A 69,890-nucleotide genomic window follows, 5' to 3' on the forward strand; every position below is an offset into this window, starting at 1 on the left:
AGGCTCATTGACAGAAGATGTGGTTAACACAGGATCACTTAAATCATACACAGTCTTTGAAGCACCTGCTTCACTTACACAATCATTAATATTATCGCGCGCTTGATTTGTTTTGCTACCCTTATTCCCTTGGCCTGCTCTTTTTGTGTCTATGCGCCTGGCAGGCCGGCGCTGGCTCTTCAGTTTTTTTGTTGTTGTTGACCCCCAGGGAGGGCTTGTAGTTCTCCTCCCCTGCCATTTCTAAATTCATCAAATTCCCTTTTCAGGGGGCACTGGTTACTCCAGTGCCCTAGGTTGTTACAAAGCAGGCATGGTTTTGTGGGCTCAACCATTGCTGGTCTCCGCTGCTGCCCAGGGTACTGCTGTGCTGAGGGAAAAGGCGCAGGGCTGGCAACGGCGACACGCTGAGGTGGTCTTGGCAGCAGCCTTGGTCTGGTGTCTTCAGCCACAGTCATCAGAGGCACTTTCCTGTTACACACTAGAAGCATGTCCTTTAACGTAGGGGTAGGTTCGAGAGGAAGGCTCAGGATTGCCGCTTGACACTGTTCATTTGCATTTGTAAACGCCAATTCCTCTAAAATTGCTTCCCTAGCATTCTCTTTTTTAACTTGTATTTCAATAGCTCTAGTTAACCTTTCTACAAATTTCAAAAAAGGCTCTGATGGTAGCTGTTTAATTTTACTATAGGGCTCAAAAGGCCCCTCAGGTTGTAGGGAAAAGAATGCTTTTTCACCTGCTTCCTTTACTTTTTCGAGTGTTTCTGCAGGAATTGCAGTAGCTTGGATCGAGGGAGAAGACCATTGGCCCTCACCACAGAGGAGCTCAATGGTGATAGGGTTACCACTGTTGTCTTTGGCTGTGTTTGGATCAGTATGCAAGCCTGGGAGAGCATCTTTTAGCATTTGTTTCCATGCTATTTCCCATAATTTAAATTCCGTGGAGGTCATTAGACAGGAAAAAAGCTGTTTTAAATCATGTGGAATCACTACAGTCCTACTCAATTCAGAATTTAAAAGGCCACGGAAATATGGACTGTGTGGACCATATTCTTTATGAGACTTACAGATCTCTTTAATCAATTGCCGTCCAAAAGAACTCCAATTAGCAGTTGGAACTGCTCCCCCCTGAGCAGCAGTCTGAAAGGTAACAGGAGCCAGTGACAACATGGGACTATGCATTGGGTCTGCTGTTCCCTGCTCTGTATCCCTTGAAACAGAAGCATTGGGATCACAGACACAGGTTTGGGGGATGGCAGTGGGTGTGTCCCCACCGTGGGAACCCGGGGAGGGGGCGGAGACGCAACGGGGACAGGGGGCGGGGACAGGGGGCCGGCAAGGGGCGGGGAAACCGTGGGAACAGGGGGCGGGGTCAAGTGGCAGGCAGGGGGCGGGGACACCTGGTGACATCACGTCAGCAGACGCCCCCTGGGAGGAGTAGAGGGGCGGAGCTGAGGGTATTGCAGGAAAGGGAGGGGGAGGGGGAAAGGTGTCACGAGGAACAGGAGGAGAGGGGGATGGGGCTGGAGTTTTGGGATGCTTAAGGGGATTTTGGGAAGAAGAAGACCAGGTTTGGGAAGATGCCACGTGGCATCCACCATCTTGTGGACCCCCTAGGGACTGGGGGCCATTTTGGGTAACACTACTCTCTGCAAAGCTACCACGTGCTGTGGGTTTCAGAGGAGGGGACACAAGGGATTGGGAAAGATTCCACGCAGGCTGGCCAGGGCCTTGTGGAGAGGGCAACTCAGGCATTTCAACAGAATTTGGGCGTCGACTTCCCAATGAGTTTGATCTGTTTAAAATACTAAGTTTTGGGGAAAGAGGTTTAGGGGTTTTAGAACTAGGAGAGGGAGAAACAGGGAGAGTAGAGGTACATGGCTTTACATTTGGCTTTTTCTCCATTTCCTTTTGTTTGAGCAATGCTGTTTGAATTTGTAAACTCCAAAACACAAATTTAGCCGAGAGGGCATTGCCAGATTGTCCTAAGGTTATCAATTCATTTGCAACTTTATCCCAGAATTGAATGTTGTGGATTTCTTCAGGGGAGATTTGTGGGAAGTGGAGGAAAAGCCATCTTATAAACTGTTTCAATTTTCCCTTTGAGAACTTCACATTACTACTATTTAAAATGCTAACAATATTATAATACACTCCTTTTTGTACAATGCTGAGTTTCAAATCCATGTTAGATGTAAAAAGCAAAGTACTAAATCCCGCCTGACCAAAAACAAAGCCAAAATCAGCTACCGATTTCAAAAAAAAAAAAACCACAGATGGAAAGGGATAACGAGCCGACAAAAGCTTCACAATGCAGCTGTATATACTGCTTTTCAAATTCCCGGGCAGCAGCAGCAGGGCACGCCCCGCCGAGCAGAGGCAGAAACAAAGCCTCCCCCGCCGTGGAATGCACCCCCCCGCGGAGCAGAGAGAGCAGCCACGCCACGCGGCAAGCCGAAACCGGGGCCCCCCGCGCCGCGTGTGCAGAGAACACCCCCCTCCCCCGCACAGAGAGAGAGAGAGAAAGATCTCCCGACCACGTGGAGAGAGCCGAGCTTGCAGAGCCAAAAGGAAGAGAGAGAGAGCTCCCGCGCGAATTCGAAAAGACAGCAAAACACGCGGCAGAAAGCTAATAGCTAGAAATCAATGAATTCCCGTCTGTGGGGCTGCGCAGCCAAAAATGCAAATGCAAAAAGGAACAGAACTCACGGCAGAGTCTGTTTTTGAGATCCTGCCCTACCGAGAGCAGAGATACTCACCCAAAATGGAAGCTGTAGCTGGCTGGGTACAGGCAGGTCTCTTCACCGGAACAGGACCTCTCTTGGGCGAGAGAGGCTACCCTGTCCTCCCTCTGGAAAATCTGCTCACCAGAAAGGAGCTGGGCTTTCCAGAGGCGCCGAACAGTCCACGAAACTTCTTCTGGGAATATTCCCTAAGTCTCTAGCCGAGGGCGAATAAACCAAAGCCCCTTTCAGCTGGATGCACGGCTGCCAGAAGCTTCTCCAAGGCACTGCAGGTCTGTCTTCGGCTGCAGAGTCGCTTTGCCCGCCTCAGGGACGCCAAATATTGGAGAAAAAGTGGCTCCCAATATTACCAGTTAGATTGTGCCTGGGCCAGTCTGACCCTCGCTGCTGGGCCAAAGGCAGCAACTGCGGTGTGTCACTGCAGAGATACCTTAGCTTGCTGGTGGTTGCAGCTGGGCACCGAACAAGTCCAGGCTTGTAAGGGACCCCGTTACCTCAGGAGGATAGCTTCAGGCGATGGTGAAGAGAAAAAGGAGAGGATTCTGCTGGAGGGTTTCATGTCCAGAGGTTTATTCCATGGTTACAGAGGTCTGAACGTGAGGACCTGCTCCAACAGAACCAAGACCACATGGTCTGATCACCTTTTTAAGCTCAGGGACAGGGGGAGGGGAGGTACAGGTGAGCCACCAACCAGGTGAGAGGGGCAGGGTCTCAGGGGAAGATGACACCCAGACAGGCCAATGACCTCTGGGCATAGGGGCATCCTTTAAACTTGACCAACCACACGACGCCTTGCTGGAACGTTAGGTCTGAGTGACAGGACTCACTCAGCATGGGGGTAAGGGGGAAGGGAGAGAGACATAGGCACACCTGGGAAAGTGACCTGGAAGGCCAAAATGGGACATTACAGCACACCACAACAGAGGGGTTTATGGGGCGCTCCCGGCGCTGTCTCATGGAAGGACTGCGGGAGCTTCCCACAGGGTCGGGGGCACCACCTGGATCCGCGCTTGGGTACGTGGAGCATCGCTTAAAGGAGGCGCCGAGGGACGAATCTTTGTGCCGGGGAGCAGCAGCCGAACAGGTGAGCCCGTGTGGGTTCGGAGCGGGGAATTTTCTCCTTCCCCTTTGCAATTTCATCTTGCCAGTCCCTCCCCGGTTCCCCAGGAACACAAATGGAGCTTATGAAGACAAAAGGGATTAAGGAGAAGGAAGCAGCTCCTCTTCTTTTATTGTCTGCGTTTGACCTGAGGGGATCCCTCTTGACTTGTGGTTTTAAGGGTGTTGATTGCAGGAAAAGCTGCCTTTTCCAGGCTGTTAGGGGTATCCAGGGGGTTCTATTCTAAGGGGAATGGGAAAAGTATTCTTGTGGTATTATGGGTTTGATTTGAAGGCAGCCACCCCATTTGCACCACCCTCGGGTTTAAATGGCGGGGGCAGCCCTGGTGTCCCTCCTTTTCAAGGGTTTGAATGGAGGTCGAAATCGCCCTTTCCCATCAGTCGAAGGCTTTCATTTGGGGAGCGCCCCTACTTTTCTGCTCTCCTAGGAGGTGAAATTGGAGGGGAGAACACATTTCTTTGCCCTTGTTGAAGTGAGGTGCGCCCCGTCTGCGGTTTCGGGGTTGGCTTGCGGGAAGCCGCAGCTCCGGCAGCGTTTGCAGGGCTGCAATGGGGCTGTACCGCTGCATTGGAGGGCGCTGCCCGTGCCCGCGGCCCGGCCCGGAACGTTCCCGCTCGGGAGCGCTGCTGGCACGGCCCGGACAGCTGCCGGGGCGCACGGGGGATTCGGCGCGGCCGGGCCGGCCGAGGGCGGCAGTGGCGGAGCCGCGCCGGTGCGAGCCGTGCGGAGCCGAGTGGAGCCGGGCCGGGCCGGCCAAGGGCGGCAGAGGCGGCGCGGGCGCTGCCGCGCCGGCCCGGGCGGTGCCGGCCGCTCCGTCCACTCCGGGCGCGGGGCTCGGGCGCCGCCGGTAGCCCCGGGCCCGGTGCCGGCCCCGCCGGGCAGGGGCAGCGGGCGGGGCTCCCCGGGACGGCGCCGGCCCCGCGTGCCGGAGCGGCCGCCGCAGGAGCCGCTTTCCTGCCGGGAGCCGCGCTCCGTCCGGGGCCGGCAGCGAGCGCGGGGTTCGGCCGCTCCAAGTTCGGCGGTGCCGTGGCTCGGAGGCGCTTTGGAGGCGTTGATGGCATCGCTGGGTTCGGTTTGCAGCGGCTGTCCGCTAAGGGATACGGTGTTCTTCCTGAGCGGGCACGGTTCTCGGTGCCGGTAGGGATGATAATGGTTTGTTTCGGATTGAGTTTTGTAGTCGGATATATATTTTTTTGCCGGGGTATTATGTTTAGAAGGGCGCGCAATGTTTTTTACGGGTCGTAGCGCGAAGCAGCGGTTCGCATTTTAATTCTGTTGCGGTGGCTTTTATTAGCGTGAGTGTATAGTGTTTGTTTTGGGCGGCTTGGGGTAGCGTCGTGTCGTTCATAGCAGCGGGTTTTTAATCTCGATAATTGCATGTGTGTTTATCGTCTTCCAGGGCTTTTATTTGTTTGGTTTGTTTGATTGTAGTGTATGTTTTATGGTTACGGGTAATTTGGGGGACATTGTTTATGGTTACGTTTGTCTTTAGTCTTTGTGTTTGTTTCTAGGTGGTATTTTTATTTTGATAGCTTGAGGCACTATGGGTTTATTCAGTTGGGAATAAGTTTTTTGTTTCAGATTTCAGTTTATCTGTGTTTTTTGGTATTATTCTTGTTGTTGCTTTCTTTATTTTCTTTTTTTGTTGTTGTTGTTGTTGTCTTTTAATGTATTTGCGTATTGTTTATCATGGTTTATTTTGGGAACGTGGGTTTTTATATGGTGGGTTTTTAAAGTATTTATTTATTTGAGTAGTCAATTTCTTAGTTTTTAGTGGTTGAGATGTTTTTCCATTTTGTTAATTAGTTCAGGTTTTAAAGTTATTTTTACAGAGGATTGTTTATTCTTTGAGTTAGTGTAGAGGTAGAATTTTGTTGTTTTTTAATTTTTTTAGTAACGTCGTTCAGGGTGAGTGGCACTGTCTTGAGTTTAGTAGATGGGATTGACTTTTTTTTAGTACTTTTTGTAATTTGCTGTGTGTGTTTCTATAGGATTTTCTTTTATTTTGGTTCCATTTTTCTGTCGTGATGAGAATTATTATTGAAAAGAGTGTTCTTTGTTTTTTTGCTGACACTTGTTTGGCTGTTGGAGGTATCTTGATGTTTTTGGAAGATATTGGTGGGAATTTGATGCTGTTTGTTCTGTCATTTCATTTAGGAATTGGATTTTAAATATGCAATTATGACTCTAACTATATTGAAACAAAAGAAATAGATGTGTAGCAATGGGAATGGGCCAATTTTATTTTTATATATTCGGTCAATTTTTAAAATTTAACATGTAACATGAGTCATTATATGTTACAATAAGTTATTCTAATTTTAATAGAGTATTGTGTATGTTTATAGATATATGAATAGAGAATATAAATGTAAATACAACCCAAACAAAAATACAAATATATAAATGTATTGCAACTATATGCAGATATATAAAAAATTAATAATAAATTGTAAATGTAAAATAACATAAATTGATACAATATATAGTACAAGTAATACTGTGTATATTTTTTTAAAATAATATAGGAAATGGATATAAAATAGATATAAATATGGATGTGATCTATCTATCTATATATATCTATCATTTGTTGTATATTATGATAAATATAAATATAAAAAAAAAAATAGGTAGTTTAAAATAATGGATGGTTTTGTTTTTTCTTTGCCCAAGCAGGGGTTTTAGTGTAAAAATTACAAATACAAATAATATAAAGGTAGAAATATAAGTATAGAAATATATCATAAACACATTAAAGATTTATATAAAAATTAGAAATATAAGGAAAAATAAGTTGTAGCAGTAGATATGGTAAATAATAAAAAAAAAATTCCCGTATATTTTTGAATAAGGTGCATATTAAATATAGTTATTAATATAATGCATCAATATAAACTATAAATATATGTAAAATATAACTATCTATAAGAAGGAATAAAAGCTCTGTGTCACGTGCAGCAGTAGAAAATTTCAGGCTCCCAGGGAATAAATAGTTTTCTTTAAATCATTTTCGTTTTGCAGATTTTTTTTTTTACTCTCGGGTAGCCTGAAAGTTTCTACTGCTGCTTTTTTATTCTAAAGGTGGAAAGGTAAACCAAGATTAGAAATACAAGAAAGGGGAAAGGAAAGGGAAGGGAAAGGGAAAAGGAAAAGGAAAAGGGAAGGGAAGTGGTGAAAAACAGAGTGAAAAAAGTAAAAAGAGTTGGAGGGAAAAAGAGAGGGCATTGAGGAGGAGCGGTGCTGCCTCAGGTCCTTCCCCGCCGTGGGGCGAAGGAGCCGTTTGATGCCCGGGAGGGAGTGCAGGTCCCGGTGGCTCCCGGGGGACGGAGCGGTGGCTGTCAGCCCGAGACTCCAACTCCCGGCAGGCCGTGCTGCCGGCGCGGCGTGTGACGCAACGGCTATCGCGGCACATGAGTGGCTGTCAGCCCGAGACTCCAACTCCCGGCAGGCCCTGCTGCTGGCGCGGCGTGTGACGCAACGGGCGACGCGGCCCGGCATTTTTCTCTAAATCGGCAGTAAATACAGCTGAGTAAAATTAGCTTGGTTTTCTTCCTTCTTTTGTAACGGAACTGTTTTTATTAAAAATCCTATTTGAATATGTGGAAAAAGTGGGGATGTCCTGTAATATATCGTCGCTTTTCTTGTTTACAGGGTGCTCAGAAAGCATGCGTCCCTTAGAGTCCCACGGAAAGGTTCTCAGTGCGCTCTCTATCAAGGTATGTATTTACAAATAAGTGATCCCTTTAGATATTTGCCTGTGTACCTTTTCCTGTAATTCAGAGCTTGCGTTCTGTGGGTTTTATGATAAACCTGTAAAACATGTAAAAATGGTTTTGCAAGTCTTAAACCTTGAAGGTAGCAATAAGTGGATTTAGAGCCTGTTCTTGACCAGACAAAGGGAAAAAGTGTGACTTTGATGCTGAACTTGTCATTTTTCATTTGACTTGTCTTGAATGATTTAGGAATAGAGAGAACTAGAAAAAGAGAGAAATAGAATTGATTATTGAGCACTCCTCAACTGCTCACCATGGTTCAGTGTAGAGCCAAAGGGAAGGGTGATGGAACAGAGCTCTGAGCTTTGGAAGGAAATAAATTTAAACCTGACCTCCTCACAGAGTCTCACTAACTTCTTTTGTTTTAAAATACAAAATACGATTAGGAAGTGTTGGAAGTTAGTGTTTTCGGAAAGAAACGGCAGTTCCACAGAACATTCCATTTCACAGAGGCTCTGGGAACGATTCATGTTGTAAGTGCTGTCACTGCAATCAGTTAGTGGTTCAGCCTTGAAACGTGCACTTGGCCTTCTATAAAGCACTGTTTTGTTTGCCTTTCAGTGCTATGAGTCTTGATAAATTGGAGAAGAGCCCAAGAGAAATTTTTCATCCCTTGATATAAAAGGTAGGAAGTGACTTTTTTTGGTTTGGTTCTTTTTCTTTATTATTTTCTGGAAATAAAAGTAATTAAGTATAGGTACTACTGGTTTGTTTCTTCCAGTAGCAGGTGATAACAATAGCAGTAGTACTAGTAAAAATAACAATAGAAATAATAATAACAGTAATGTAATACTACGTAAACTGTCTTTATCCATTGAACTGGCCATTTCAAATCAAAACTTCTAAACACAAATCAAACCATCATCCTTGTAGAATCTTTCACAGCAGCGGGCTAAAGATCCTGGTTTTGTTGACAGGATTTATTGGTTCTGGAAGAACAAGAGGGAAGTACAAGCCTAACTACTTCTAGCTCACAGACCCGTCCAGTGAACCCAGCTTTGTGTTTTGGTGGGCTTGTGATGACTTTGAAATCAATTGCTCATTCCAGTAAAAAAAATTCATGTTTTTTTGAACGTGACAGCAGAAATAACTTTAGGCACCAACTGAATAATAATAGATCACCAGTTTAAGTTAAAAATTCATGCTATACTATCAAAATTTAAAGGTAAATTATTATGTATTAGGTGATGGTATAAAGTGTATGTTCTAATGTGTAATGCAAAGATACATACGTACCTGAAAGTGCTTAGAGGAAACAAATTTTTATGTCTGCTGTTTGATTTTTTACCATACGATATTTGGCTTTATTTCCCAGGGATCGGTGAATTTTAACTTTGGAGTCCACTATGCTAAGGATGCTCAGCTTACAGGTGATGAAATGTTCAGTAATGGTGAGTTTTTCACCTTCTCTTTAATTGCTATGCTGATCTGAATAAGAAAAAAAAACAAAAGCAAGAGAAAAAAAAGGATGGTTTATTATTTTTTACGCTGTTATGTTTGTTTCCTCAGTATTTGCTGCAGCTCTGCTTACCCAAGCTTTGGGTTCCTTCTGTCCCACTGGGAGTTGCCCAGTTTGGTTGCATCTGGTGAAATTCACCCTGAGACCTTACAGAACTAGCTCCAACTACGTGAGAGCCATTTGCAGTTCTCTCCAGACACCTGGAGAATGGGTGACGTTTCTGAGGATCCGGCGAGCGTGCTTCTATCAAAACTCAGTCTGTGAAATTTCTGGGGAAAACCCTTCTGTGTCCTGAAGGGTTCAAACTCTGGCGAGGATCCCGTTATCAGGTGCTCACCTGGATGGTTCCAGCTGCCAAAGGTAACACTTGTACTCTTGCCCTGTAGTTTACATCTATTGTATTTTTGTTATTTTGCAAGATTTTTTGTCTTTGCAAAATACTGTGCATTTCACTCTTTGGAACCTCTCAGATGGTTCTTTGGTGCAGCACCACCCCATGGGACACTTGGCTGCTGTCCTGAAGGGGTTGGTGGCTGGAATTGTGAATCCTGGAGAGTTTATGAGTCTTCTGTCCCCAGGGAGGTGTCGTGCTTTGTTTACTCTTGTTCTGTTGGTTAGGCGCTGCTTCTCGTTGCAAGTACGAATTTCAAACTGCCCTGTTCTTTTTTTAACTGTTTTCCTGGTTCTCTCCGCCCGGCAGGGAAAGACTCTTGTATCCTTGTCGTCGGGCTCGGTGCTGTCCAAGAAGATACGGGGACTAAAAAAATCATAAGAAGCAAAATATGACTGCAGGGAAAAGAAGCTGGAGAGAACAGAAGGTGATGTTGTTATCCTTACCCTGTATTAGAAACATCCGCTGTGCTTTGATGCTGGCAGCTGCCAGGGGCTTGTTAGCTCTTTGTAGGCAGGTGTAGGTGTTCACTTGTAGGTTTTATCTCTGGACAAGTCAATTCAAACTTTGCTAAGCTGATATTTGCAGATTACTCTCTAGCACAGTCCAGCATGACATTTTTGAATGTTGTAAAAATACCATGTTACTTGGAAATTGCTAATGAAGAGAAGCTTTAGGGGAAAATAAGATTTCAGGGTTGGAAGATGTGAGAAGAATTTTGTGGGGACGTTAGACTGAAGTAAAGCACACTTGAAGCTGGACTGGCACGCTGGCAGGTCCCCTATTAAACAGTAGTGCTGAGATTAGCCTGGGGGTTGCCCATTGTTTCTGTAGAAATCAATGTTTCCTGGTCTTCAGAGGTAAGCTGCTTTGAAAAGCTGGAAGGTGCAGCACGCTGACAATCCCCGTGCTTTGGAATAAAAGTAGATTTCAGAAGGGTCCTAAGCTTTTGTCTTTTCCTAGAAGTCGATGTAATCCTGTCGAGGAGTTTTTAATTCTCTGTTGCCATGTCATCCATCAGAGCCCTGTTGTACTAATCTTATACAAGTACAAAACAAAAAATCAGACCCTGTCCCAAGCACTTAGAGGCCAGAACACGATTTCCTCAGGCTGCCATTTGTGTGCCATCGGTACTCACCACGAATTGAGCCCTCTGGCTCTGACAGAGCCCCTGGATGCTGACGGAAGGGGGCTGGTCACAGACCCTGGAGGTGCCTGTCCCCCAGGGTGGGAGAGGACGAGGCAGTGTGGCCTGCAGGGAGGGTGTCGTCCCCAGAGAGCAGCCGGCGACTCCATGCCTGCCCGGGGCTGCGGGTGCACCCTCGGGGTGGACGCCTGCCCTCAGGTTTCCCTCTGGGCACCCGGGGAGGGAACCAGGTCCATCCGTGTGGCAGCTGCAGGGCCTGCAGGCTCTGGGCCCTGGAGCCGAGTGAGCCTGAGCTGCTGCATGCTTGCTGTGAGCTTTGGGGTGAGCGTGCATCACTGCAGGCCTGGGATGGATTGAAATGCGCTGAGGAAAGCGGAGGGAGGGAGGGAGGGAGAGAGGGAGGGAGGGAGGGAAATGCTCTGTTAACATGTGCCAATTCTTCTGTCAGACTCATCACGGCGGGACAGCGTGAGGACTGAAAGTGTAAGAAGATGTGGAGGGAAAGAGAGAATCTGACAGGAGCAGCGAACGCATGAGTGCACGAATTTTGCTTTTTGCTTGGATGTAAACTCAGGAGTTGAGAGGAATTTGGGAGTGAGAAGGGACATTTCAGAAGGAGAAGAAGAAAAAGAAGTTGTTGCTACAGTCCTGGCAAAAGCTTTTGTTCTAGCTAATAAAAGAAGTTAGTTTAAAAAACAAAAAGGAAAAAATGTAGTGTTTTTTTTTTCCTTCACTATGATATTCATTGGTGGTATATGGTGTGTTGTTTTATTTCTTGGTATTATTAACTCTGTGTAAATTGTTTTTTGAGTGAAGCTGACTTTCTGGATGGGTTGGTTTGTATTTGAGGCAGGATTAATTTCAGTAGGGTTCTTTCATAGATTTCTGATGGGTATTACTGGGATTTTGGTTTTGTTTACTGTATGTATGAACCTAGAGCTTTGGTAGGGCCAGCTGGGCTGCTGGAGTTTTGGGTGTGAATTTATTAGATGGCTTTTGTTAGATGCAGTTTTTAATTTTTGAAATGTTTTTCAATGTAGTGGTTTTAAGGTGGTTTTTAAGAATTCATTGTATTGCTTTATCTTGTTTGTAGTTGGTGTATGATAAGGGATGTGGTGTGAGTTCTTGAACATTATGGTTTTGGTGTTCCTAAGTTCTGATTTCTTTGTGGTTCAATATTTTTTTTTATTTTTATTTTTTGGGACAGGGGCATTTATATGGTGGGTTTTTATAGGCAATATGTTTTTTAATTTAGGTAGTGATATTTTTTAATATTTTAATAGTTTAGGTTTTTTATTTTCATGGTTTTAATTATTTTTTTTAATTTTTTGAAATAACTTTTATAGATTACATGTTATTATTTGTGCATTAACATAAAGGTAGAGCTTTGGGGACTTTTTTTAGTAATGTTTAGGGTCAGTTGTGCAGTTTTGAGTCTAGTGCGTTGGTTTGATTTAATTTTTAATGGGTGTTTGTTTTTATTAGCAGTTGTGTCATTTTCAAGGTGTGTTTGAGTTTTTTGGGGTTTTTGAGATACTGGTTTAGGAGGAAGTTTATGATGAGAATGTGCGGAGGTTTTGGGCTACTTTATAGTGAGATTTAAAATTTATTTACAGTTAGGTTTATTTGAGTTTTTATTAGGGTTCAGTGACGTTGTGGGATGTTTGTTCTGTTAGTAATAGAAATAGGTTTTGTTTTGCTGTGCTGCGATGGGATGGGCGTGTGCTGCGTGCCGGTGCTGACAAAGGTACAGTATTGTTGTGGCTCTGGTGCGTCGGGTTAATGAACTGACATGGTTTAATATAGAGATGAAAATAGAAATAAATATACATTTAAAAATAAATATAACATTAGAGTGGTAAACATAAATATAGATAACAGATACATACATAAAACTATAATATATGGTATATAATTGTAACATGTTATCATATAGATAAATGATAGTCTATTTTATATATATATACACAAAGATATATAAATATAGATTGTAAATATAAAAATATTTAAATAGAGTTAAAGTAAATTGGGGGGTTTTATTAGGGTATAGGCTGGGGTTTTTAAATGATAGCAATAAAATATAAATTCAGATATACAAATATATATAGAAATACAAATATCTATACATATTTAATTTAAACAAATATAAGTAAGAAAATATGTATAATACAGAAAATATATTTCTATGATTATATTAGAAGGTATTCCCTCTAATATAGATAAAATCTATGCATAAAATAAATAAAAATATCCATATAAATATCATTATAATTTTGAAAAATAAATTTACTTCGTAAATTTTAAATCTGGTTCAAATAAAGGGGTGTCCTTGGTTTTTATTTGGTTAGAGGCAGGAGTTTTATTTTAAATAATATAAGCAATATAGAAATGTGGATCTTAAGATAGAAATATATAATAAATATATAAAGACAAATTGCTAAACTATGAATATAAATTTAAATATAAATATATGTAAGTAATATGAGGAGTTGTGGCGTGGAATATAAATAACATTAAATGGCAATATAAATTATAAATGGGAATATAAATATAAAAATATGTAAATATCGTTTAAAAGAAATGGAATGTTTTGGCTTTTATTTAAGTAGAGGCAGGGTTTTTATTTTGAATATTATAAGTGTTCCAGAAGTAAAAATCTTGACGCAGAAATATTTAATCCATATAAAAATATGAATAAAAAAATATAAAAAATATAAATACCTACTCGCATCGGATGTAATATAGAATATAAATTTATTTATAAATTGACATTGGTAAAGATAAATATATAAGTAAGCAATATACATTAATATACATTATAAATACAAATATGAATATAACAATTGAACATTAGGATAAAATCTATTTAAATATTTTTTAAAAGAAAGGGTTCGGTTTTTTTTTATTGTTGTGTTAGAGGCAGGGTTTTTATTTTAAATAGTATGAATGTAGATATTGTTATATATTTCTAAATATTGAGATATACAATCAAGATATAAATATATATATAAACACAAAATATAAATAAATACAAATAATAGGAAGTGATGTAATGAAGAATACAAATAACAGTATACATAAGTATACATTTTAAATGTAAATGTGAATATGAACCTGAAAAATAGAATTTTATAAAATATTTAAGTACAGTTTGGAAGAAAGGGGTTCTTTTTGGCTTTAATGTGGATGGAGGCAAAGGTTTTATTTTAAATAATCCAAGTGTTACCGAAGTAAAAATCGTAACAGAAATGTATACTTACTATGTGAAAATATTTATAAAAATATACAAATAAATTTAAGTTTTAGGGATATATGCAATATGGAATAGAAATGTATTTATAAAAAGAAATGTATAAATGGACAGTGTACATCAATATACGTTGTAAATAGAAATGTGAATATTAATATGAAAAAATATTTTTAAAAATATTTAAATATTTTTTTTAATAATTTTTTTTGTGTTGTGTTTTGTTTTGTTTTGTCTTTTATCCTATTAGATTAGAGGCAGACGGTTTTTTTCCCTCTTCCCAGTTGTTTTGGGGCATTTATTTCAGAGCAGTTTTCGGCGGGGGTCGCCCCTGTTCTTTTTTGCCGCCTTCGCTGCCGCAGCCCCGAGGCGCGCTGCGCCCCCGGCTGGGGCGGGCGGCAGTGCTGCCGCCTTGTGGGCAGAGCGCGGTACTGCAGCCGTGCAGCTAGAGGCGGCCAGCTTGGGAGTGGCGCGTGGGCGATGTCGCGGAGTTTTGTTTGACCTTCTCAGCATGGCGGCGAAAAGGGCGGGGAAGTGGAGGACCGTGTGGGTGTTTAACTGCACTGCCTGCGCGGAATACCGACGTCATGGCGGCCCCGACGGATTTTTCTGTGGCGTTTCATGTGTACCCGAGACATGCTGTGGGCTCAGGGGCTCCGCGGGCGGGCGTATTTTGGCGGGTTTGTGAGAGGCATCTGGGTAAACGCCTCGCTGTGCCGGGGTCCTCTCACGTCCGCTTTCCCGCCCTGAGGGAGCCGAGCCGGGCCGAATAGTTCCGAAGAGCCGAAGAGTCGAGTGTGGCCGGAAAGAGCCGAGTTTCCCCGAAGAGCCGAGTGTGGCCGGAAAGAGCCGAGTTTCCCCGAAGAGCCGAGTGTGGCCGGAAAGAGCCGAGTTTCCCCGAAGAGCCGAGTGTGGCCGGAAAGAGCCGAGTTTCCCCGAAGAGCCGAGTGTGGCCGAAAACAGCCGTGTTTCACCGAAGAGCCGAGTGTGGCCGAAAACAGCCGAGTTGAGCCGAAGAGCCCAGTGCGGCCGAAAACAGCCGAGTTTACACCAAGAGCCGATGATAGCCGACTGGAACCGATAGCCGAGTGTAGCCGACTTGAGCCGCATTTAGACAATGTGCCGAATACGACCGAGTTTAGCCGAAGAGCCGAACTGAAACGAGTTTAGACCAAGAGCCGAACCACGCCGAATTCAGCCGAGTTTCATTAAACAGAACCGAACGACGCCGCAGCGCTCTGCATGCAGTGCGCCTGTGCAGACGGCAGGGATCGCTGTGCCTGCAGAGCGCCGGTGCACACGGCAGGGGGCGCTGTATAAAGTATAAAATATCAACTATCTATAAAAAGGAATAAAAGCTCTATGTCATGTGCAGCAGTAGAAAATTTCAGGCTCCCAGGGAATAAATCGTTTTCTTTAAATCATTTTCGTTTTGGAGGTTTTTTTACTCCCAGGTAGCCTGAAAGTTACTACTGCTGCTTTTTTATTCTAAAGCTAGAAAGGAAAACCAAGATTAGAAATGCAGGGAAAGAAAGAAAGAAAAAGAAAAAAAGAAAATAAGGAAAGGAAATGAAAGGAAAAAAGAAGGAAGGAGAGGAAGGAAGGAAGGAAGGAAGATAAAAAAACCCAAAAACCAGGAGGGCAAGGAGAAACCTAGGGGGAAAAAAAATAGAAGAAGAAAAGAAAAGAAAAACCACCAAAAAAAAAAAAAAAAACGAAGATGGGCAAGAAAAATCCCTGAAAACAGACCAGAGGAAAACCCCAAGATGGGCAAGAAAAAAAATCGCAACAAAAAACTAAGATGGCAAAGAAAAAATCCAGAAAAGGAAAACCCAGGAAAAAAAAAAAAAACCTGAAAAAAACCCCCAAGGGGGGCAAGGAAAAACCAGAAAAAACACCAAGATGGGCAAGAAGAAACGAAGAAAAAACCCCAAGAAGTGCCAGAAAAAAAGAGAGGCAGTAAAGGCCACAAAAACTCAAGACAAAAGAAAACAAAACCAAGACATGCCAGAAAAATGTACGAAAATGGTTCTGCCAGGTGCGATCAAGGTGAGCGGGTTCAGTTTCAGGTCCAGGAGATGAACAAGTGTCAGATTAGCTTGGGGCACTGCTGTGCAATGCAGCCGTGACAGGATTTATGTTTAAATATAGTTTAAATAAATTGGGGATTGTTTGGCTTTTATTGGGGTATGGGCTGGAGATTTCATAAAAAATATAAAACTAGAAATGCAAATATATCATATATATGTCGATATCAATAAATATTTAATACATATAAATATAAGTAAAAGAAATCTATTGTGTCAAAAGAATCTATATGTTATTATATAAAAAGGTATTCTCTCCAATATATATAATATCTATAAATATAACAAACGAAAATTACAAATATAGATGTGAATAGAATTATGACAAACAAAATTATTTTTAAACTTTTAAATGTGTTTTAAAGAAAGGGGTGTCTTTGCTTTTTATTTCGTTAGAGGCAGGGGTTTTATTTTAAATAATATAAGTACTATAGAAATGTAAATCGACATACAGAAATATATAATAAATATATAGAGATATAAAGATATAATACCAAACTATGAATAGAAATAGAAATCTATGCAAGTAACATGAAGAGATGCAATATATAATATAATTTTTATTATAGAGTAATATAAATTCTAAATATAAATGCGAATATAAATATGAAAAATATATGATGGGGGCTCGGAGCAGCCCAGGTGTGAGTGTGAGGATGATGGGGTCTCGGAGCAGCCCAGGTATGAGCTGTGAGGATGATGGGGGCTCGGAGCAGCCCAGGTGTGAGTGTGAGGATGATGAGGGGCCGGCTCCTGCCGGGGCGAGGCTGTTTTAGGGGGAGGCTTTGCCTCAGCTCCGTTTTGCATGGAGCTGCTGAGTGGAGGGGTTTATGGGGCGCTCCCGGCGCTGTCTCATGGAAGGACTGCGGGAGCTTCCCACAGGGTCGGGGGCACCACCTGGATCCGCGCTTGGGTACGTGGAGCATCGCTTAAAGGAGGCGCCGAGGGACGAATCTTTGTGCCGGGGAGCAGCAGCCGAACAGGTGAGCACGTGTGGGTTTGGAGCGGGGACTTTTCTCCTTCCCCTTTGCAATTTCATCTTGCCAGTCCCTCCCCGGTTCCCCAGGAACAAAAATGGAGCTTGCGAGGACAAAAGGGATTAAGGAGAAGGAAGCAGCTCCTCTTCTCTTATTGTCTGCATTTGACCTGAGGGGATCCCTCTTGACTTGTGGTTTTAAGGGTGTTGATTGCAGGAAAAGCTGCCTTTTCCAGGCTGTTAGGGGTATCCCGGGGGTGACAGGGAATCCCTGCGTTCTATTCTAAGGGGAATGGGAAAAGTATTCTTGTGGCATTATGGGTTTGATTTGAAGGCAGCCACCCCATTTGCACCACCCTCGGGTTTAAATGGCGGGGGCAGCCCTGGTGTCCCTCCTTTTCAAGGGTTTGAATGGAGGTCGAAATCGCCCTTTCCCATCAGTCGAAGGCTTTCATTTGGGGAGCGCCCCTACTTTTCTGCTCTCCTAGGGGGTGAAATTTTAGGGGAGAACACATTTCTTTGCCCTTGTTGAAGTGAGGTGCGCTCCGTCTGCGGTTTCGGGGCTGGCTTGCGGGAAGCCGCAGCTCCGGCAGCGTTTGCAGGGCTGCAATGGGGCTGTGCCGCTGCATTGGAGGGCGCTGCCCGTGCCCGCGGCCCGGCCCGGAACGTTCCCGCTCGGGAGCGCTGCTGGCACGGCCCGGACAGCTGCCGGGGCGCACGGGGGATTCGGCGCGGCCGGGCCGGCCGAGGGCGGCAGTGGCGGAGCCGCGCCGGTGCGAGCCGAGCGGAGCCGAGCGGAGCCGGGCCGGGCCGGCCAAGGGCGGCAGAGGCGGCGCGGGCGCTGCTGCGCCGGCCCGGGCGGTGCCGGCCGCTCCGTCCGCTCCGGGCGCGGGGCTCGGGCGCCGCCGGTAGCCCCGCGCCCGGTGCCGGCCCCGCCGGGCAGGGGCAGCGGGCGGGGCTCCCCGGGACGGCGCCGGCCCCGCGCGCCGGAGCGGCCGCCGCAGGAGCCGCTTTCCTGCCGGGAGCCGCGCTCCGTCCGGGGCCGGCAGCGAGCGCGGGGTTCGGCCGCTCCAAGTTCGGCGGTGCCGTGGCTCGGAGGCGCTTTGGAGGCGTTGATGGCATCGCTGGGTTCGGTTTGCAGCGGGTGTCCGCTAAGGGATACGGTGTTCTTCCTGAGTGGGCACGGTTCTCGGTGCCGGTAGGGATGATAATGGTTTGTTTTGGATTGAGTTTTGTAGTCGGATATATATTTTTTTGCCGGGGTATTATGTTTAGAAGGGCGCGCAATGTTTTTTACGGGTCGTAGCGCGAAGCAGCGGTTCGCATTTTAATTCTGTTGCGGTGGCTTTTATTAGCGTGAGTGTGTAGTGTTTGTTTTGGGGGGCTTGGGGAAGCGTCCTGTCCTTCATAGCAGCGGGTTTTTAATCTCGATAATTGCATGTGTGTTTATCGTCTTCCAGGGCTTTTATTTGTTTGGTTTGTTTGATTGTAGTGTATGTTTTATGGTTACGGGTAATTTGGGGGACATTGTTTATGGTTACGTTTGTCTTTAGTCTTTGTGTTTGTTTCTAGGTGGTATTTTTATTTTGATAGCTTGAGGCACTATGGGTTTATTCAGTTGGGAATAAGTTTTTTGTTGCAGATTTCAGTTTATTTGGTTTTTGGTATTATTCTTGTTGTTGCTTTCTTTATTTTCTTTTTTTGTTGTTGTTGTTGTTGTCTTTTAATGTATTTGCGTATTGTTTATCAGGGTTTTTTTTGGGTATTTATATGGTGGGTTTTTAAAGTATTTATTTATTTGGGTAGTTAATTTCTTAGTTTTTAGTGGTTGAGATGTTTTTCCATTTTGTTAATTAGTTCAGGTTTTAAAGTTATTTTTACAGAGGATTGTTTATTCCTTGAGTTAGTGTAGAGGTAGAATTTTGTTGTTTTTTATTTTTTTTTAGTAACGTCGTTCAGGGTGAGTGGCACTGTCTTGAGTTTAGTAGATTGGTTTGACTTTTTTTTAGTACTTTTTGTAATTTGCTGTGTGTGTTTCTATAGGATTTTCTTTTATTTTGGTTCCATTTTTCTGTCGTGATGAGAATTGTTATTGAAAAGAGTGTTCTTTGTTTTTTCGCTGACACTTGTTTGGCTGTTGGAGGTATCTTGATGTTTTTGGAAGATATTGGTGGGAATTTGATGCTGTTTGTTCTGTCATTTCATTTAGGAATTGGATTTTAAATATACAATTATGACTCTAACTGTATTGAAACAAAAGAAATAGATGTGTAGCAATGGGAATGAGCCAATTTTATTTTTATATATTCGGTCAATTTCTAAAATTTAACATGTAACATGAGTCATTATATGTTACAATAAGTTATTCTAATTTTAATAGAGTATTGTGTATGTTTATAGATATATGAATAGAGAATATAAATGTAAATACAACCCAAACAAAAATACAAATATATAAATGTATTGCAACTATATGCAGATATATAAAAAATTAATAATAAATTGTAAATATAAAATAACATAAATTGATACAATATATAATACAAGTGATACTGCATATATTTTATGAAAAATATTATAGGAAATGGATATAAAATAGATATAAATACGGATGTGATATATCTATCTATCTATCTCTATCTATCATTTGTTGTATATTATGATAAATACAAATATAAAAAAACATTTAGGTAGTTTAAAATAATGGATGGTTTTGTTTTTTCTTTGCCAAAGCAGGGGTTTTCGTGTAAAAATTACAAATACAAATAATATAAAGGTAGAAATATGAGTATAGAAATATATCATAAACACGTTAAAGATTTATATAAAAATTAGAAATATAAGGAAAAATAAGTTGTAGCAGTAGATATGGTAAATAATTTAAAAAATATTTCCCGTATATTTTTTGAATAAGGTGCATATTATATATAGTTATTAATATAATACATCAATATAAACGATAAATATATATAAAATGTCAACTATCTATAAGAAGGAATAAAAGCTCTGTGTCACGTGCAGCAGTAGAAAATTTCAGGCTCCCAGGGAATAAATAGTTTTCTTTAAATCATTTTCGTTTTGGATTTTTTTTTTTACTCCCGGGTAGCCTGAAAGTTTCTACTGCTGCTTTTTTATTCTAAAGGTGGAAAGGAAAACCAAGATCAGAAATACAAGAAAGGGGAAGGGGAAGGGAAGGAAGGGAAGCAGGAGAGGAAGAGGGAAGGGAAGTGGTGAAAAACAGGGTGAAAAAAGTAAAAAGAGTTGGAGGGAAAAAGAGAGGGCATCCGGGAAGAGCGGTGCTGCCTCAGGTCCTTCCCCGCCCTGGGGCGAAGGAGCCGTTTGATGCCCGGGAGGGAGTGCAGGTCCCGGTGGCTCCCGGGGGACGGAGCGGTGGCTGTCAGCCCGAGACTCCAACTCCCGGCAGGCCGTGCTGCCGGCGCGGCGTGTGACGCAACGGCTATCGCGGCACATGAGTGGCTGTCAGCCCGAGACTCCAACTCCCGGCAGGCCCTGCTGCTGGCGCGGCGTGTGACGCAACGGGCGACGCGGCCCGGCATTTTTCTCTAAATCGGCAGTAAATACAGCTGAGTAAAATTAGCTTGGTTTTCTTCCTTCTTTTGTAACTGAACTGTTTTTATTAAAAATCCTATTTGAATATGTAGAAAAAGTGGGGATGTCCTGTAATATATCGTAGCTTTTCTTGTTTACAGGGTACTGAGAAAATACGTCTCCGTTAGAGTACCGCGGAAAGGTTCTCAGTGCGCTCTCTATCAAGGTATGTATTTACAAATAAGTGATCCCTTTAGATATTTGCCTGTGTACCTTTTCCTGTAATTCAGAGCTTGCGTTCTGTGGGTTTTATGATAAACCTGTAAAACATGTAAAAATGGTTTTGCAAGTCTTAAACCTTGAAGGCAGCAATAAGTGGATTTAGAGCCTGTTCTTGACCAGACAAAGGGAAAAAGTGTGACTTTGATGCTGAACTTGTCATTTTTCATTTGACTTGTCTTGAATGATTTAGGAATAGAGAGAACTAGAAAAAGAGAGAAATAGAATTGGTTCTTGAGCACTCCTCAACTGCTCACCATGATCCAGTGTAGAGCCAAAGGGAAGGGTGATGGAACAGAGCTCTGAGCTTTGGAAGGAAATAAATTTAAACCTGACCTCCTCACAGAGTCTCACTAACTTCTTTTGTTTTAAAATACAAAATACGATTAGGAAGTGTTGGAAGTTAGTGTTTTGGGAAAGAAACGGCAGTTCCACAGAACATTCCATTTCACAGAGGCTCTGGGAACGATTCATGTTGTAAGTGCTGTCACTGCAATCAGTTAGTGGTTCAGCCTTGAAACGTGCACTTGGCCTTCTATAAAGCACTGTTTTGTTTGCCTTTCAGTGCTATGAGTCTTGATAAATTGGAGAAGAGCCCAAGAGAAATTTTTCATCCCTTGATATAAAAGGTAGGAAGTGACTTTTTTTGGTTTGGTTCTTTTTCTTTATTATTTTCTGGAAATAAAAGTAATTAAGTATAGGTACTACTGGTTTGTTTCTTCCAGTAGCAGGTGATAACAATAGCAGTAGTACTAGTAAAAATAATAATAGAAATAATAATAATAGTAATGTAATACTACGTAAACTGTCTTTATCCATTGAACTGGCCATTTCAAATCAAAACTTCTAAACACAAATCAAACCATCATCCTTGTAGAATCTTTCACAGCAGCGGGCTAAAGATCCTGGTTTTGTTGACAGGATTTATTGGTTCTGGAAGAACAAGAGGGAAGTACAAGCCTAACTACTTCTAGCTCACAGGCCCGTCCAGTGAACCCAGCTTTGTGTTTTGGTGGGCTTGTGATGACTTTGAAATCAATTGCTCATTCCAGTAAAAAAAATTCATGTTTTTTTGAACGTGACAGCAGAAATAACTTTAGGCACCAACTGAATAATAATAGATCACCAGTTTAAGTTAAAAATTCATGCTATACTATCAAAATTTAAAGGTAAATTATTATGTATTAGGTGATGGTATAAAGTGTATGTTCTAATGTGTAATGCAAAGATACATACGTACCTGAAAGTCCTTAGCGGAAACAAATTTTTATGTCTGCTGTTTGATTGTTTACCATACGATATTTGGTTTCATTTCCCAGGGACCGGTGAATTTTAACTTTGGAGTCCCCTATGCTAAGGATGCTCAGCTTACAGGTGATGAAATGTTCAGTAATGGTGAGTTTTTCACCTTCTCTTTAATTGCTATGCTGATCTGAATAAGAAAAAAAAACAAAAGCAAGAGGAAACAAAAAGGATGGTTTATTATTTTTTACGCTGTTATGTTTGTTTCCTCAGTATTTGCTGCAGCTCTGCTTACCCAAGCTTTGGGTTCCTTCTGTCCCACTGGGAGTTGCCCAGTTTGGTTGCATCTGGTGAAATTCACCCTGAGACCTTACAGAACTAGCTCCAACTACGTGAGAGCCATTTGCAGTTCTCTCCAGACACCTGGAGAATGGGTGACGTTTCTGAGGATCCGGCGAGCGTGCTTCTATCAAAACTCAGTCTGTGAAATTCCTGGGGAAAACCCTTCTGTGTCCTGAAGGGTTCAAACTCTGGTGAGGATCCAGTTATCAGGGGCTCACCTGGATGGTTCCAGCTCCCAAAGTTAACACTTCTACTCTTGCCCTGTAGTTTACATCTATTGTATTTTTGTTATTTTGCAACATTTTTTGTCTTTGCAAAATATTGTGCATTTCACTCTTTGGAACCTCTCAGATGGTTCTTTGGTGCAGCACCACCCCAGGGGACACTTGGCTGCTGTCCTGAAGGGTTTGGTCGCTAGAATTGTGAATCCTGGAGAGTTTGTGAGTCTTCTGTCCCCAGGGAGGTGTCGTGCTTTGTTTACTTTTGTTCTGTTGGTTAGGCGCTGCTTCTCGTTGCAAGTATGAATTTCAAACTGCCCTGTTCTTATTTTAACTGTTTTCCTGGTTCTCTCTGTCCGGCAGGGAAAGACTCTCGTATCCTTGTCGTCGGGCTCGGTGCTGTCCAAGAAGATACGGGGACTAAAAAAATCATAAGAAGCAAAATATGACTGCAGGGAAAAGAAGCTGGAGAGAACAGAAGGTGATGTTGTTATCCTTACCCTGTATTAGAAACATCCGCTGTGCTTTGATGCTGGCAGCTGCCAGGGGCTTGTTAGCTCTTTGTAGGCAGGTGTAGGTGTTCACTTGTAGGTTTTTTCTCTGGACAAGGCAATTCAAACTTTGCTAAGCTTATATTTGCAGATTGCTCTCTAGCACAGTCCAGCATGACATTTTTGAATGTTGTAAAAATACCATGTTACTTGGAAATTGCTAATGAAGAGAAGCTTTAGGGGAAAATAAGATTTCAGGGTTGGAAGATGTGAGAAGAATTTTGTGGGGACGTTAGACTGAAGTAAAGCACACTTGAAGCTGGACTGGCACGCTGGCAGGTCCCATATTAAACAGTAGTGCTGAGATTAGCCTGGGGGTTGCCCATTGTTTCTGTAGAAATCAATGTTTCCTGGTCTTGAGAGGGAAGCTGCTTTGAAAAGCTGGAAGGTGCAGCATGCTGACAATCCCCGTGCTTTGGATTAAAAGTAGATTTCAGAAGGGTCCTAAGCTTTTGTCTTTTCCTTGAAGTTGATGTAATCCTATCGAGGAGTTTTTAGTTCTGTGTTGCCATGTCATCCATCAGAGCCCTGTTGTACTAATCTTCATACAAGTACAAAACAAAAAATCAGACCCTGTCCCAAGCACTTAGAGGCCAGAACACGATTTCCTCGGGCTGCCATTTGTGTGCCATCGGTACTCACCACGAATTGAGCCCTCTGGCTCTGACAGAGCCCCTGGATGCTGACGGAAGGGGGCTGGTCACAGACCCTGGAGGTGCCTGTCCCCCAGGGTGGGAGAGGACGAGGCAGTGTGGCCTGCAGGGAGGGTCTGGTCCCCAGAGAGCAGCCGGCGACTGCCCGGGGCTGCGGGTGCACCCTCGGGGTGGACGCCTGCCCTCAGGTTTCCCTCTGGGCACCCGGGGAGGGAACCAGGTCCATCCGTGTGGCAGCTGCAGGGCCTGCAGGCTCTGGGCCCTGGAGCCGAGTGAGCCTGAGCTGCTGCATGCTTGCTGTGAGCTTTGGGGTGAGCGTGCATCACTGCAGGCCTGGGATGGATTGAAATGCGCTGAGGAAAGCAGAGGGAGGGAGGGAGGGAGGGAAATGCTCTGTTAACATGTGCCAATTCTTCTGTCAGACTCATCACGGCGGGACAGCGTGAGGACTGAAAGTGTAAGAAGATGTGGAGGGAAAGAGAGAATCTGACAGGAGCAGCGAACGCACGAGTGCAGGAATTTTGCTTTTTGCTTGGATGTAAACTCAGGAGTTGAGAGGAATTTGGGAGTGAGAAGGGACATTTCAGAAGGAGAAGAAGAAAAAGAGGTTGTTGTTGTTGTTACAGTCCTGGCAAAATCTTTTGTTCTAGCTAATAAAAGAAGTTAGTTTAAAAAACAAAAAGGAAAAAATGTAGTGTTTTTTTTTTCCTTCACTATGATATTCATTGGTGGTATATGGTGTGTTGTTTTATTTCTTGGTATTATTAACTCTGTGTAAATTGTTTTTTGAGTGAAGCTGACTTTCTGGATGGGTTGGTTTGTATTTGAGGCAGGATTAATTTCAGTAGGGTTCTTTCATAGATTTCTGATGGGTATTACTGGGATTTTGGTTTTGTTTACTGTATGTATGAACCTAGAGCTTTGGTAGGGCCAGCTGGGCTGCTGGAGTTTTGGGTGTGAATTTATTAGATGGCTTTTGTTAGATGCAGTTTTTAATTTTTGAAATGTTTTTCAATGTAGTGGTTTTAAGGTGGTTTTTAAGAATTCATTGTATTGCTTTATCTTGTTTGTAGTTGGTGTATGATAAGGGATGTGGTGTGAGTTCTTGAACATTATGGTTTTGGTGTTCCTAAGTTCTGATTTCTTTGTGGTTCAATATTTTTTTTTATTTTTATTTTTTGGGACAGGGGCATTTATATGGTGGGTTTTTATAGGCAATATGTTTTTTAATTTAGGTAGTGATATTTTTTAATATTTTAATAGTTTAGGTTTTTTATTTTCATGGTTTTAATTATTTTTTTTAATTTTTTGAAATAACTTTTATAGATTACATGTTATTATTTGTGCATTAACATAAAGGTAGAGCTTTGGGGACTTTTTTTAGTAATGTTTAGGGTCAGTTGTGCAGTTTTGAGTCTAGTGCGTTGGTTTGATTTAATTTTTAATGGGTGTTTGTTTTTATTAGCAGTTGTGTCATTTTCAAGGTGTGTTTGAGTTTTTTGGGGTTTTTGAGATACTGGTTTAGGAGGAAGTTTATGATGAGAATGTGCGGAGGTTTTGGGCTACTTTATAGTGAGATTTAAAATTTATTTACAGTTAGGTTTATTTGAGTTTTTATTAGGGTTCAGTGACGTTGTGGGATGTTTGTTCTGTTAGTAATAGAAATAGGTTTTGTTTTGCTGTGCTGCGATGGGATGGGCGTGTGCTGCGTGCTGGTGCTGACAAAGGTACAGTATTGTTGTGGCTCTGGTGCGTCGGGTTAATGAACTGACATGGTTTAATATAGAGATGAAAATAGAAATAAATATACATTTAAAAATAAATATAACATTAGAGTGGTAAACATAAATATAGATAACAGATACATACATAAAACTATAATATATGGTATATAATTGTAACATGTTATCATATAGATAAATGATAGTCTATTTTATATATATATACACAAAGATATATAAATATAGATTGTAAATATAAAAATATTTAAATAGAGTTAAAGTAAATTGGGGGGTTTTATTAGGGTATAGGCTGGGGTTTTTAAATGATAGCAATAAAATATAAATTCAGATATACAAATATATATAGAAATACAAATATCTATACATATTTAATTTAAACAAATATAAGTAAGAAAATATGTATAATACAGAAAATATATTTCTATGATTATATTAGAAGGTATTCCCTCTAATATAGATAAAATCTATGCATAAAATAAATAAAAATATCCATATAAATATCATTATAATTTTGAAAAATAAATTTACTTCGTAAATTTTAAATCTGGTTCAAATAAAGGGGTGTCCTTGGTTTTTATTTGGTTAGAGGCAGGAGTTTTATTTTAAATAATATAAGCAATATAGAAATGTGGATCTTAAGATAGAAATATATAATAAATATATAAAGACAAATTGCTAAACTATGAATATAAATTTAAATATAAATATATGTAAGTAATATGAGGAGTTGTGGCGTGGAATATAAATAACATTAAATGGCAATATAAATTATAAATGGGAATATAAATATAAAAATATGTAAATATCGTTTAAAAGAAATGGAATGTTTTGGCTTTTATTTAAGTAGAGGCAGGGTTTTTATTTTGAATATTATAAGTGTTCCAGAAGTAAAAATCTTGACGCAGAAATATTTAATCCATATAAAAATATGAATAAAAAAATATAAAAAATATAAATACCTACTCGCATCGGATGTAATATAGAATATAAATTTATTTATAAATTGACATTGGTAAAGATAAATATATAAGTAAGCAATATACATTAATATACATTATAAATACAAATATGAATATAACAATTGAACATGAGGATAAAATCTATTTAAATATTTTTTAAAAGAAAGGGTTCGGTTTTTTTTTATTGTTGTGTTAGAGGCAGGGTTTTTATTTTAAATAGTATGACTGTAGATATTGTTATATATTTCTAAATATTGAGATATACAATCAAGATATGAATATATATATAAACACAAAATATAAATAAATACAAATAATAGGAAGTGATGTAATGAAGAATACAAATAACAGTATACATAAGTATACATTTTAAATGTAAATGTGAATATGAACCTGAAAAATAGAATTTTATAAAATATTTAAGTACAGTTTGGAAGAAAGGGGTTCTTTTTGGCTTTAATGTGGATGGAGGCAAAGGTTTTATTTTAAATAATCCAAGTGTTACCGAAGTAAAAATCCTAACAGAAATGTATACTTACTATGTGAAAATATTTATAAAAATATACAAATAAATTTAAGTTTTAGGGATATATGCAATATGGAATAGAAATGTATTTATAAAAAGAAATGTATAAATGGACAGTGTACATCAATATACGTTGTAAATAGAAATGTGAATATTAATATGAAAAAATATTTTTAAAAATATTTAAATTTTTTTTTTAATAATTTTTTTTGTGTTGTGTTTTGTTTTGTTTTGTCTTTTATCCTATTAGATTAGAGGCAGACGGTTTTTTTCCCTCTTCCCAGTTGTTTTGGGGCATTTATTTCAGAGCAGTTTTCGGCGGGGGTCGCCCCTGTTCTTTTTTGCCGCCTTCGCTGCCGCAGCCCCGAGGCGCGCTGCGCCCCCGGCTGGGGCGGGCGGCAGTGCTGCCGCCTTGTGGGCAGAGCGCGGTACTGCAGCCGTGCAGCTAGAGGCGGCCAGCTTGGGAGTGGCGCGTGGGCGATGTCGCGGAGTTTTGTTTGACCTTCTCAGCATGGCGGCGAAAAGGGCGGGGAAGTGGAGGACCGTGTGGGTGTTTAACTGCACTGCCTGCGCGGAATACCGACGTCATGGCGGCCCCGACGGATTTTTCTGTGGCGTTTCATGTGTACCCGAGACATGCTGTGGGCTCAGGGGCTCCGCGGGCGGGCGTATTTTGGCGGGTTTGTGAGAGGCATCTGGGTAAACGCCTCGCTGTGCCGGGGTCCTCTCACGTCCGCTTTCCCGCCCTGAGGGAGCCGAGCCGGGCCGAATAGTTCCGAAGAGCCGAAGAGTCGAGTGTGGCCGGAAAGAGCCGAGTTTCCCCGAAGAGCCGAGTGTGGCCGGAAAGAGCCGAGTTTCCCCGAAGAGCCGAGTGTGGCCGGAAAGAGCCGAGTTTCCCCGAAGAGCCGAGTGTGGCCGGAAAGAGCCGAGTTTCCCCGAAGAGCCGAGTGTGGCCGAAAACAGCCGTGTTTCACCGAAGAGCCGAGTGTGGCCGAAAACAGCCGAGTTGAGCCGAAGAGCCCAGTGCGGCCGAAAACAGCCGAGTTTACACCAAGAGCCGATGATAGCCGACTGGAACCGATAGCCGAGTGTAGCCGACTTGAGCCGCATTTAGACAATGTGCCGAATACGACCGAGTTTAGCCGAAGAGCCGAACTGAAACGAGTTTAGACCAAGAGCCGAACCACGCCGAATTCAGCCGAGTTTCATTAAACAGAACCGAACGACGCCGCAGCGCTCTGCATGCAGTGCGCCTGTGCAGACGGCAGGGATCGCTGTGCCTGCAGAGCGCCGGTGCACACGGCAGGGGGCGCTGTATAAAGTATAAAATATCAACTATCTATAAAAAGGAATAAAAGCTCTATGTCATGTGCAGCAGTAGAAAATTTCAGGCTCCCAGGGAATAAATCGTTTTCTTTAAATCATTTTCGTTTTGGAGGTTTTTTTACTCCCAGGTAGCCTGAAAGTTACTACTGCTGCTTTTTTATTCTAAAGCTAGAAAGGAAAACCAAGATTAGAAATGCAGGGAAAGAAAGAAAGAAAAAGAAAAAAAGAAAATAAGGAAAGGAAATGAAAGGAAAAAAGAAGGAAGGAGAGGAAGGAAGGAAGGAAGGAAGATAAAAAAACCCAAAAACCAGGAGGGCAAGGAGAAACCTAGGGGGAAAAAAAATAGAAGAAGAAAAGAAAAGAAAAACCACCAAAAAAAAAAAAAAAAACGAAGATGGGCAAGAAAAATCCCTGAAAACAGACCAGAGGAAAACCCCAAGATGGGCAAGAAAAAAAATCGCAACAAAAAACTAAGATGGCAAAGAAAAAATCCAGAAAAGGAAAACCCAGGAAAAAAAAAAAAAACCTGAAAAAAACCCCCAAGGGGGGCAAGGAAAAACCAGAAAAAACACCAAGATGGGCAAGAAGAAACGAAGAAAAAACCCCAAGAAGTGCCAGAAAAAAAGAGAGGCAGTAAAGGCCACAAAAACTCAAGACAAAAGAAAACAAAACCAAGACATGCCAGAAAAATGTACGAAAATGGTTCTGCCAGGTGCGATCAAGGTGAGCGGGTTCAGTTTCAGGTCCAGGAGATGAACAAGTGTCAGATTAGCTTGGGGCACTGCTGTGCAATGCAGCCGTGACAGGATTTATGTTTAAATATAGTTTAAATAAATTGGGGATTGTTTGGCTTTTATTGGGGTATGGGCTGGAGATTTCATAAAAAATATAAAACTAGAAATGCAAATATATCATATATATGTCGATATCAATAAATATTTAATACATATAAATATAAGTAAAAGAAATCTATTGTGTCAAAAGAATCTATATGTTATTATATAAAAAGGTATTCTCTCCAATATATATAATATCTATAAATATAACAAACGAAAATTACAAATATAGATGTGAATAGAATTATGACAAACAAAATTATTTTTAAACTTTTAAATGTGTTTTAAAGAAAGGGGTGTCTTTGCTTTTTATTTCGTTAGAGGCAGGGGTTTTATTTTAAATAATATAAGTACTATAGAAATGTAAATCGACATACAGAAATATATAATAAATATATAGAGATATAAAGATATAATACCAAACTATGAATAGAAATAGAAATCTATGCAAGTAACATGAAGAGATGCAATATATAATATAATTTTTATTATAGAGTAATATAAATTCTAAATATAAATGCGAATATAAATATGAAAAATATATGATGGGGGCTCGGAGCAGCCCAGGTGTGAGTGTGAGGATGATGGGGTCTCGGAGCAGCCCAGGTATGAGCTGTGAGGATGATGGGGGCTCGGAGCAGCCCAGGTGTGAGTGTGAGGATGATGAGGGGCCGGCTCCTGCCGGGGCGAGGCTGTTTTAGGGGGAGGCTTTGCCTCAGCTCCCTTTTGCATGGAGCTGCTGAGTGGAGGGGTTTATGGGGCGCTCCCGGCGCTGTCTCATGGAAGGACTGCGGGAGCTTCCCACAGGGTCGGGGGCACCACCTGGATCCGCGCTTGGGTACGTGGAGCATCGCTTAAAGGAGGCGCCGAGGGACGAATCTTTGTGCCGGGGAGCAGCAGCCGAACAGGTGAGCACGTGTGGGTTTGGAGCGGGGACTTTTCTCCTTCCCCTTTGCAATTTCATCTTGCCAGTCCCTCCCCGGTTCCCCAGGAACAAAAATGGAGCTTGCGAGGACAAAAGGGATTAAGGAGAAGGAAGCAGCTCCTCTTCTCTTATTGTCTGCATTTGACCTGAGGGGATCCCTCTTGACTTGTGGTTTTAAGGGTGTTGATTGCAGGAAAAGCTGCCTTTTCCAGGCTGTTAGGGGTATCCCGGGGGTGACAGGGAATCCCTGCGTTCTATTCTAAGGGGAATGGGAAAAGTATTCTTGTGGCATTATGGGTTTGATTTGAAGGCAGCCACCCCATTTGCACCACCCTCGGGTTTAAATGGCGGGGGCAGCCCTGGTGTCCCTCCTTTTCAAGGGTTTGAATGGAGGTCGAAATCGCCCTTTCCCATCAGTCGAAGGCTTTCATTTGGGGAGCGCCCCTACTTTTCTGCTCTCCTAGGGGGTGAAATTTTAGGGGAGAACACATTTCTTTGCCCTTGTTGAAGTGAGGTGCGCTCCGTCTGCGGTTTCGGGGCTGGCTTGCGGGAAGCCGCAGCTCCCGCAGCGTTTGCAGGGCTGCAATGGGGCTGTGCCGCTGCATTGGAGGGCGCTGCCCGTGCCCGCGGCCCGGCCCGGAACGTTCCCGCTCGGGAGCGCTGCTGGCACGGCCCGGGCAGCTGCCGGGGCGCACGGGGGATTCGGCGCGGCCGGGCCGGCCGAGGGCGGCAGTGGCGGAGCCGCGCCGGTGCGAGCCGTGCGGAGCCGAGCGGAGCCGGGCCGGGCCGGCCAAGGGCGGCAGAGGCGGCGCGGGCGCTGCTGCGCCGGCCCGGGCGGTGCCGGCCGCTCCGTCCGCTCCGGGCGCGGGGCTCGGGCGCCGCCGGTAGCCCCGCGCCCGGTGCCGGCCCCGCCGGGCAGGGGCAGCGGGCGGGGCTCCCCGGGACGGCGCCGGCCCCGCGCGCCGGAGCGGCCGCCGCAGGAGCCGCTTTCCTGCCGGGAGCCGCGCTCCGTCCGGGGCCGGCAGCGAGCGCGGGGTTCGGCCGCTCCAAGTTCGGCGGTGCCGTGGCTCGGAGGCGCTTTGGAGGCGTTGATGGCATCGCTGGGTTCGGTTTGCAGCGGGTGTCCGCTAAGGGATACGGTGTTCTTCCTGAGTGGGCACGGTTCTCGGTGCCGGTAGGGATGATAATGGTTTGTTTTGGATTGAGTTTTGTAGTCGGATATATATTTTTTTGCCGGGGTATTATGTTTAGAAGGGCGCGCAATGTTTTTTACGGGTCGTAGCGCGAAGCAGCGGTTCGCATTTTAATTCTGTTGCGGTGGCTTTTATTAGCGTGAGTGTGTAGTGTTTGTTTTGGGGGGCTTGGGGAAGCGTCCTGTCCTTCATAGCAGCGGGTTTTTAATCTCGATAATTGCATGTGTGTTTATCGTCTTCCAGGGCTTTTATTTGTTTGGTTTGTTTGATTGTAGTGTATGTTTTATGGTTACGGGTAATTTGGGGGACATTGTTTATGGTTACGTTTGTCTTTAGTCTTTGTGTTTGTTTCTAGGTGGTATTTTTATTTTGATAGCTTGAGGCACTATGGGTTTATTCAGTTGGGAATAAGTTTTTTGTTGCAGATTTCAGTTTATTTGGTTTTTGGTATTATTCTTGTTGTTGCTTTCTTTATTTTCTTTTTTTGTTGTTGTTGTTGTTGTCTTTTAATGTATTTGCGTATTGTTTATCAGGGTTTTTTTTGGGTATTTATATGGTGGGTTTTTAAAGTATTTATTTATTTGGGTAGTTAATTTCTTAGTTTTTAGTGGTTGAGATGTTTTTCCATTTTGTTAATTAGTTCAGGTTTTAAAGTTATTTTTACAGAGGATTGTTTATTCCTTGAGTTAGTGTAGAGGTAGAATTTTGTTGTTTTTTATTTTTTTTTAGTAACGTCGTTCAGGGTGAGTGGCACTGTCTTGAGTTTAGTAGATTGGTTTGACTTTTTTTTAGTACTTTTTGTAATTTGCTGTGTGTGTTTCTATAGGATTTTCTTTTATTTTGGTTCCATTTTTCTGTCGTGATGAGAATTGTTATTGAAAAGAGTGTTCTTTGTTTTTTCGCTGACACTTGTTTGGCTGTTGGAGGTATCTTGATGTTTTTGGAAGATATTGGTGGGAATTTGATGCTGTTTGTTCTGTCATTTCATTTAGGAATTGGATTTTAAATATACAATTATGACTCTAACTGTATTGAAACAAAAGAAATAGATGTGTAGCAATGGGAATGAGCCAATTTTATTTTTATATATTCGGTCAATTTTTAAAATTTAACATGTAACATGAGTCATTATATGTTACAATAAGTTATTCTAATTTTAATAGAGTATTGTGTATGTTTATAGATATATGAATAGAGAATATAAATGTAAATACAACCCAAACAAAAATACAAATATATAAATGTATTGCAACTATATGCAGATATATAAAAAATTAATAATAAATTGTAAATATAAAATAACATAAATTGATACAATATATAATACAAGTGATACTGCATATATTTTATGAAAAATATTATAGGAAATGGATATAAAATAGATATAAATACGGATGTGATATATCTATCTATCTATCTCTATCTATCATTTGTTGTATATTATGATAAATACAAATATAAAAAAACATTTAGGTAGTTTAAAATAATGGATGGTTTTGTTTTTTCTTTGCCAAAGCAGGGGTTTTCGTGTAAAAATTACAAATACAAATAATATAAAGGTAGAAATATGAGTATAGAAATATATCATAAACACGTTAAAGATTTATATAAAAATTAGAAATATAAGGAAAAATAAGTTGTAGCAGTAGATATGGTAAATAATTTAAAAAATATTTCCCGTATATTTTTTGAATAAGGTGCATATTATATATAGTTATTAATATAATACATCAATATAAACGATAAATATATATAAAATGTCAACTATCTATAAGAAGGAATAAAAGCTCTGTGTCACGTGCAGCAGTAGAAAATTTCAGGCTCCCAGGGAATAAATAGTTTTCTTTAAATCATTTTCGTTTTGGATTTTTTTTTTTACTCCCGGGTAGCCTGAAAGTTTCTACTGCTGCTTTTTTATTCTAAAGGTGGAAAGGAAAACCAAGATCAGAAATACAAGAAAGGGGAAGGGGAAGGGAAGGAAGGGAAGCAGGAGAGGAAGAGGGAAGGGAAGTGGTGAAAAACAGGGTGAAAAAAGTAAAAAGAGTTGGAGGGAAAAAGAGAGGGCATCCGGGAAGAGCGGTGCTGCCTCAGGTCCTTCCCCGCCCTGGGGCGAAGGACCCGTTTGATGCCCGGGAGGGAGTGCAGGTCCCGGTGGCTCCCGGGGGACGGAGCGGTGGCTGTCAGCCCGAGACTCCAACTCCCGGCAGGCCGTGCTGCCGGCGCGGCGTGTGACGCAACGGCTATCGCGGCACATGAGTGGCTGTCAGCCCGAGACTCCAACTCCCGGCAGGCCCTGCTGCTGGCGCGGCGTGTGACGCAACGGGCGACGCGGCCCGGCATTTTTCTCTAAATCGGCAGTAAATACAGCTGAGTAAAATTAGCTTGGTTTTCTTCCTTCTTTTGTAACTGAACTGTTTTTATTAAAAATCCTATTTGAATATGTAGAAAAAGTGGGGATGTCCTGTAATATATCGTAGCTTTTCTTGTTTACAGGGTACTGAGAAAATACGTCTCCCTTAGAGTCCCGCGGAAAGGTTCTCAGTGCGCTCTCTATCAAGGTATGTATTTACAAATAAGTGATCCCTTTAGATATTTGCCTGTGTACCTTTTCCTGTAATTCAGAGCTTGCGTTCTGTGGGTTTTATGATAAACCTGTAAAACATGTAAAAATGGTTTTGCAAGTCTTAAACCTTGAAGGCAGCAATAAGTGGATTTAGAGCCTGTTCTTGACCAGACAAAGGGAAAAAGTGTGACTTTGATGCTGAACTTGTCATTTTTCATTTGACTTGTCTTGAATGATTTAGGAATAGAGAGAACTAGAAAAAGAGAGAAATAGAATTGGTTCTTGAGCACTCCTCAACTGCTCACCATGATCCAGTGTAGAGCCAAAGGGAAGGGTGATGGAACAGAGCTCTGAGCTTTGGAAGGAAATAAATTTAAACCTGACCTCCTCACAGAGTCTCACTAACTTCTTTTGTTTTAAAATACAAAATACGATTAGGAAGTGTTGGAAGTTAGTGTTTTGGGAAAGAAACGGCAGTTCCACAGAACATTCCATTTCACAGAGGCTCTGGGAACGATTCATGTTGTAAGTGCTGTCACTGCAATCAGTTAGTGGTTCAGCCTTGAAACGTGCACTTGGCCTTCTATAAAGCACTGTTTTGTTTGCCTTTCAGTGCTATGAGTCTTGATAAATTGGAGAAGAGCCCAAGAGAAATTTTTCATCCCTTGATATAAAAGGTAGGAAGTGACTTTTTTTGGTTTGGTTCTTTTTCTTTATTATTTTCTGGAAATAAAAGTAATTAAGTATAGGTACTACTGGTTTGTTTCTTCCAGTAGCAGGTGATAACAATAGCAGTAGTACTAGTAAAAATAATAATAGAAATAATAATAATAGTAATGTAATACTACGTAAACTGTCTTTATCCATTGAACTGGCCATTTCAAATCAAAACTTCTAAACACAAATCAAACCATCATCCTTGTAGAATCTTTCACAGCAGCGGGCTAAAGATCCTGGTTTTGTTGACAGGATTTATTGGTTCTGGAAGAACAAGAGGGAAGTACAAGCCTAACTACTTCTAGCTCACAGGCCCGTCCAGTGAACCCAGGTTTGTGTTTTGGTGGGCTTGTGATGACTTTGAAATCAATTGCTCATTCCAGTAAAAAAAATTCATGTTTTTTTGAACGTGACAGCAGAAATAACTTTAGGCACCAACTGAATAATAATAGATCACCAGTTTAAGTTAAAAATTCATGCTATACTATCAAAATTTAAAGGTAAATTATTATGTATTAGGTGATGGTATAAAGTGTATGTTCTAATGTGTAATGCAAAGATACATACGTACCTGAAAGTCCTTAGCGGAAACAAATTTTTATGTCTGCTGTTTGATTGTTTACCATACGATATTTGGTTTCATTTCCCAGGGACCGGTGAATTTTAACTTTGGAGTCCCCTATGCTAAGGATGCTCAGCTTACAGGTGATGAAATGTTCAGTAATGGTGAGTTTTTCACCTTCTCTTTAATTGCTATGCTGATCTGAATAAGAAAAAAAAACAAAAGCAAGAGGAAACAAAAAGGATGGTTTATTATTTTTTACGCTGTTATGTTTGTTTCCTCAGTATTTGCTGCAGCTCTGCTTACCCAAGCTTTGGGTTCCTTCTGTCCCACTGGGAGTTGCCCAGTTTGGTTGCATCTGGTGAAATTCACCCTGAGACCTTACAGAACTAGCTCCAACTACGTGAGAGCCATTTGCAGTTCTCTCCAGACACCTGGAGAATGGGTGACGTTTCTGAGGATCCGGCGAGCGTGCTTCTATCAAAACTCAGTCTGTGAAATTCCTGGGGAAAACCCTTCTGTGTCCTGAAGGGTTCAAACTCTGGTGAGGATCCAGTTATCAGGGGCTCACCTGGATGGTTCCAGCTCCCAAAGTTAACACTTCTACTCTTGCCCTGTAGTTTACATCTATTGTATTTTTGTTATTTTGCAACATTTTTTGTCTTTGCAAAATATTGTGCATTTCACTCTTTGGAACCTCTCAGATGGTTCTTTGGTGCAGCACCACCCCAGGGGACACTTGGCTGCTGTCCTGAAGGGTTTGGTCGCTAGAATTGTGAATCCTGGAGAGTTTGTGAGTCTTCTGTCCCCAGGGAGGTGTCGTGCTTTGTTTACTTTTGTTCTGTTGGTTAGGCGCTGCTTCTCGTTGCAAGTATGAATTTCAAACTGCCCTGTTCTTATTTTAACTGTTTTCCTGGTTCTCTCTGTCCGGCAGGGAAAGACTCTCGTATCCTTGTCGTCGGGCTCGGTGCTGTCCAAGAAGATACGGGGACTAAAAAAATCATAAGAAGCAAAATATGACTGCAGGGAAAAGAAGCTGGAGAGAACAGAAGGTGATGTTGTTATCCTTACCCTGTATTAGAAACATCCGCTGTGCTTTGATGCTGGCAGCTGCCAGGGGCTTGTTAGCTCTTTGTAGGCAGGTGTAGGTGTTCACTTGTAGGTTTTTTCTCTGGACAAGGCAATTCAAACTTTGCTAAGCTTATATTTGCAGATTGCTCTCTAGCACAGTCCAGCATGACATTTTTGAATGTTGTAAAAATACCATGTTACTTGGAAATTGCTAATGAAGAGAAGCTTTAGGGGAAAATAAGATTTCAGGGTTGGAAGATGTGAGAAGAATTTTGTGGGGACGTTAGACTGAAGTAAAGCACACTTGAAGCTGGACTGGCACGCTGGCAGGTCCCCTATTAAACAGTAGTGCTGAGATTAGCCTGGGGGTTGCCCATTGTTTCTGTAGAAATCAATGTTTCCTGGTCTTCAGAGGTAAGCTGCTTTGAAAAGCTGGAAGGTGCAGCATGCTGACAATCCCCGTGCTTTGGATTAAAAGTAGATTTCAGAAGGGTCCTAAGCTTTTGTCTTTTCCTTGAAGTCGATGTAATCCTGTCGAGGAGTGTTTAGTTCTGTGTTGCCATGTCATCCATCAGAGCCCTGTTGTACTAATCTTCATACAAGTACAAAACAAAAAATCAGACCCTGTCCCAAGCACTTAGAGGCCAGAACACGATTTCCTCGGGCTGCCATTTGTGTGCCATCGGTACTCACCACGAATTGAGCCCTCTGGCTCTGACAGAGCCCCTGGATGCTGACGGAAGGGGGCTGGTCACAGACCCTGGAGGTGCCTGTCCCCCAGGGTGGGAGAGGACGAGGCAGTGTGGCCTGCAGGGAGGGTCTGGTCCCCAGAGAGCAGCCGGCGACTGCCCGGGGCTGCGGGTGCACCCTCGGGGTGGACGCCTGCCCTCAGGTTTCCCTCTGGGCACCCGGGGAGGGAACCAGGTCCATCCGTGTGGCAGCTGCAGGGCCTGCAGGCTCTGGGCCCTGGAGCCGAGTGAGCCTGAGCTGCTGCATGCTTGCTGTGAGCTTTGGGGTGAGCGTGCATCACTGCAGGCCTGGGATGGATTGAAATGCGCTGAGGAAAGCAGAGGGAGGGAGGGAGGGAGGGAAATGCTCTGTTAACATGTGCCAATTCTTCTGTCAGACTCATCACGGCGGGACAGCGTGAGGACTGAAAGTGTAAGAAGATGTGGAGGGAAAGAGAGAATCTGACAGGAGCAGCGAACGCACGAGTGCAGGAATTTTGCTTTTTGCTTGGATGTAAACTCAGGAGTTGAGAGGAATTTGGGAGTGAGAAGGGACATTTCAGAAGGAGAAGAAGAAAAAGAGGTTGTTGTTGTTGTTACAGTCCTGGCAAAATCTTTTGTTCTAGCTAATAAAAGAAGTTAGTTTAAAAAACAAAAAGGAAAAAATGTAGTGTTTTTTTTTTCCTTCACTATGATATTCATTGGTGGTATATGGTGTGTTGTTTCATTTCTTGGTATTATTAACTCTGTGTAAATTGTTTTTTGAGTGAAGCTGACTTTCTGGATGGGTTGGTTTGTATTTGAGGCAGGATTAATTTCAGTAGGGTTCTTTCATAGATTTCTGATGGGTATTACTGGGATTTTGGTTTTGTTTACTGTATGTATGAACCTAGAGCTTTGGTAGGGCCAGCTGGGCTGCTGGAGTTTTGGGTGTGAATTTATTAGATGGCTTTTGTTAGATGCAGTTTTTAATTTTTGAAATGTTTTTCAATGTAGTGGTTTTAAGGTGGTTTTTAAGAATTCATTGTATTGCTTTATCTTGTTTGTAGTTGGTGTATGATAAGGGATGTGGTGTGAGTTCTTGAACATTATGGTTTTGGTGTTCCTAAGTTCTGATTTCTTTGTGGTTCAATATTTTTTTTTATTTTTATTTTTTGGGACAGGGCCATTTATATGGTGGGTTTTTATAGGCAATATGTTTTTTAATTTAGGTAGTGATATTTTTTAATATTTTAATAGTTTAGGTTTTTTATTTTCATGGTTTTAATTATTTTTTTTAATTTTTTGAAATAACTTTTATAGATTACATGTTATTATTTGTGCATTAACATAAAGGTAGAGCTTTGGGGACTTTTTTTAGTAATGTTTAGGGTCAGTTGTGCAGTTTTGAGTCTAGTGCGTTGGTTTGATTTAATTTTTAATGGGTGTTTGTTTTTATTAGCAGTTGTGTCATTTTCAAGGTGTGTTTGAGTTTTTTGGGGTTTTTGAGATACTGGTTTAGGAGGAAGTTTATGATGAGCATGTGCGGAGGTTTTGGGCTACTTTATAGTGGGATTTAAAATTTATTTACAGTTAGGTTTATTTGAGTTTTTATTAGGGTTCAGTGACGTTGTGGCATGTTTGTTCCGTTAGTAACAGAAATAGGTTTTGTTTTGCTGTGCTGCGATGGGATGGGCGTGTGCTGCGTGCCGGTGCTGACAAAGGTACAGTATTGTTGTGGCTCTGGTGCGTCGGGTTAATGAACTGACATGGTTTAATGTAGAGATGAAAATAGAAATAAATATACATTTAAAAATAAATATAACATTAGAGTGGTAAACATAAATATAGATAACAGATACATACATAAAACTATAATACATGGTATATAATTGTAACATATTATCATATAGGTAAATGATAGTCTATTTTATATATATATATATACACAAAGATATATAAATATAGATTGTAAATATAAAAATATTTAAATAGAGTTACAGTAAATTGGGTGGTTTTATTAGGTTATAGGCTGGGGTTTTTAAATGATAGCAATAAAATATAAATTCAGATATACAAATATATATAGAAATACAAATATCTATACATATTTAATTTAAAGAAATATAAGTAAGAAAATATATATAATACAGAAAATATATATCTATGATTATATTAGAAGGTATTCTCTCTAATATATATAATATCTATTAATAAAAGTAAATAAAAATATTCATATCAATATCATTATAATTTTGAAAAATAAATTTACTTCCTAAATTTTAAATCTGGTTCAAATAAAGGGGTGTCCTTGGTTTTTATTTGGTTAGAGGCAGGAGTTTTATTTTAAATAATGTAAGCAATATAGAAATGTGGATCTTAAGATAGAAATATATAATAAATATATAAAGAGAAATTGCTAAACTATGAATAGAAATTTAAATATAAATATATGTAAGTAATATGAAGAGTTGTAGCATAGAATATAAATAACATTATATGGCATTATAAATTATAAATGGGAATATAAATATAAAAATATGGAAATATAGTTTAAGAGAAAGGGAATGTTTTGACTTCTATTTAAGTAGAGGCAGGGTTTTTATTTTGAATATTGCAAGTGTTCCAGAAGTAAAAATCTTGACGCAGAAATATTTAATCAATATAAAAAATATGAATATAAATATATAAAAAATATAAATACCTACTCACATTGCATGTAATATAGAATATAAATTTATTTATAACTTGACATTGGTAAAGATAAGTGTATAAGTAAGCAATATACATTAATATACATTATAAATACAAATATGAATATAAAAATTGAACATGAGGATAAAATCTATTTAAATATTGTTTAAAACAAAGGGTTGGGTTTTTTTTATTCTTGTGTTAGAGGCAGGGTTTTTATTTTAAATAATATGAATGTAGATATTATTGTTATATATTTCTAAATATTGAGATATACAATTAAGATATAAATATATATATAAACACAAAATATAAATAAATACAAATAATAGGAAGAGATGTAATGAAGAATACAAATAACAGTATACATAAGTATACATTTTAAATGTAAATGTGAATATGAACCTGAAAAATAGAATTTAAAAGATATTTAAGTACAGTTTTGAAGAAAGGGGTTCTTTTTGGCTTTAATGTGGATGGAGGCAAAGGTTTTATTTTAAATAATCCAAGTGTTACCGAAGTAAAAATCGTAACAGAAATGTATACTTACTATGTGAAAATATTTATAAAAATATACAAATAAATTTAAGTTTTAGGGATATATGCAATATGGAATAGAAATGTATTTATAAAAAGAAATGTATAAATGGACAGTGTACATCAATATACGTTGTAAATAGAAATGTGAATATTAATATGAAAAAATATTTTTAAAAATATTTAAATATTTTTTTTAATAATTTTTTTGTGTTGTGTTTTGTTTTGTTTTGTCTTTTATCCTATTAGATTAGAGGCAGACGGTTTTTTTCCCTCTTCCCGGTTGTTTTGGGGCATTTATTTCAGAGCAGTTTTCGGCGGGGGTCGCCCCTGTTCTTTTTTGCCGCCTTCGCTGCCGCAGCCCCGAGGCGCGCTGCGCCCCCGGCTGGGGCGGGCGGCAGTGCTGCCGCCTTGTGGGCAGAGCGCGGTACTGCAGCCGTGCAGCTAGAGGCGGCCAGCTTGGGAGTGGCGCGTGGGTGATGTCGCGGAGTTTTGTTTGACCTTCTCAGCATGGCGGCGAAAAGGGCGGGGAAGTGGAGGACCGTGTGGGTGTTTAACTGCACTGCCTGCGCGGAATACCGACGTCATGGCGGCCCCGACGGATTTTTCTGTGGCGTTTCATGTGTACCCGAGACATGCTGTGGGCTCAGGGGCTCCGCGGGCGGGCGTATTTTGGCGGGTTTGTGAGAGGCATCTGGGTAAACGCCTCGCTGTGCCGGGGTCCTCTCACGTCCGCTTTCCCGCCCTGAGGGAGCCGAGCCGGGCCGAATAGTTCCGAAGAGCCGAAGAGTCGAGTGTGGCCGGAAAGAGCCGAGTTTCCCCGAAGAGCCGAGTGTGGCCGGAAAGAGCCGAGTTTCCCCGAAGAGCCGAGTGTGGCCGGAAAGAGCCGAGTTTCCCCGAAGAGCCGAGTGTGCCTGGAAAAAGCCGAGTTTACACCAAGAGCCGATCATAGCCGACTGGAACCGATAGCCGTGTGTAGCCGACTTGAGCCGCATTTACACAATGTGCCGAATATGACCAAGTTTAGCCAACCGTGCCAAGTTCGGCCGAAGAGCCGAACTTAAACGAGTTTAGACCAAGAGCCGAACCAAGCCGAATTCAGCCGAGTTTCATTAAACAGAACCGAACGACGCCGCAGCGCTGTGCCTGCAGTGCACTGGTGCAAACGGCAGGGAGCGCTGTATAGAGTAAGTATAAAATATCAACTATGTATAAGAAGAAATAAAAGCTCTATATCACGTGCAGCAGTAGAAAATTTCAGGCTCCCAGGGAATAAACAGTTTTCTTTAAATCATTTTTGTTTTGGAGTTTTTTTAATCCCAGGTAGCCTGACAGTTACTATTGCTGCTTTTTTCTTCTAAAGCTAGAAAGGAAAACTAAGATTAGAAATACAGGGAAAGAAAGAAAGAAGGGAGGAAGGAAAGGAGGAAGGAAAGGAAGGGAGGGAAGGAGGGAAGGAAGGGAAGGAAGGAAGGAAGGGAAGGAAGGAAGAAAGAAAGAAAGAAAGACAGACAAAGAAAGAAAGAAAGAAAACAAACCAGGAGGGCAAGGAGAAACCTAGGGGGAAAAAAAAGAAAAGAAAAAAAACCCAACAAAAAACAAACCCACAGAAAAAAACCTCGAGATGGGCAGGAAAACCACCCCCCTTCCGCAAAAAAAACCCCAAGATGGGCAAGAAAAAGCCCAGAATATAACCTCAAGATGGGCAAGAAAAATCCCTGAAAACAGACCAGGGAAAAAACCCAAGATGGGCAAGAAAAAAAAATCAGAACAAAAAACCAAGATGGCAAAGAAAAACCCAGAAGGAAAAGAAAAAAAAAAAAAAACAAAACAGAAAAAAAAACCCCAAGGGGTGCAAGGAAAAACCAGAAAAAACACCAAAATGGGCAAGAAGAAACAAAGAAAAAACCCAAGAAATGCCAGAAAAAAATCAAGGAAAAAGGGAGTAAAGGCCCCAAGAAACAAGGCAAGAAAGAGAGGCAATAAAGGCCACAAAAACTCAAGACAAAAAAAAACAAAAACAAGGCATGCCAGAAAAAGGTACGAAAATGGTTCTGCCAGGTGCGATCAAGGTGAGCGGGTTCAGTTTCAGGTCCAGGAGATGAACAAGTGTCAGATTAGCTTGGGGCACTGCTGTGCAATGCAGCTGTGACAGGATTTATGTTTAAATATAGTTTAAATAAATTGGGGATTGTTTGGCTTTTATTGGGGTATGGGCTGGAGATTTCATAAAAATATAAAACTAGAAATGCAAATATATCATATATATGTCGATATCAATAAATATTTAATACATAAAAATATAAGTAAAAGAAATATATTGTGTCAAAAGAACGTATCTATTATTATATAAAAAGGTATTCTCTCCAATATATATAATATCTATAAATATAACAAATGGAAATTACAAATATAGATGTGAATAGAATTATGACAAACAAAATTATTTTTAAACTTTTAAATGTGTTTTAAAGAAAGGGGTGTCTTTGCTTTTTATTTCGTTAGAGGCAGGGGTTTTATTTTAAATAATATAAGTACTATAGAAATGTAAATCGACATACGGAAATATATAATAAATATATAGAGATATAAAGATATAATACCAAACTATGAAGAGAAATAGAAATAGAAATCTATGTAAAGTAACATGAAGAGAGGTATATATAATATAATTTTTATTATACAGTAATATAAATTCTAAATATACATGCGACTATAAATATGAAAAATATATGATGGGGGCTCGGAGCACCCCAGGTGTGAGTGTGAGGATGATGAGGGCTCGGAGCAGCCCAGGTGTGAGCTGTGACGATGATGAGGGCTCGGAGCAGCCCAGGTGTGAGCTGTGACGATGATGGGGGCTCGGAGCAGCCCAGGTGTGAGTGTGAGGATGATGGGGGCTTGGAGCAGCCCAGGTGTGAGTGTGAGGATGATGAGGGGCCGGCTCCTGCCAGGGCGAGGCTGTTTTAGGTGGAGGCTTTGCCTCAGCTCCCTTTTGCACGGAGCTGCTGAGTGGAGGGGTTTATGGGCCGCTCCCGGCGCTGTCTCATGGAAGGACTGCGGGAGCTTCCCACAGGGTCGGGAGCACCACCTGGATCCGCGCTTGGGTACGTGGAGCATCGCTTAAAGGAGGCGCCGAGGGACGAATCTTTGTGCCGGGGAGCAGCAGCCGAACAGGTGAGCCCGTGTGGGTTTGGAGCAGGGACTTTTCTCCTTCCCCTTTCCAATTTCATCTTGCCAGTCCCTCCCCGGATCCCCAGGAACAAAAGTGGAGCTTATGAGGACAAAAGGGATTAAGGAGAAGGAAGCAGCTCCTCTTCTCTTATTGTCTGTGTTTGAACTGAGGGGATCCCTCTTCACTTGTGGTTTTAAGGGTGTTGATTGCAGGAAAAGCTGCCTTTTCCAGGCTGTTCGGGGTATCCCGGGGGTGACAGGGAATCCCTGCGTTCTATTCTAAGGGTAATGGGAAAAGTATTCTTGTGGTATTATGGGTTTGATTTGAAGGCAGCCACCCCATTTTCAACACCCTCGGGTTTAAATGGAGGGGGCAGCCCTGGTGTCCCTCCTTTTCAAGGGTTTGAATGGAGGTCGAAATTGTCCTTTCCCATCAGTCGAAGGCTTTCATTTGGGGAGCGCCCCTTCTTTTCTGCTCTCCTACGGGTTTTTTTAAGAATTGTTTTTGCTTGTTCTTTGTTGTGCTTCTGTGCTTAGAAAACCTCCCTTTAAAATCAGTTCAGTTCATCAGTTGAACCTTTGTTTGCAGACCCTCACTGAGCAGAATTCATTGCAGACTCAGTGCACGCTGTGCCGGCCTCCCGGGAGTGTGAGGAGCTCATGTGTGCTACTTTTTGCTTTAGGACGCTCTGAGGTATTTATTCCTTTTGGGATACATGATGAGAATTCCCAAGAGAGGTAGTTATAAGGTATGACATCGGGAAAAAGCCTGTGTATTTGGAATGTTGTTGCTGTCAAAAGTTAATTTTTTCTTAGCCAGTAGTTAGCTTTTTGCTTTATTTTTGTGGTATCAGTATTTTGTTGTTTAAAAAATTGCTTCAAAAGAAGTTCAGTGGCTGGCCATCAGTACCTTGTTCAGATTTGCCTATTTGCTTGTAGCTGAAATGTTCACATCTTGTTTATCATTCTATTTAAGAAACTGCTGCCCAGCCAACTAATAACTGAATATCTATCTGTCTGGGACACGGGGAGAGGATTTAGGTAATGTCTTTGTTTCCAGAAAGAAGTTCCAGTGTAGTTTCTAAATAGAGGAGAAGGGGGTGAAGACTCGGGGCTCTGATGCCGTTGGGGCGCCCCAAGGTCCCCAGGAGAAGGAGCCCCACTGGGGTGCAGGAGCAGGTGTGTTCTCATCTAATATTGAACAAATTTTAAATATAAATATGACAATTATAAGCATGAAAATATTTTAAAAATACTTAAATAAAGCGGGTTTTCTTTATTGGTCCATAGGCAGGGTTTTGATTGTAAGAATTATAAATACAAATAAAGGTAGAAATCTAAGTTTAGAAATATATAATAAATACATACAGATAAATATAAAAATTAAAAATATAAGAAAAAATTAATTGTAGCAGTAGATATTATACATAATTTAAATAATAATTTAAATCTATTTTAAAATTTTATATATATAATATATATCATTATTAATGTAATACATCCAAAGAAACGATAAATTAAAATATGAATGTATAATTATACAAAGTATAAATAAAAAATATTTCAATATCCTTTAAAAGAAGGGTTTTTTTAATTTATTTGGTTAGGGACGGGGTTTTTATTTGGAATAATGGAAGTATTATAGAAGTAGAAAACTAAAGATAGAAATATACAGTCAATATAGAAAGATATTTGTAAAAACACGAGCGAACGACGCCGCCTTGGCCGAATGGAACGAGCTCAGCCGAACCAAGGCGAGACCGGCCGAACCTGACGGCCTCGAGCGAACCGAGGCCAGGCTTGCGAGGCTGCCTGAACGGAGCCGAGCTCAGCCGAACCGAGCCCGCTGCTCTCGTGCGCGCTAATTAGCGCGAGTGCGGTCACAGCCTAATAAGCTCCTGTGCCACGCCGCGCTCCAGATCGTGTCCGTGGGATGGCCGGGCCGCCCGCGGGACGCGGCAGCAGGAGAGCCCCGAACCGGGCGAGTTTAACGTGAGGCGCCGCCGCTTGCCCGCCCTCAGGGAGCCGAGCGGAGTCGTGTCGAGCGCACTGAGCGGCTCCGAGTTCGGCTGAAGCGAGGCGAGCCGAGCCGCGCCGAACGTACAGAGCGGCTCCGAGTTCTGCCGAAGCGAGGCGAGCCGCGCCGCGCGCACTGAGCGGCTCCGAGTTCGGCCGAGGCGAGGCGAGCCGCGCCGAGCGCACAGAGCGGCTCCGAGTTCGGCCGAAGCGAGGCGAGCCGCGCCGCGCGCACTGAGCGGCTCCGAGTTCGGCCGAAGCGAGGGGAGCCGAGCCGCGCCGATTGTACAGAGCGGCTCCGAGTTCGGCCGAAGCGAGGCGAGCCGCGCCGAGCGCACTGATCGGCTCCGAGTTCGGCCGAAGCGAGCCGAGGCGCGCCGAGCGCAGATAGCGGCTCCGAGTTGGGCCGAAGCGAGCCGAGGCGCGCCGAGCGCACTGATCGGCTCCGAGTTGGGCCGAAGCGAGCCGAGGCGCGCCGAGCGCAGAGAGCGGCTCCGAGTTCGGCCGAAGCGAGGCGAGCCGCGCCGCGCGCACTGAGCGGCTCCGAGTTCGGCCGAAGCGAGGGGAGCCGCGCCGCGCGCACTGAGCGGCTCCGAGTTCGGCCGAAGCGAGGCGAGCCGAGCCGCGCCGATTGTACAGAGCGGCTCCGAGTTCGGCCGAAGCGAGGCGAGCCGCGCCGAGCGCACAGAGCGGCTCCGAGTTGGGCCGAAGTGAGCCGAGGCGCCCCGAGCGCAGAGAGCGGCTCCGAGTTCGGCCGAAGCGAGGCGAGCCGCGCCGAGCGCACTGATCGGCTCCGAGTTCGGCCGAAGCGAGCCGAGGCGCGCCGAGCGCAGAGAGCGGCTCCGAGTTCGGCCGAAGCGAGGCGAGCCGCGCCGAGCGCACTGATCGGCTCCGAGTTGGGCCGAAGCGAGCCGAGGCGCGCCGAGCGCACTGATCGGCTCCGAGTTGGGCCGAAGCGAGCCGAGGCGCGCCGAGCGCAGAGAGCGGCTCCGAGTTCGGCCGAAGCGAGGCGAGCCGTGCCGAGCGCACAGAGCGGCTCCGAGTTGGGCCGAAGCGAGCCGAGCCGTGCCGAAGGGTAGAGTCCAGCCGAATGCAGATGACAGTGGCCGAGTTTAGCCGATTACAGCCGAATTTAGCCGAGCAGCTGTGAGCCTTGAGGTGAGCGTGCATCATTGCCGGCTTGGGATTGAGTGAAATGCACTAAGGAAACCAGCTCTGGGGAGGGAGGCAGGGAAATCCTCTCCTAACGTTTACCAATTCGTCCGTCAAACTCATCACGGCAGGACAGCGTGAAGACTGAAAGTGTAAGAAGATGTGGAGAGAAACAGAGAATCTGACAGGAGCATCGAATGCACAAGTGCACCAATTTTGCTTTTTGCTTGGATGTAAATTCAGAAGTTGTAAGGAATTTGGGAATGAGAAGGGACATTTTAGAAGAAGAAGAAGGAGAAGAAGTTGTTACAGTCCTGGGAAAAGCTTTTGTTCTAGATAATAAAAGAAGTTAGTTTAAATAAAAAAAAAAAAAAAAAAAAAAAGTGGTTTCTTTTTTCTTCACTATTATATTCATTGGTGGTATATCGTGTGTTGTTTTATTTCTTGGTGTTATTAACTCTGTGTAAATTGTTTTTTGAGTGAAGCTAACTTTGGATGGGTTGTTTTGTATTTGAGGTAGGATCAATTTCAATAGGTTTCTTTCACAGACTTCTGATCGGTATTACTGGGATTTTGGTTTTGTTTACTGTATGCATAAACATAGAGATTTGGTAGGGCCAGTTGGGCTGCTGGAGTTTTGGGTGTGAATTTATTAGATGGCTTTTGTTAAACACAGAATAATTATATAAGGTAACAGCAAATTACCCAATTACCCAATTTATCCAGCTATGTAACCTTACCACAAAGTTTTATATCTTGCCAGTTTTCTGTTCTTCTGCTCCAAGTAGTTGTTGTAAAAAAGAAAGCACTGTTACTTTTCTGAAGAGTTTTCTTCTATAACAAGCCCTTTACTGCCCTTGAATGTGAGTCAGAGCTAAACAGCTGCAGCTGCTCTGAGGGCTTGGTGGGATTCGCCCCCTCCCTTTTCCTGGGTGCCATGGGAACGAGAGGCGGGGCACAATCAGGGGTATATTAACCCCAGCCGTGGCTGAGGGGCTTCATTCCCTCTCGGGGATGTGCTGGGGTAAGAGCTCTCCTCCCATTTCAGCGAAGAGGCTTTTTCAGCTCGTCTCAGCTTCTTTTCAGCAGGTGTTTCTGGGCATCTAAAGCACAGAGGCTTGGAAGATTCTGTGAAGAAACCAGCATAGAACACAGGGGATATTTAGGTTTGTGATTCTGGGTTTTGTGTTTAGGGGTGGTAAAGTGCCTTTGTAATTTTTGGTTTTGCTCTGTTTTTTTTTTTGTTGTTGGATTTTTTTTTTGGTGGAAATTTTGGTTTCTTAGGTTTTCTTTTTGGGGTTTTTGGTTGGTTTTCGTTGCTTTCTTTGATTTTTTGGTGGTTTCTGTATTTTTTTTTTGGGGGGGGGGATTTAGGTGTTTTGGGTTTTTTTATTTTTGTTTTCTGGTTTATTTTTTTTTGTTGTTGTTGTTGTTATTGTTTTTTTTTTTTGTTTTTTTTTTCCTTTAATGGAGGAGTGAGACTCCCTGAAATTCCAAGCTGTGTCAAGCACAACAGATTCTCAGCAGATTCATCATGTCTTCAGAGGGATCTGCCCAGTGTCAAGGATGATGTTTGAGACTCAGGCTTCTGATGAGCTGAGGATTGTGACTGGGAGAGGGAGGATGATCAGGTATCCAGTTAGGAGTTCTTGGGAGGGGGTTTGCAGGCAGCAGGGTGAGAAAGGGTGTTTATTTGTTTATTTGAGGCCCCCCCCCCCCCCCCCAAGGCTGTTCAGAAGCCTAGCAGAGGCATTGCCATGTCTTACAGCACACAAGGTCATCCACTGCACTCACAGCAATGCCATTTAACTTTGCCTTTCTCTTACCCAGGTACCACCCCTAATGAAGGCCACAGCCTTGGAATCAGGATGAAGCTGGAGCCTGAGGGAGCCAGGCACGCTCAGGAAAGGGCAAGTAGCTGCCTTGCAGGGATTTGGCCCACATAACTCTGGACTCACACTTTGGTTTTGGTTTTCTTTATTGTAGCTGACTGAGAGGCTCATAGGCGCTAACGAGGCCCTCCGAGGCAGACTCATTTCAGGTGCAGCGTGGATTCCCATCACCCATCATCCAAAAGATAAGTTTGGGGCCACGGCCTGGAGATGGTGGAGTAGCAGGTTGGGAATCCCTGGGACAGATTTAAAAATGAGCAGAGGAGAAAGCAATTTTCTCCAAGGGCCTATTAGGACAGCTAAAGGGCGAGGCTCTACTTTTGATGGCAGCTTTCAGGCGGGCAGTGCAGAACAGCTCTGGTCTGTCTGGTGTTGTCTTGTGTGCCCTGTTCCCTGGTGTGTCTTTGGGGTCCCTTTTCCCTTCTCCCCTCGAGGCCCTCACCACAAGCATGATGTGTTGTGTTTGGTGTCCCCCTCTTTGTCACGTTCTGTTTCACGGGTGTGTGCACACGTTTGTGCCGGAGCTGTTCTGCCCTGCCCATGGCCTGCTGCAGTAGGACAAACCATAGGGAGTGGGAATTTGTAATGTGGGGTGTACTTGGGCTCTGGATGCTATTCCTAGGTTGGCATAAGGTGTTTGCAGCTTGTGAGTTACCCTGGTGGTGTTTGACATATGTTGTAACTTCCTTTCAGGTGCAGATGCATTCCACGTGTGGCAGAGGGTCAGGGTTAGGAGGTGCCGGGCCTTCTTAGGAGCGCGGTGAGTAGCAGAGTGGTGGGGTTTTGGCTGATGCGGTGCCAAGGTCAGGCCCTGATGTTTGGTTCTCTTTAATCTAGCTTTCTGAGAGACCCCAGCCCGGTGCCAGCAGGACCTTCCCAGGTGACGAGGTGGCCTTTCTTTGCACCTGACAGGGACCAGCATCCCCAGATGTCTGAGAGATAAGTAGAGGGCTGTGACCCACAGAGGGGATGAAGGCATGGTGCTGGTTTGGGAATGACTGGGAGGGGTTTTTGAGTCCAATTTGGAGGTGGGGGCTGTTCATGAAGTGGCCCCTTAGGCCCCATAAAAGCCACGTCTCACTTTTGATCCCAGTGCTGAGGTGTGCAGGGCAGAGCAGTCCCGGTGTGTCTCGTGTCCTTTGTCTGTTGTGCATTATGTGTTGTTTGTGTATCCCATGTCTTTTACCTTAGGGGGGCCTTTCAGAAACCCTGGCATCATTGTTAGCATCTGTGATCTCTGCATTCCGTGGCCTGGCACCCGGGCCACAGAACTTTTGACTGGGGAGCTCAGACAGGCATCAGACTCTCTTCTGTCTTTGGAAGCATCCAGTCAGGTGTCTTGTCAGGTCTTGTTCTGAGCTGTCCGGACAGCTATGCCCCGCCTGGATCCATTATGGTGGATTAGGACTTGTAAAAAATGTGAGGGTAGGCAGAGGATTCTGACCATAGGATTCCTAGGCATCGATCTTTGCTGTTCTTGGAATAAATCCTTCAGTTCGCATCTTCTTCCTCCAGGGTTCTCTGAGCCTCATCAGCTCACCATCGGTCTCAGCTCGGTCATCTCCTTTTGCATTCTCTCAGTCCTTGCAGCCATTTTCCTTGCCAAGAGATTTCTGTTCCTGTTGTGTCCCCGTTGCCTGTCCTGTGTTGTCTGTCCTGTGTCACGGGTGTCAGCACACATTTTTGCCGGGGCTGCTCTGCCCTGCCGCACAGCCTGGTGCAATAGGAGAAGTCCTGGGGACTTGGAATTTGTAATGTGGGGTGTAGTTGGACTCTAGATGGGATTTGTAGATGGACACAGGATATCTGGAGCTCCTCAGTTATCCTGCAACAGTTTGATTCTTGTCCTAACTTTTTTTTCAGATTGAGATGGATTAAATCTGTGCCCGAGGGCCCCGTCCCGGGTGAGGGGATTGCCCTGAGCAGGTGAGGCCCCGTTTGTCTCTGCAGCAGAAGTGTGTATGGTGACTGTGTTACAGCTCTGTTCTTTATCTTTCTTTTAGGAAGTCAATCTGGATGCCAGCAGTCAAGGTGGGCAGGGGAGAGAAGTGGTTGTTATTGCTCAGCTCTCAAGCACAACCATTTTTCAGGAGATTCATCATGTCACAAGAGGGATTTGCCCAGTGTCAAGGATGATGTTTGAGATTGAGGCTTCAGGTGATTGAGGATTGTGACTGGGAGAGGGAGGATGATCAGGTATCCAGTTAGGAGTTCTTGGGAGGGGGTTTGCAGGCAGCAGGGTGAGAAAGGGTGTTTATTTGAGGCCCCCCCCCCACAAGGCTGTTCAGAAGCCTAGCAGAGGCATTGCCATGTCTTAGAGCACACAAGGTCCTCCACTGCACTCACAGGAATGCCATTTAACTTTGCCTTTCTCTTACCCAGGTGCCACCCCTAATGAAGGCCACAGCCTTGGAATCAGGATGAAGCTGGAGCCTGAGGGAGCCAGGCACGCTCAGGAAAGGGCAAGTAGCTGACTTGCAGGGATTTGGCCCACATAACTCTGGACTCACACAACTCTGGACTCACACTTTGGTTTTGGTTTTCTTTATTGCAGCTGACCGAGAGGCTCACAGGCCATCACAGAGCCTTCCGAGGCAGACTCATTTCAGGTGCAGCGTGGATTCCCATCACCCATCATCCAAAAGATAAGTCGGGGGCCATGGCCTGGAGATGGGAGTGTATCAGGTTGGGAGTTCTTGTGCCAGAATTAAAAATTGGCTGTGGGAAAAGCAATCTTCTCCAAGGGCCTCTTAGGACAGGTAAAGGGAGAGGCTCTTCTTTTGATGGCAGCTTTCAGGCGGGCAGTGCAGAACAGCTCTGGTCTGTCTGGTGTTATCTCGTGTGCCGTGTTCCCTAGTGTGTCTTTGGGGTCTCTTTGTCCCTTCTCCCCTCGAGGCCCTCACCACAAGCATGATGTGTCGTGTTTCTTGTCCCCCTGTTTGTCACGTTCTGTGTCACGGGTGTGTGCACCCGTTTGTGCCGGAGCTGTTCTGCCCTGCCCATGGCCTGCTGCAGTAGGACAAACCATAGGGAGTGGGAATTTGTGATGTGGGCTGTACTTGGGCTCTAGATTCTATTCCTAGGTTGGCGTAAGGTGTTTACAGCTTGTGAGTTACCCTGGTGGTGTTTGACATATGTTGTAACTTTCTTTCAGGTGCAGATGCATTGCAGGTGTGGCAGAGGGTCAGGGTTAGGAGGTGCCGGGCCTTCTTAGGAGCGCGGTGAGTAGCAGAGTGGTGGGGTTTTGGCCGATGCGGTGCCAAGGTCAGGCACTGATGTTTGGTTCTCTTTAATCTAGCTGTCTGAGAGACACCAGCCCGGTGCCAGCAGGACCTTCCCAGGTGACGAGGTGGCCTTTCTTTGCACCTGACACAGACTGGCATCCCCAGATGTCTGAGAGATAAGTAGAGGGCTGTGACCCACAGAAGGGATGAAGGCATGGTGCTGGTTTGGGAATGACTGGGAGGGGTTTTTGAGTCCAATTTGGAGGTGGGGGGTGTTCATGAAGTGGCCCCTTAGGCCCCATAAAAGCCAAGTCTCACTTTTGATCCCAGTGCTGAGGTGTGCAGGGCAGAGCAGTCCCGGTGTGTCTCGTGTCCTTTGTCTGTTGTGCATTATGTGTTGTTTGTGTATCCCATGTCTTTTACCTTAGGGGAGCCTGTCAGAAACCTTGGCATCCTTGTTAGCATCTGTGATCTCTGCATTCCTTGGCCTGGCACCCGGGCCACAGAACTTTTGACTGGGGAGCTCAGACAGGCATCAGACTCTCTTCTATCTTTGGAAGCATCCAGTCAGGTGTCTTGTCAGGTCTTGTTCTGAGCTGTACGGACAGCTATGCCCCACCTGGATCCATTATGGTGGATTAGGACTTGTAATATTACGAGGTTAGGTAGAGGGTTTTGACTGTAGGATTCCTAGGCATCCATCTTTGATTTATTCCAATAACTGCATTCAGTTAGCATCTTCTTCCTCCAGGGTTCTCTGAGCCTCATCAGCTCACCATCGGTCTCAGCTCGGTCATCTCCCTTTGCGTTCTCTCAGTCCTTGCAGCCATTTTCCTTGCCAAGAGATTTCTGTTCCTGTTGTGTCCCCGTTGTCTGTCCTGTCTGTCCTGTGTCACGGGTGTCATCACACATTTGGGACGGGGCTGCTCTGCCCTGCCGCACAGCCTGGTGCGATAGGAGAAGTCCTGGGGACTTGGAATTTGTAATTTGGGGTGTAGTTGGACTCTAGATGGGATTTGTAGATGGACACATCATATCTGGAGCTCTTCAGTTATCCTGCAACAGTGTGACTCTTGTCCTACCTTTTTTTTCAGATTAAGATGGATTAAATCTGTGCCAGAGGGCCCCATCCCGGGTGAGGGGATTGCCCCGAGCAGGTGAGGCCCATTTGTCTCTGCAGCAGAAGTGTGTATGGTGACTGTTACAGCACTGTTCTTTGTCTTTCTTTTTAGGAAATCAATCTGGATGCCAGCAGTCAAGGTGGGCAGCGGGGAGGAGTGGTTGTTATTGATCAGCTCTCAAGCACAACAATTTTTCAGGAGATTCATCGTGTCGCAAGAGAGATCTGCCCAGTGTCAAGGATGATGTTTGAGATTGAGGCTTCAGGTGAGTTGAGGATTGTGACTGGGAGAGGGAGGGTGATCAGGTATCCAGTTAGGAGTTCTTGGGAGGGGGTTTGCAGGCAGCAGGGTGAGAAAGGCTGTTTGTTTGTTTGTTTATTTGAGGCCCCCCCCCACAAGGCTGTTCAGAAGCCTAGCAGAGGCATTGCCATGTCTTGCAGCACACAAGGTCATCCACTGCACTCACAGGAATGCCATTTAACTTTGCCTTTCTCTTACCCAGGTGCCACTCCTAAGGAAGGCCACAGCCTTGGAATCAGGATGAAGCTGGAGCCTGAAGGAGCCAGGCACACTCAGGAAAGGGCAAGTAGCTGCCTGTGTGGGATTTGGCCCACATAACTCTGGACTCACACTTTGGTTTTGGTTTTCTTTATTGTAGCTGACCGAGAGGCTCACAGGCCATCACAGAGCCTTCCGAGGCAGACTCATTTCAGGTGCAGCGTGGATTCCCATCACCCATCATCCAAAAGATAAGTTTGGGGCCACGGCCTGGAGATGGGAGTGTATCAGGTTGGGAATTCTTGTGCCAGATTTAAAAATTGGCAGTGGGAAAAGCAATCTTCTCCAAGGGCCTCTTAGGACAGGTAAAGGGAGAGGCTCTACTTTTGATGGCAGATGTCAGGCGGGCAGTGCAGAACAGCTCTGGTCTGTCTGGTGTTGTCTCGTGTGCTGTGTTACCTGGTGTGTCTTTGGGGTCCCTTTTGCCTTCTCCCCTCACCACAAGCATGATGTGTCGTGTTTCTTGTCCCCCTGTTTGTCACGTTCTGTGTCACGGGTGTCTGCAGGTATTTGTGCCGGAGCTGTTCTGCCCTGCTGCATGGCGTGCTTCAGTAGGACAAACCCTGGGGAGTTGGAATTTGTAATGTGGGCTGTACTTGGGCTCTAGATGCTCTTCCTAGATTGACATAAGGTGTTTGCAGCTTGTGAGTTATCCTGGTGGTGTTTGACATATGTTCTAACTTTCTTTCAGGTGCAGCTGCATTCCAGGCGTGGCAGAGGGTCAGGGTTAGGAGGTGCCGGGCCTTCTTAGGAGCGCGGTGAGTAGCAGAGTGGTGGGGTTTTGGGTGATGCGGTGCCAAGATCAGGCCCTGATGTTTGGTTCTCTTTAATCTAGCTGTCTGAGAGACAACAGCCTGGTGCCAGCAGGACCTTCCCAGGTGACGAGGTGGCCTTTCTTTGCACCTGACAGGGACCAGCATCCCCAGATGTCTGAGAGATAAGTAGAGGGCTGTGACCCACAGAGGGGATGAAGGCATGGTGCTGGTTTGGGAATGACTGGGAGGGGTTTTTGAGTCCAATTTTGGGGGAGGGGGGGTAGTGTGTTCATGAAGTGGCCCCTTAGGCCCCATAAAAGCCAAGTCTCACTTTTGATCCCAGTGCTGCGGTATGCAGGGCAGAGCAGTCCCGGTGTGTCTCGTGTCCTTTGTCTGTTGTGCATTATGTGTTGTTTGTGTATTCCATGTCTTTTACCTTAGGGGGGCCTGTCAGAAACCTTGGCATCCTTGTTAGCATCTGTGATCTCTGCATTCCGTGGCCTGGCACCCGGGCCACAGAACTTTTGACTGGGGAGCTCAGACAGGCATCAGACTCTCTTTTCTCTTTGGAAGCATCCAGTCAGGTGTCTTGTCAGGTCTTGTTCTGAGCTGTACGGACAGCTATGCCCCACCTGGATCCGTTATGGTGGATGAGGACTTGTAATATTACGTGGTTAGGTAGAGGGCTTTGACTGTAGGATTCCTAGGCATCCATCTTTGATTTATTCCAATAACTGCATTCAGTTAGCATCTTCTTCCTCCAGGGTTCTCTGAGCCTCATCAGCTGACCGTCAGTTTGAACTCAGTCATCTCCTGTTGCATTCTCTCAGTCCTTGCAGCCATTTTCCTTGCCAAGAGGTTTCTGTTCCTGTTGTGTCCCCGTTATCTGTCCTGTCCTGTCCTGTCTGTCCTGTGTCACGGGTGTCTGCACACATTTGTGCTGGGGCTGCTCTGCCCTGCCGCATAGCCTGGTGCAATAGGAGAAGTCTCGGAGGCTTGGAATTTGTAATGTGGGGTGTAGTTGGACTCTAGATGGGATTTGTAGATGGACACATCATATCTGGAGCTCATCAGTTATCCTGCAACAGTGTGACTCTTGTCCTAACTTTTTTTTCAGATTGAGATGGATTAAATCTGTGCCAGAGGGCCCCGTCCCGGGTGAGGGGATTGCTCCGAGCAGGTGAGGCCCCATTTGTCTCTGCAGCAGAAGTGTGTATGGTGACTGTGTTACAGCTCTGTTCTTTGTCTTTCTTTTTAGGAAATCAATCTGGATGCCAGCAGTCAAGGTGGGCAGCGGGGAGGAGTGGTTGTTATTGCTCAGCTCTCAAGCACAACAATTTTTCAGCAGATTCATCATGTCACAAGAGGGATCTGCCCAGTGTCAAGGATGATGTTTGAGATTGAGGCTTCAGGTGAGTTGAGGATTGTGACTGGGAGAGGGAGGGTGAGTAGGTATCCAGTATAGGAGTTCTTGGGAGGGGGTTTGCAGGCAGCAGGGTGAGAAAGGGTGTTTATTTGTTTATTTGAGGGCCCCTCCCCCCAAGGCTGTTCAGAAGCCTAGCAGAGGCATTGCCATGTCTTACAGCACACAAGATCCTCCACTGCACTCACAGGAATGCCATTTAACTTTGCCTTTCTCTAACCCAGGTGCCACTCCTATGGAAGGCCACATCCTTGGAATCAGGATGAAGCTGGAGCCTGAGGGAGCCAGGCACGCTCAGGAAAGGGCAAGTAGCTGCCTTGGTGGGATTTGGCCTACGTAACTCTGGACTCACACTTTGGTTTTGGTTTTCTTTATTGTAGCTGACCAAGAGGCTCATAGGCGCTCACGAGGCCCTCTGAGGCAGACTCATTTCAGGTGCAACGTGGATCCACATCGCCGATCATCCAAAAGATAAGTTGGGGGCCACGGCCTGGAGATGAGAGAATAGTGGGTTGGTAGTTCTTGGGGCAGATTCAGAAATTAGCAAAGGGAAAAGCATTCTTCTCCAAGGGCGTCTTAGGACAGCTAAAGGGCGAGGCTCTACTTTTGATGGCAGATGTCAGGCGGGCAGTGCAGAACAGCTCCGGTGTCTGTCTGGTGTTGTCTCGTGTGTCGTGTTCCCTGGTGTGTCTTTGGGGTCCCTTTTTCCCTCTTCCCTCGAGGCCCTCACCACAAGCATGATGTGTCGTGTTTCATGTCCCCCTGTTTGTCACGTTCTGTGTCACGGGTGTGTGCACACATTTGTGCCGGAGCTGTTCTGCCCTGCCGCATGGCCTGCTGCAGTAGGGCAAGGCTTGGGGAGTTGGAATTTGTAATGTGGGGTGTACTTGGGCTCTGGATGCTATTCCTAGGTTGGCGTAAGGTGTTTGCAGCTTGTGAGTTATCCTGGTGGTGTTTGACATATGTTCTAACTTTCTTTCAGGTGCATTCCATGTGTGGCAGAGGGTCAGGGTTAGGCGGTGCCGGGCCTTCTTAGGAGCGCGGTGAGTAGCAGAGTGGTGGGGTTTTGGCCGATGTGGTGCCAAGATCAGGCCCTGATGTTTGGTTCTCTTTAATCTAGCTGTCTGAGGGACACCAGCCCGGTGCCAGCAGGACCTTCCCAGGTGACGAGGCGGCCTTTCTTTGCACCTGACACAGACTGGCATCCCCAGATGCCTGAGAGATAAGTGGAGGGCTGTGACCCACAGAGGGGATGAATGTGGGTTGCTGGTTTGGGAATTACTGGGAGGGGTTTTTGAGTCCAATTTTGGGGGAGGGGGGTGTTCATGAAGTGGCCCCTTAGGCCCCATAAAAGCCACGTCTCACTTTTGATCACAGTGCTGAGGTGTGCAGGGCAGAACAGTCCCGGTGTGTCTCGTGTCACTTGTCTGTTGTGCATTATGTGTTGTTTGTGTATGCCATGTCTTTATCTTAGGGGGGCCTGTCAGAAACCCTGGCATCATCGTTAGCATCTGTGACCTCTGAATTCTCTGGTCTGGCACCCAGGCCACAGAACTTTTTACTCAGAGCTCAGACAGGCATCAGACTCTCTTTTCTCTTTGGAAGCATCCAGTCAGGTGTCTTGTCAGGTCTTGTTCTGAGCTGTAGGGACAGCTATGCCCCACCTGGATCCGTTATGGTGGATTAGGACTTGTAATATTACGAGGTTAAGTAGAGGGTTTTGACAGTAGGATTCCTAGGCATCGATCTTTGCAGTTATTGGAATAAATCCTTCAGTTAGCATCTTCTTCCTCCAGGGTTCTCTGAGCCTCATCAGCTCACCATCGGTCTCAGCTCGGTCATCTCCTTTTGCATTCTCTCAGTCCTTGCAGCCATTTTCCTTGCCAAGAGATTTCTGTTCCTGTTGTGTCCCCGTTGTCTGTCCTGTCCTGTCCTGTCTGTCCTGTGTCACGGGTGTCTGCACACATTTGTGCCGGGGCTGCTCTGCCCTGCCGCATAGCCTGGTGCAATAGGAGAAGTCTCGGAGGCTTGGAATTTGTAATGTGGGGTGTAGTTGGACTCTAGATGGGATTTGTAGATGGACACATCATATCTGGAGCTCATCAGTTATCCTGCAACAGTGTGACTCTTGTCCTAACTTTTTTTTCAGATTGAGATGGATTAAATCTGTGCCAGAGGGCCCCGTCCCGGGTGAGGGGATTGCTCCGAGCAGGTGAGGCCCATTTGTCTCTGCAGCAGAAGTGTGTATGGTGACTGTGTTACAGCTCTGTTCTTTGTCTTTCTTTTTAGGAAATCAATCTGGATGCCAGCAGTCAAGGTGGGCAGCGGGGAGGAGTGGTTGTTATTGCTCAGCTCTCAAGCACAACAATTTTTCAGCAGATTCATCATGTCACAAGAGGGATCTGCCCAGTGTCAAGGATGATGTTTGAGATTGAGGCTTCAGGTGAGTTGAGGATGGTGACTGGGAGAGGGAGGGTGAGTAGGTATCCAGTTTAGGAGTTCTTGGGAGGGGGTTTGCAGGCAGCAGGGTGAGAAAGGGTTTTTATTTGTTTATTTGAGGGCCCCCCCACAAGGCTGTTCAGCAGCCTAGCAGAGGCATTCCCATGTCTTGCAGCACACAAGGTCCTCCACTGCACTCACAGGAATGCCATTTAACTTTGCCTTTCTCTTACCCAGGTACCACCCCTAATGAAGGCCACAGCCTTGGAATCAGGATGAAGCTGGAGCCTGAGGGAGCCAGGCACACTCAGGAAAGGGCAAGTAGCTGACTTGCAGGGATTTGGCCCACATAACTCTGGACTCACACTTTGGTTTTGGTTTTCTTTATTGCAGCTGACCGAGAGGCTCACAGGCCATCACAGAGCCTTCCGAGGCAGACTCATTTCAGGTGCAGCGTGGATTCACATCACCAATCATCCAAAAGATAAGTCGGGGGCCACGGCCTGGAGATGGGAGTGTATCAGGTTGGGGGTTCTTGTGCCAGAATTAAAAATTGGCTGTGGGAAAAGCAATCTTCTCCAAGGGCCTCTTAGGACAGGTAAAGGGAGAGGCTCTACTTTTGATGGCAGCTTTCAGGCGGGTAGTGCAGAACAGCTCTGGTGTCTGTCTGGTGTTGTCTCGTGTGCTGTGTTACCTGGTGTGTCTTTGGGGTCCCTTTTGCCCTCTTCCCTCGAGGCCCTCACCACAAGCATGATGTGTCGTGTTTCATGTCCCCCTGTTTGTCACGTTCTGTGTCACGGCTGTCTGCGGGTATTTGTGCCCGAGCTGTTCTGCCCTGCCCATGGCCTGCTGCAGTAGGACAAGCCTTGGGGAGTTGAAATTTGTAATGTGGGCTGTACTTGGGCTCTAGATGCTATTCCTAGGTTGGCATAAGGTGTTTGCAGCTTGTGAGTTACCCTGGTGGTGTTTGACATATGTTGTAAGTTTCTTTCAGGTGCAGATGCATTCCATGTGTGGCAGAGGGTCAGGGTTAGGAGGTGCCGGGCCTTCTTAGGAGCGCGGTGAGTAGCAGAGTGGTGGGGTTGTGGCCGATGCGGTGCCAAGGTCAGGCCCTGATGTTTGGTTCTCTTTAATCTAGCTGTCTGAGGGACCCCAGCCCGGTGCCAGCAGGACCTTCCCAGCTGACGAGGTGGCCTTTCTTTGCACCTGACAGGGACCAGCATCCCCAGATGTCTGAGAGATAAGTAGAGGGCTGTGACCCACAGAGGGGATGAAGGCATGGTGCTGGTTTGGGAATGACCGGGAGACGTTTTTGAGTCCAATTTGGAGGTGGGGGGTGTTCATGAAGTGGCCCCTTAGGCCCCATAAAAGCCAAGTCTCACTTTTGATCCCAGTGCTGAGGTGTGCAGGGCAGAGCAGTCCCGGGGTGTCTCGTGTCACTTGTCTGTTGTGCATTATGTGTTGTTTGTGTATCCCATGTCTTTTACCTTAGGGGGGCCTGTCAGAAACCTTGGCATCCTTGTTAGCATCTGTGATCACTGCATTCCTTGGCCTGGCACTCGGGCCACAGAACTTTTGACTGGGGAGCTCAGACAGGCATCAGACTCTCTTCTCTCTTTGGAAGCATCTAGTCAGGTGTCTTGTCAGGTCTTGTTCTGAGCTGTACGGACAGCTATGCCCCACCTGGATCCATTATGGTGGATTAGGACTTGTAAGAATGTGAGGGCAGGCAGAGGATTCCGACCATAGGATTCCTAGGCATCGATCTTTGCTGTTCTTGGAATAAATCCTTCAGTTAGCATCTTCTTCCTCCAGGGTTCTCTGAGCCTCATCAGCTGACCGTCAGTTTGAACACAGTCATCTCCTTTTGCGTTCTCTCAGTCCTTGCTGCCATTTTCCTTGCCAAGAGATTTCTGTTCCTGTTGTGTCCCTGTTGTCTGTCCTGTCCTGTCTGTCCTGTGTCACGGGTGTCAGCACACATTTTTGCCGGGGCTGCTCTGCCCTGCCGCACAGCCTGGTGCAATAGGAGAAGTCCTGGGGACATGGAATTTGTAATGTGGGGTGTAGTTGGACTCTAGATGGGATTTGTAGATGGACACATCATATCTGGAGCTCTTCAGTTATCCTGCAACAGTGTGACTCTTGTCCTAACTTTTTTTCCAGAATCAGATGGATTAAATCTTTGCCAGGGGGCCCCATCCCGGGTGAGGGGATTGCCCCGAGCAGGTGAGGCCCCATTTGTCTCTGCAGCAGAAGTGTGTATGGTGACTGTGTTACAGCTCTGTTCTTTGTCTTTCTTTTTAGGAAATAAATCTGGATTCCAGCAGCCAAGGTGGGCAGCGGAGTGAAGTGGTTGTTATTGCTCAGCTCTGAAGCACAACAATTTTTCAGCAGATTGATCGTGTCACAAGAGGGATCTGCCCAGTGTCAAGGATGATGTTTGAGATTGAGGCTTCAGGTGAGTTGAGGATTGTGACTGGGAGAGGGAGGGTGTTCAGGTATCCAGTTAGGAGTTCTTGGGAGGGGGTTTGCAGGCAGCAGGGTGAGAAAGGGTGTTGATTTGAGGGGCCCTCCCGCCACAAGGCTGTTCAGAAGCCTAGCAGAGGCATTGCCATGTCTTAGAGCACACAAGGTCATCCACTGCACTCACAGCAATGCCATTTAACTTTGCCTTTCTCTTACCCGGGTGCCACTCCTAAGGAAGGCCGCAGTCTTGGAATCAGGATGAAGCTGGAGCCTGAGGGAGCCAGGCACGCTCAGGAAAGGGCAAGTAGCTGCCTTGGTGGGATTTGGCCCACATAACTCTGGACTCACACTTTGGTTTTGGTTTTCTTTATTGTAGCTGACTGAGAGGCTAACAGGCCATCAGAGAGCCTTCCGAGGCAGACTCATTTCAGGTGCAGCGTGGATTCCCATCGCCTATCATCCAAAAGATATGTTTGGGGCCACGGCCTGGAGATGGGAGTGTATCAGGTTGGGAGTTCTTGTGCCAGAATTAAAAATTGGCTGTGGGAAAAGCAATCTTCTCCAAGGGCCTCTTAGGACAGGTAAAGGGAGAGGCTCTACTTTTGATGGCAGATGTCAGGCGGGCAGTGCAGAACAGCTCTGGTCTGTCTGGTGTTGTCTCGTGTGCTGTGTTACCTGGTGTGTCTTTGGGGTCCCTTTTGCCTTCTCCCCTCGAGGCCCTCACCACAAGCATGATGTGTCGTGTTTCTTGTCCCCCCTGTTTGTCACGTTCCGTGTCACGGGTGTGTGCTCACATTTGTGCCGGAGCTGTTCTGCCCTGCCGCATGGCCTGCTGCAGTAGGACAAACCATAGGGAGTTGAAATTTGTAATGTGGGCTGTACTTGGGCTCTAGATGCTATTCCTAGATTGACATAAGGTGTTTGCAGCTTGTGAGTTACCCTGGTGGTGTTTGACATATGTTCTAACTTTCTTTCAGGTGCAGATGCATTCCATGTGTGGCAGAGGGTCAGGGTTAGGAGGTGCCGGGCCTTCTTAGGAGCGCGGTGAGTAGCAGAGTGGTGGGGTTTTGGCCGATGCGGTGCCAAGGTCAGGCCCTGATGTTTGGTTCTCTTTAATCTAGCTTTCTGAGAGACCCCAGCCCGGTGACAGCAGGACCTTCCCAGGTGACGAGGTGGCCTTTCTTTGCACCTGACAGGGACCAGCATCCCCAGATGTCTGAGAGATAAGTAGAGGGCTGTGACCCACAGTGGGGATGAAGGCATGGTGCTGGTTTGGGAATGACTGGGAGGGGTTTTTGAGTCCAATTTTGGGGGGGGGGGCGGGTAGTGTGTTCATGAAGTGGCCCCTTAGGCCCCATAAAAGCAAAGTCTCACTTTTGATCACAGTGCTGAGGTGTGCAGGGCAGAGCAGTCCCGGTGTGTCTCGTGTCCTTTGTCTGTTGTGCATTATGTGTTGTTTGTGTATCCCATGTCTTTTACCTTAGGGGGGCCTGTCAGAAACCTTGGCATCCTTGTTAGCATCTGTGATCACTGCATTCCTTGGCCTGGCACCTGGGCCAGTGAACTTTTGACTGGGGAGCTCAGACAGGCATCAGACTCTCTTCTGTCTTTGGAAGCATCCAGTCAGGTGTCTTGTCAGGTCTTGTTCTGAGCTGTACGGACAGCTATGCCCCACCTGGATCCATTATGGTGGATTAGGACTTGTAAAAAATGTGAGGGCAGGCAGAGGATTCTGACCATAGGATTCCTAGGCATCGATCTTTGCTGTTCTTGGAATAAATCCTTCAGTTAGCATCTTCTTCCTCCAGGGTTCTCTGAGCCTCATCAGCTCACCATCGATCTCAGCTCGGTCATCTCCTTTTGCGTTCTCTCAGTCCTTGCAGCCATTTTCCTTGCCAAGAGATTTCTGTTCCTGTTGTGTCCCCGTTGTCTGTCCTGTCCTGTCTGTCCTGTGTCACGGGTGTCTGCACACATTTGTGCCGGGGCTGCTCTGCCCTGCGGCATAGCCAGCTGCGATAGGAGAAGTCCTGGGGACTTGGAATGTGTAATGCGGGGTGTAGTTGGACTGTAGGTGGGATTTGTAGATGGACACATCATATCTGGAGCTCCTCAGTTATCCTGCAACAGTGTGACTCTTGTCCTACCTTTTTTTTCAGATTCAGATGGATTAAATCTGTGCCAGAGGGCCCCGTCCCGGGTGAGGGGATTGCCCCGAGCAGGTGAGGCCCCATTTGTTTCTGCAGCAGAAGTGTGTATGGTGACTGTGTTACAGCTCTGTTCTTTGTCTTTCTTTTTAGGAAGTCAATCTGGATGCCAGCAGTCAAGGTGGGCAGGGGAGAGAAGTGGTTGTTATTGCTCAGCTCTGAAGCACAACCATTTTTCAGGAGATTCATCATGTCACAAGAGGGATCTGCCCAGTGTCAAGGATGATGTTTGAGCTTGAGGCTTCAGGTGAGTTGAGGATGGTGACTGGGAGAGGGAGGGTGTTCAGGTATCCAGTTAGGAGTTCTTGGGAGGGGGTTTGCAGGCAGCAGGGTGAGAAAGGGTGTTTATTTGTTTATTTGAGGGCCCCTCCCCCCAAGGCTGTTCAGAAGCCTAGCAGAGGCATTGCCATGTCTTACAGCACACAAGGTCATCCACTGCACTCACAGGAATGCCATTTAACTTTGCCTTTCTCTAACCCAGGTGCCACTCCTATGGAAGGCCACATCCTTGGAATCAGGATGAAGCTGGAGCCTGAGGGAGCCAGGCACGCTCAGGAAAGGGCAAGTAGCTGCCTTGCTGGGATTTGGCCCACATAAGTCTGAACTCATACTTTGGTTTTGGTTTTCTTTATTGTAGCTGACTGGGAGGCTAACAGGCCATCACAGAGCCCTCCGAGGCAGACTCATTTCAGGTGCAGCGTGGATTCCCCTCACCAATCATCCAAAAGATAAGTCGGGGGCCATGGCCTGGCGATGGGAGTGTAGCAGGTTGGGAGTTCTTGGGGCAGAGTTAAAAACCAGCAGAGGGAAAAGCATTCTTCTCCAAGGGCCTGTTGGGACAGCTAAAGGGAGAGGCTCTTCTTTTGATGGCAGCTTTCAGGCGGGCAGTGCAGAACAGCTCCGGTCTGTGTCCTGTTGTCTGGTGTGCTGTGTTCCCTAGTGTGTCTTTGGGGTCCCTTTTGCCCTCTTCCCTCGATGCCCTCACCACAAGCATGATGTGTTGTGTTTGGTGTCCCCCTGTTTGTCACGTTCTGTGTCACGGGTGTCTGCAGGTATTTGTGCCGGAGCTGTTCTGCCCTGCTGCATGGCGTGCTTCAGTAGGACAAACCCTGGGGAGTTGGAATTTGTAATGTGGGCTGTACTTGGGCTCTAGGTGCTATTCCTAGGTTTACATAAGGTGTTTCCAGCTTGAAAGTTAAAGTTATTGTGGAGGTGTGTGACATATGTTCTAACTTTCTTTCAGGTGTGGATGCATTGCATCCATGGCAGAGGGTCAGGGTTAGGAGGTGCTGGGCATTCCTAGGAGCATAGTGAGTAGCAGAGTGGTGGGGTTTTGGCCGATGCGGTGCCAAGGTCAGGCACTGATGTTTGGTTCTCTTTAATCTAGCTGTCTGAGGGACACCAGCCCGGTGCCAGCAGGACCTTCCCAGGTGACGAGGTGGCCTTTCTTTGCACCTGACACAGGCATCCCCTGATGTCTGAGAGGTAAGCAGAGGGCTGCAACCCTCAGAGGGGATGAACGTGGGGTGCTTTTTCAGGACTCCCTGAGGTGGGGGTCTGAGTTGGCTCTGGCAATGAGGTTAGCCAAGATGTTGCCCCTTAGGCCCCATAAAAGCAAAGTCTCCCTTTTGGTCACAGTGCTGAGGTGCGCAGCATGGCAGAGCAGTCCCAGTGTGTCTCGTGTCACTTGTCTTTTGTGTATTGTGTGTTGCCTGGATATCTCATGTCTCTTATCTTAGCCCTGTGAGGGGCCTCTCAGAACCCTTTCCTAGCATCCGTGATCTGAGCATTCCTCGCCCTGGCACCCATGCCATAGATCTTTTGACTTGGGAGCTCACACAGGCATCAGAAATGCATCTCTCTTTAGAAGCGTCCAGTCAGATGTCTTGTCATGTCTTGTTCTGAGCTGTACGGACAACCGTGCTGCGCAATGATCCATTATAGCAGAGTAGGACTTGTAAGGATGTGAGGTTAGGGAGAGGATTCTGACTGTAGGATTCTCGGGCATCCATCTTTGCAGTTTTTGGAATAAATCATTCTGTTTGCATCTTCTTCCTCCAGGGTTCTCTGAGCCTCATCAGCTCGCCATCAGCTTCAACTCTTCTTCTTTTGCATTCTCTCAGTCCTTGCAGCCATTTTCCTTGCTAAGAGATTTCCGTTCCTGTTGTGTCCCCAGTGTTTGTCACGTCTTGTCTGTCCTGTGTCACGGGTGTCTGCACACATTTGTGCTGGAGCTGCTGTTCTGCCCTGCTGCATATCCTGGTGCAATATGAGAAGTCTCAGGGACTTGGAATTTGTAATGTGTAGTTGGATTCTAGATGGGATTTGTAGATGGACACAGGATACGTGGAGCCCATAAGTTATCCTGCAGCCCTTTCACTTTCATCCTAACTTTCTTTTAGTTGCAGAAGGATAAATCCAGGGCAGAGCCCCCCATTCTGGGTGAGGGGATTCCCCTGTGAAGGTCAGTCACTGTTTGTCTCTGCAGAGGAAGCATAAATTGTGGCTGCTGCAGCTCTGCTCTTTGTCTTTATTTTTAGGAAGTCAAGGCAGAGAGCAGCTGTCAAGGCTGAGTGGGCAAGGTGAGCATTGAGTAGGGTACCGAAACAGTTGTTATTGCTGAGGTCTCAGTTTCTGGTGCAGCTCTAGGTACGTATTATTCCTCTTTTTATTTTAGATGGACTGCTTGCCATCTATCCTAGCCCAGCATGCCCATGCCAGGTGGGTTCAAGCTTAAGGTATCAGTGTAGCATACTTGTCAGGGTTGGGAGGTTGTGTTTTCACAGTATCTCAGCATGCTTTTCTGCTTTGTTTCTTTGCAGGTGCTGTCGCTGCCCTAGGCATGCCGGGGAAGAGAGGAGGGCAGGTGACTCGGAGTTTAGGCGGGCTGATTCCTAGGTGAGTGTTATGCAGCAGCATGCTAAGTGTGTACATTTTCTTTTTGCAGGTATCTTCCGGGCGGCCTCTGGAGTCAAATCAAGACTTGAGGTGAGCTGGGGCAGGGGTGCGAAGGAGTCCCGGGGATTACTGTTTTTGAGGGCAATAGTCACGTTTTCTGTTTTGCCTTAGGTACCCTGGGCAGGCTTGTAGCCACAGCTTGGAAGCGGCAGCACCGAAGCGCACACATTGAGAACGTCTCAACGTCCACGTCCGACCGAGGATGGATTTTGTCTGCTTGTCTTCCAAAAGCTAAGTGTCGGGGCCAGTGGTTGGGAGAAGGGGAAAAGCCTTTACTATCACAGGAGGCAATCTGATGTCAGCTTAGCGGAGAGGTCTGTAGTGGGACAGGCTCCCTGGAAGTAAAGGGAGAGGGTTTCTCCTCAGCCTCACCAGAGCCTTTGCCGGGCAGGGCAATTCCTACCCATCTCCACATTCTCGTGAACTTTGTGTCATCAGCCTTCTTCGACTTGACGTCGTCACGGCTCTTTCCCCCGTGGAGCTCGCCTTCAGGTCCGGAGCTGTAGCTGCAGTCACCTGGCAGTCCGCTTCCTTCTCTAGGCTTGCTGAGCCTCTCGAGCATCCTCCTAACTGCTTTGGCCGTAACTTCCTTTAATGAGTTGCATTTCATCATCACGTGCTGTTGTCATAGGGCTTCCTTTCCCTTGGCCTCATTGGCCTCTGGCTCGTCTTGTGCTAGGACTCTCGGGTCCCTAAAGGGAAAGTGCCAAGCAGTTGCAACTTGTCTCTGTGTTATGTCATCTGTGTCTATGTTATGGTGTGTGTGTCCATTGTCTTCCACGGCATAGGCCTTTTTTACATCTCAATGCTTTATCGGCTCTCTTCTGTGCCATGTTCTACTCACATTCCTTGCCGGATATCCCTTATTCCAGCATCTTTACATTTTTACTCTTTGAGACAGGAATGTCTCACAGGGACAAGATGTTCTCATCCATCTTCCTTCTCACTATCAGCTTTGGTAGTGCTTTTTTTTCCATTTTCTTGGACTTCTAGAGGGAGCATCTTACACCCTCCTCACGTGACTGCAGTAGTTCTATAGGTTCCATCTTCTCAAAGGGTACAGGGCTCAATAAGTAATCTTCCAGAGAGTTTTCTTAAGTCGTGGTTTATATTGTATGTTCCTATGTTGGCTTATATTGTATGTACTTACATACAGTATAAGTACGTACAGTATAAGCCAGCATAGGTACATGCAATGTAAGTGCATTGCCTTATATTGTCTGTACTTACACTGCATGTAAGCATGTCGCCTTATATTGTGTGTACTTAGACTCTGTGTACACTTGCACTGTATGCGTCAGCTTACATTGTGTGTAGACTGTACCACTTATGATCGGAGCTGCCCTGCCCTGGCACATAGTCACAGTTAGGTAGAACAGTTATAACAACTTTACTGTTCATCTGTCTTTTGTGGGATTTTGGGTAGAAAATTCATCAGTCCAGAGTGGGGACAAGTCCTAGCTGTCAGATAGCCACTTGTTGACCCTTCCTGTTGTCTCACAGGTCGCCGAGGCTGCTGATTTCCCCAGGATCTGCCATTTAGCTCAAGGAGCGGCAGCCAGAAGATGTGTCAAAGCACCTTCTTCAGCATCTCAGGGAAGGGCCACAGTGAGCGTGTAAGAAGGAGTGTGTGTGAGAGCACGTGGCTGTGTCTGTCTGCTCGTCTCTGCGTGTGTGAGCGCATGCTGACTGGATTTAACCTTGTGTATATGACTTTTGCTTTTCAGGTTTTGCAACTCATTGTTAAATTGAGAATAAAAAATCCCCAGCTGCCTTCCACCCTGGCTGTTTTTTTTTTTTGGTCCCGGCCAAGTAAAAACCCAGAAAAATACTCCAAGATAGGCTAGAAAAGGCCCAAAAAACCCAGTAAAAAAACACAAGATGGGCAAGAAAAACCCAGAAAAAAGCAGAAAAAACCCCAAAATGGGCAACAAAGAAACCCCACAAAAATCCAGGAAAAAAACTGCAAGATGGGGAAGAAAAAAATCAAGAAAAAACCCAGAACAATCCCAGGGAAAAAATCTCAAGAGGGGCAAGAGCAAACCCGGGAAAAAAAGCTAAAAACCCCAAGATGGGCAAGAAAAGCCCAGAAAAAGCCCAGAAAAAAAAAAAAAAAAAAAACAGGAAAAAGAAACCGGAAGAACTCCCAAGGTGGGCAAGGAAAACCCAGAAAAAACCAAGGAAAAAAACCAAACATGGGTGAGAATACCCAGAAAAAAACCCCAAGATGGGCAAGAAAAAACGCAGAAAACACCCACAGAAAACCAGGAAAAAACCTCAAGATGGGCAAGAAGAATCCCAAAAAACCCCCACAAGATGGACCAGAAAAAACGCAGGAAAAACCAGGAAAAAAAAACGGAAAAAAAATCCCAAGATGGGCAAGGAAAAACCCAGAAAGAAACCAAGAACAAAAACCCCAGACTGGCAGGAAAAAAACGCAAAAAAAAAAAACCAAGATGGGCAAGGAGAAGATCCTCAAAAAACCCAGAAAAATCACAGAAAATCCCCCCAAGATGGGCAAGAAAAGAAGCAAGATGGACCAGAAAAAAACCTGAAAAAGCCAAGAAAAAAAAAAAGGAAAAAACCCACCAAGATGGGCAAGAAAAAACCCAGAAAAAAACCCAGAAAAAAAAATTCAAGATGGGCAAGAATAAACCTGGAAAAAACCCCGCAAGACTGGCAAAAAAACCCAGGAAAAACTCCAAACTGGGCAAGAAAAAAAACTGTTGTAAAAGATGCCGTAAAGCGCGACTGTCGTAAAGACTGCCGTAAAGCGCGACTGTCGTAAAAGGTGCCGTAAAGCGCGACTGTCGTAAAGACTGCCGTAAAGCGCGACTGTCGTAAAAGGTGCCGTAAAGCAAAACTGTCGTCAAAGGTGCCGTAAAGCGCGACTGTCGTAAAAGGTGTCGTAAAGCGCGACTGTCGTAAAAGGTGCCGTAAAGCGCGACTGTCGTAAAGACTGCCGTAAAGGGCGACTGTCGTGAAAGGTGCCGTAAAGCGCGACTGTCGTAAAAGGTGCCGTAAAGCGCGACTGTCGTAAAGACTGCCGTAAAGCGCGACTGTCGTAAAGACTGCCATAAAGGGCGACTGTCGTAAAAGGTGCCGTAAAGCGCCACTGTCGTAAAAGGTGTCGTAAAGCGCGACTGTCGTAAAGACTGCCGTAAAGCGCGACTGTCGTAAATACGGCCGTAAAGGGCGACTGTCGTAAAAGGTGCCGTAAAGGGCGACTGTCGTAAAGACTGCCGTAAAGCGCGACTGTCGTAAAAGGTGCCGTAAAGCGCGACTGTCGTAAAGACTGCCGTAAAGCGCGACTGTCGTAAAGACTGCCGTAAAGGGCGACTGTCGTAAAAGGTGCCGTAAAGCGCGACTGTCGTAAAATGTGCCGTAAAGCGCGACTGTCGTAAAAGGTGCCGTAAAGCGCGACTGTCGTAAAAGGTGCCGTAAAGCGCGACTGTCGTAAAAGGTGCCGTAAAGCGCGACTGTCGTAAAAGGTGCCGAAAGCGTTACTGTGCGAATTGTTCCGAAGAGCCGAACTTAAATGAGTTTCGACTAAGAGCCGAACCAAGCTGAACCAAGCCGAGTTTCATTAAACAGAACTCAACGTCGCCGCACCGCTGTGCCTGCAGTGCGCCTGTGCAGACAGCAGGGAGCGCTGTATAAAGTAAGTATGAAATATCAACTATCTATAAGAAGGAATAAACGCTCTATGTCACGTGCAGCAGTAGAAAATGTCAGGTTCCCAGGAAATAAATAGTTTTCTTTAAATCATTTTCGTTTTGGAGGTTTTTGTAATCCCAGATAGCCTGAAAGTTTCTACTGCTGCTTTTTTATTCTAAAGCTAGAAATGAAAACCAAGATTAGAAATACAGGGAAAGAAAAAAAGAAAATAAGGAAAGGCACTGAAAGGAAGAAAGAAGGAAGGAAGACAGACAAAAAAAACCAAAAACAAGGAGGGCAAGGAGAAACCTAGGGGGAAAAAAAAGAAAAAGAAAAGAAAAAAAAAACAACAACAAACCCACAGAAGAAAACCAAGATGGGCAAGAAAAATCCCTGAAAACAGACCAGAGAAAAACCCCAAGATGGGCAAGAAACAAAATCACAACAAAAAACCAAGATGGGGAAGGAAAAAAAAAAAAAAACAAACTGAAAAAAAAACCCCAAGGGGGGCAAGGAAAAACCAGAATAAACACCAAAATGGGCAAGAAGAAACGAAGAAAAAACCCCAAGAAATGCCAGAAAAAAATCAAGGAAAAAGGGAGTAAAAGCCCCAAGAAACAAGGCAAGAAAGAGAGGCAATAAAGGGCACAAAAACTCAAGACAAAAAAAAACAAAAACAAGACATGCCAGAAAAAGGTACGAAAATGGTTCTGCCA

At 44.7% G+C, this 69,890-nt stretch overlaps 4 long non-coding RNA genes across 13 annotated transcripts; all 4 read left to right on the forward strand.

The window, feature by feature from the left end:
• The first annotated feature begins 4,839 nt into the window (after window positions 1-4,839).
• LOC134423370 (uncharacterized) lies at window positions 4,840-12,527 on the forward strand. 4 transcript variants are annotated; one of them, XR_010029079.1, is made up of 8 exons: window positions 4,840-4,997; window positions 7,515-7,579; window positions 8,023-8,109; window positions 8,198-8,261; window positions 8,952-9,027; window positions 9,146-9,455; window positions 9,796-9,913; window positions 11,082-12,527. It is a non-coding gene; the product is annotated as an uncharacterized LOC134423370 (long non-coding RNA). The 4 variants fall into 4 exon arrangements; XR_010029077.1 differs by lacking the exon at window positions 8,023-8,109 and having other exon boundaries at window positions 4,841-4,997; window positions 11,082-12,525; XR_010029078.1 differs by lacking the exon at window positions 4,840-4,997 and having other exon boundaries at window positions 7,200-7,579; window positions 11,082-12,526.
• A 5,461-nt stretch (window positions 12,528-17,988) lies between these two features.
• LOC134423369 (uncharacterized) lies at window positions 17,989-25,470 on the forward strand. Of its 4 annotated transcripts, XR_010029072.1 has the most exons (7): window positions 17,991-18,141; window positions 20,654-20,718; window positions 21,337-21,400; window positions 22,091-22,166; window positions 22,287-22,546; window positions 22,937-23,054; window positions 24,200-25,466. It is a non-coding gene; the product is annotated as an uncharacterized LOC134423369 (long non-coding RNA). The 4 variants fall into 4 exon arrangements; XR_010029073.1 differs by having other exon boundaries at window positions 17,989-18,141; window positions 22,287-23,054; window positions 24,200-25,470; XR_010029074.1 differs by having other exon boundaries at window positions 18,002-18,156; window positions 22,287-23,054; window positions 24,200-25,470.
• A 5,664-nt stretch (window positions 25,471-31,134) lies between these two features.
• LOC134423372 (uncharacterized) lies at window positions 31,135-38,052 on the forward strand. 3 transcript variants are annotated; one of them, XR_010029081.1, is made up of 7 exons: window positions 31,135-31,265; window positions 33,778-33,842; window positions 34,461-34,524; window positions 34,817-34,895; window positions 35,215-35,290; window positions 35,411-36,178; window positions 37,324-38,052. It is a non-coding gene; the product is annotated as an uncharacterized LOC134423372 (long non-coding RNA). The 3 variants fall into 3 exon arrangements; XR_010029082.1 differs by lacking the exon at window positions 31,135-31,265 and adding an exon at window positions 34,286-34,372 and having other exon boundaries at window positions 33,007-33,842; XR_010029080.1 differs by lacking the exon at window positions 31,135-31,265 and having other exon boundaries at window positions 33,014-33,842.
• A 25,967-nt stretch (window positions 38,053-64,019) lies between these two features.
• LOC134423373 (uncharacterized) lies at window positions 64,020-67,296 on the forward strand. 2 transcript variants are annotated; one of them, XR_010029084.1, is made up of 6 exons: window positions 64,029-65,141; window positions 65,237-65,280; window positions 65,382-65,425; window positions 65,507-65,547; window positions 65,629-67,133; window positions 67,245-67,296. It is a non-coding gene; the product is annotated as an uncharacterized LOC134423373 (long non-coding RNA). The 2 variants fall into 2 exon arrangements; XR_010029083.1 differs by having other exon boundaries at window positions 64,020-65,141; window positions 65,629-67,296.
• The last annotated feature ends 2,594 nt before the right edge of the window (window positions 67,297-69,890 follow it).

Source organism: Melospiza melodia, chromosome 11, assembly GCF_035770615.1.
Source record: "Melospiza melodia melodia isolate bMelMel2 chromosome 11, bMelMel2.pri, whole genome shotgun sequence".
NCBI classification, from domain to species: domain Eukaryota; kingdom Metazoa; phylum Chordata; class Aves; order Passeriformes; family Passerellidae; genus Melospiza; species Melospiza melodia.